At 53.9% G+C, this 61,075-nt stretch overlaps 5 protein-coding genes across 5 annotated transcripts; 3 read left to right on the forward strand and 2 right to left on the reverse strand.

Annotated features, from left to right (window-relative positions):
• Nucleotides 1-1,660: 1,660 nt before the first annotated feature.
• On the reverse strand, nucleotides 1,661-8,505 carry SERINC2 (serine incorporator 2). Its single transcript, XM_026043571.1, has 10 exons — nucleotides 8,436-8,505; nucleotides 5,036-5,197; nucleotides 4,440-4,627; nucleotides 4,280-4,359; nucleotides 3,834-3,971; nucleotides 3,505-3,674; nucleotides 3,239-3,329; nucleotides 2,989-3,124; nucleotides 2,462-2,674; nucleotides 1,661-1,980 (listed from the first exon to the last, which is right to left on the reverse strand). The coding sequence occupies exons 1-10, from the start codon at nucleotides 8,472-8,474 to the stop codon at nucleotides 1,842-1,844; spliced, it is 1,356 nt and encodes a 451-aa protein (XP_025899356.1). The 5' UTR covers nucleotides 8,475-8,505; the 3' UTR covers nucleotides 1,661-1,841.
• A 15,298-nt stretch (nucleotides 8,506-23,803) lies between these two features.
• Nucleotides 23,804-24,522, forward strand: LOC112950928 (cAMP-dependent protein kinase inhibitor beta-like). The gene is made up of 2 exons (XM_026043558.1): nucleotides 23,804-23,952; nucleotides 24,387-24,522. The coding sequence occupies exons 1-2, from the start codon at nucleotides 23,804-23,806 to the stop codon at nucleotides 24,463-24,465; spliced, it is 228 nt and encodes a 75-aa protein (XP_025899343.1). The 3' UTR covers nucleotides 24,466-24,522.
• A 3,688-nt stretch (nucleotides 24,523-28,210) lies between these two features.
• Nucleotides 28,211-31,919, forward strand: LOC112950769 (fatty acid-binding protein, heart-like). The gene is made up of 4 exons (XM_026043403.1): nucleotides 28,211-28,305; nucleotides 28,925-29,097; nucleotides 31,455-31,556; nucleotides 31,654-31,919. The coding sequence occupies exons 1-4, from the start codon at nucleotides 28,233-28,235 to the stop codon at nucleotides 31,705-31,707; spliced, it is 402 nt and encodes a 133-aa protein (XP_025899188.1). The 5' UTR covers nucleotides 28,211-28,232; the 3' UTR covers nucleotides 31,708-31,919.
• A 1,650-nt stretch (nucleotides 31,920-33,569) lies between these two features.
• On the reverse strand, nucleotides 33,570-45,288 carry ZCCHC17 (zinc finger CCHC-type containing 17). The gene is made up of 7 exons (XM_026043545.1): nucleotides 45,212-45,288; nucleotides 44,738-44,795; nucleotides 44,504-44,604; nucleotides 43,925-44,016; nucleotides 43,057-43,157; nucleotides 41,851-41,999; nucleotides 33,570-34,461 (listed from the first exon to the last, which is right to left on the reverse strand). Exons 1-7 carry the CDS (start codon nucleotides 45,251-45,253, stop codon nucleotides 34,282-34,284), a joined length of 723 nt encoding a protein of 240 aa, XP_025899330.1. The 5' UTR covers nucleotides 45,254-45,288; the 3' UTR covers nucleotides 33,570-34,281.
• Nucleotides 45,289-46,034: 746 nt separating this feature from the next.
• Nucleotides 46,035-55,283, forward strand: SNRNP40 (small nuclear ribonucleoprotein U5 subunit 40). Its single transcript, XM_026043568.1, has 9 exons — nucleotides 46,035-46,159; nucleotides 46,617-46,710; nucleotides 47,471-47,636; nucleotides 48,243-48,365; nucleotides 49,029-49,149; nucleotides 49,918-50,000; nucleotides 50,424-50,485; nucleotides 53,232-53,335; nucleotides 55,039-55,283. Exons 1-9 carry the CDS (start codon nucleotides 46,066-46,068, stop codon nucleotides 55,086-55,088), a joined length of 897 nt encoding a protein of 298 aa, XP_025899353.1. The 5' UTR covers nucleotides 46,035-46,065; the 3' UTR covers nucleotides 55,089-55,283.
• Nucleotides 55,284-61,075: the final 5,792 nt, after the last annotated feature.

The following is a 61,075-nucleotide window of genomic DNA, read 5'->3' on the forward strand; positions in this document are numbered from 1 at the left end:
ACACCCAGCACGGCTTGCACACGAAAGCGGGGGTTGCACACCCAGCACGGGTTGCACACCAGCACAGGTTGCACACCCCAGCACGGGTTGCACACCCAGCACGGCTTGCACACCCAGCAGGGGTTGCACACCCAGCACGGCTTGCACACCCAGCACGGCTTGCACACCCAGCAGGGGTTGCACACCCCAGCACGGGTTGCACACCCAGCACGGGTTGCACACCCAGCAGGGGTTGCACACCCAGCACGGGTTGCACACCCCAGCATGGATTGCACACCCCAGCACAGCTTGCACACCAAACCAGGGGTTGCACACCCAGCAGGGGTTGCACACCCAGCACGGNGGGTTGCACACCCCAGCATGGATTGCACACCCCAGCACAGCTTGCACACCAAACCAGGGGTTGCACACCCAGCAGGGGTTGCACACCCAGCACGGCTTGCACACCCAGCAGGGGTTGCACAGCCAGCACGGGTTGCACACCCAGCACGGCTTGCACACCCCAGAACGTCGCCCCCCAGCTCGCGCGGCACCGCCTCCGTGCCGCGGCGGCAGCGCGGGCCGCCAGCACCACCGCGTGGCGACAGCGGCCCCGAGCTCCAGCCCCGGCCCCGAGCTCCAGCCCCGGCCCCGAGCTCCAGCCCGGGCCCCGCTGCTGCCTCCCGCCCGCTCGTCCCCTGCCCTGCCCCGGTGTGCTCCCCATCACCATGTGCCCATGCACATGGCACGCATCCTGCCTCAGTGCATCCCAGCACCTTGCATGGTGTGCACCATACCCCAATGTGCACCCCAGCACGGCCCAGCACACCAGGCACCCCCAAACTATGCACAGCCCAGCATGGTTTGCACACCTCAGCATGTGTTGGACACCCCAGTGCCATTTGCACACCCCAGCACAGGTTGCAAACCCCAGCATGGTTTGCACTGAGCTCCTGCAGCAGGAGCATCCCAAAACACAGAGAAGCACCAAGCAGGGTCCACATTTCCACTTCGGGCCTGGCAGGATGGTAACACAGTGGGCAAAGCCAGTTTGTAGCCCCTGCCCGCTCTGGGGGTGCATCTCACTTCTGCACATCCCCAGTTCTGTGACACGACAATGTATGGATGGGAGCTGAGAGCATGTCCAGGATGGAGCGCAGGGTGCCCCAATTTTGCTCCAATTACTACAATTCTCCACCCTCAGAAAAGCTGATGCGCTCCAAATTGATGCCCACCATCCCATTGTTCCCACATGAGCTACGCAGGCAGTTCTGCTCATCTCTAAAATGCAGAAAAAGGTCCCCAAAGAAGTCATCTACCAGCAGCTTCATTTTCTAAATGAGACTTTATTGACAAGGTGATTGACTCAAAGCCGAGCAGCCAGTGGGGAGCCTCTCCTGGCTTCTCCTGGCCATGCCCAGCAGCGGCCCAGAGCCAGGTCCTGCCACTCGTGTTACACAGAGGCTGCCGGACATGCTCCAGAAGGCACCACGGTCCCCAGGTAGGCACCAAGGTGAGCAACTACCAACATGCCAAGCCTTGAAGGCCTGGAGGCACTTAGACAAGTATGGTTATTACAAGAGCTTTGAGAAACATCTTCAAGCGCTTCACGCCTCTCTTGCTTACCCATTTTCCCCACTTAGCACTCTTTAAAAGATCCCTTTAAAATTAAAATAGAAAAAAAAAAAACCTGCAAGAAGGCACAGGCCAGAGCAGCTTTTCTCAGGTGCAAAACCCAAGTCCAAGGGTAAGGCAGAGTTGGGGCTGTCCCGGGTCTCATGGACCAGGTGGGGACAGAGTAGCAGCTCCCGGTCACGGAGCTTCAGTCGCTCGAGTCCAACCGCGGGGTGGCCGGGGCCACCTCAGCTGAAGTCTCGTTCAGGCAGGACAATGGGAGCCACCAGCGTCCAGAGGTAGAGCAGAAGCCCAGCCCAGCTGGAGGAGATCTTCACCCACACTGCGGTCCAGGGGCTCGTCATGATCTTGAAGTTCTCATCCAGCCTGAAACACCAAACCACAGGTCACTGCACCACTCAGCAGCTCCAGGAAAGCATCATGCACGCCACGACTTCTAAGGCTCAGCAGAGAGGTGGGATGCAAATCTGGGCAGTATCCAGCCAGGTCAGAAACCTCCTTCGTTGCACAGAGGTTGCCTCACTCCTAGCTTAGAGACAACAGCATCAATTTTACAAGGGCACTAAACAAAAGGAGGAGCAGCCACATCTCTCTGAACCTTCTGCTCTCGTAGGTTCAGCACTGCATTTAATGCTCCAGCTGCAAGTGTCCCTCCAAGCCCTGAGAACATCAACGCCCCCAAAATATAATTAAAACTCGGTAGGGCGTGAGCGACGTTTGCTCCAGCCATGTGAGCAAAGAGTGTGTGCAGGAAGGTCCATGCCCTCATCAGGCAGGAGCTGAGAGGACCCCAGGAGAAGGAGAGAGTTCCCCGCAGTGCTGGGGGACACTCCTGCATGGCACCCACCTGTACCAGTTGGTAAGGGTCATCATGATATAGAGGGAGGCCAGGAGAAGGCAGACGTGGAATAAGGTGTAGTTGTAGGACACTCCATCCTGCTCGTTGTCGTAGGCGCGGTGCGGGCCGCTCTCCAAGGCAGCGTCCTCACGGGCCGCGCCGGCCGCTCTCTCCTCTGTCAGCATCAGCTTGTTTACCTGGGCATGGTCTGAGGAGCGGACGCTGAGGGCAGGCGAGATGGGGGATTCAGGGCCAGCACGCAGGCAACGTCCCCACTCCCTCCCGGGCCACCTCTGGGCTGCAGCTCCTTTGGCACTGTCCCATGGACCCAGTGGGATCTGGAGGACACCACTTGTCCAGAGCACTCCCAACACACTGAGACCCCGCAGATCAGCTGGCCCAGGACCTCTGGGGAATGAGATGGCTTGGAGATATTTCCCCAAATCCCAGAGGATGCTACAACCCCCATGAGCCTCAACTTACCCCAACAGCCTCCAAGAACCTCTCGGGGAGGCAGGTAAGGGCTGACTGCTCACCTGATGAAGAGCGTGCAGAGGATGAAGATCACCAGCCCCACGATGCTGGGGGCGTCCCACCACGTCGTGAGCTGCCCCGTGGCCACTGAAGCACTGGTGCTGTTTCTCAGCAGCAGTGTGGGGTTACATGAGCGGTCTGCAGAGACACACGCCCTGCTCAAAGACCTCCTTCCAAGCCCACGGGCCCATGGAGACCTCAGAAGGAGTCCCCGAGATACAGGCAGCGAGCCTGAGGCCGATCCTCGCTTACCTGGGACATTGGCCAGGGCCGACCAGGTGATGAACATGGTGTAGAGGGTGATGATGGAGGCCTGAAGCAGGCCCGAGTGGGGTTGAGCCTCCTGCAAACACAGCAAGGTCCCTGGGACAAGTTGCCCACACAAGGACATGGGGGCCGCTTCCCCAAGACACGGGAATTAGGAGAGTTGATATCTGCCCTAGACCTTACAGTGCCCATGGCACCGAGCGAGTGGCAGGAACACCAGCTGCCCAGGGTCCCCCTCAGTCCATCCTCACCTGGATCTTAGGCAGGATGGACACAACAGAGACGATGACACAGAAGATGAGGTTGAGGCTGATAAGAGCCTTGCTCTCCGTGCAGCCCTCAGGCTTGGTGTAGTAGACGTAGAGCAAGGCCACAGCCGTGACGGAGGTAGCGTAGAAGATGAAGGTGACAACGCAAAGAGCTGGGGAGGAAAAGGTGGAGTGGATGGAACAAAGCCCTCCAGCCCTTAGCCTGAGGTCTCCTTGCAAAGACCAACTGGTGGTGCTAGTCCCTGCTGTAGGACAGGTATCCCCAGCAAGAAGGACCTTCCCCCAGTGACCTCTTCTCCTGCCACACTGACCTGCATACCAGCCCTTGCCGTTGCTCTCCTCCGCATTGTGGAGCCACAGCTGGCTCCAGGAGTGGGCGAAGTCGATGAGGAGGAGGAGCTGGATGAGGATGAAGAGGAAGGAGCCAACCACACCGAAGAAGAACCACACTTGGGAGGAGAGAAGAGAGTTAACAAAGGGGAAAAAGGAAGATTTGGCAGCTCGATCAATGGCCTCCACTGTGGCTCCAGTCCTAGGATCTGAACCACCCTGTCTACCTTGGGGTTCAAATCTGCACCCAAAGAACATGCCATGACATGAGGCAGGGGCAACCATTGCCACCAGTGTTTAAAGACAATACATTTGTGTACAGTTTGTGTAGCAGATGCCCTAGAGAGGATGCAGGACCTGCCCCAGCCACAGCAGAAGAGGACAACCACACTGGCGATGCGCAAACCCCAAGCGCGCATCTCCCCACCTGATGTGAAGGTGCCATCGGGGATGTAGAAGGCCCCCACCGTGATCCCAACCAGGGCCAGGAACTTGAAGAACCAGAAGCTGCGGATGAGAGTGAGAGGTGAGGAGGCGGCGCGGGGACGCGGGGACACGGGAACCAGCCACGGGGCCGCACTGCTCACCCATTCTGCAAGGCTGCGCGCGGGTCCTTGCTGCTCCTCACACACACCATGAGCACGGCAAAGAGGAAGAAGAATGCAGCCAGGGCAAAACCCATGCGGTACACGGCCTTGTGGCCCAGGAAGCTGCTGCAGGAGATGCGGCCCTGGGACCCCAGCAGCGACGCGCTGCCTTCACAGAAGCCAGGGAGCTGCAAAGGACAGAGGGGTAGAAGAGCACTAGTTGAGCATCCTCCCGGGACCTGCTCCGATGTGGTCTGCAGAGCAGCTTCGGGAGGGACCAGGGCTAAGGGGCACCCCAGGGCTCAGCAGCAAGTCAGGATGAAGGCCATGCATGCAGCACGAGCCAAGATCCTGACTCCTGATCCAAGTCATTTGGTCCCTTCAGTCCCCAAGGTGGGATGCAGGGGACTTGTCCCATAGACAGCTGGGAAAAGCAGATGATGCATGAGCTTTTCCTGGTGCAATCATCACCTCCTTCGGAAAACAGGGTTAAAAACACCCTCCCCCAGTGAGTTCTTTGGAAAAGCGGAACACGAGCAACATCAAGCCCAGCAAAACCAGCTTCCCCATTCAGCAGACACGCAGGTATCCTTTACCTTGTAGAGTTCCTTTTCCACGCCGGGTATGATCATGATGACAGACACGAGGGTGCCGAGGAAGAGGAAGAAGGTGAAGAAGAGGCGGGAGACGGTGGAGTTCTTGGCGGAGGGGCAGCAGGCGCAGAGCAGGCACGGGGCCGAGCCGCAGAGGCAGGACGCCTGCCGACCAAAACCGTATCGGGGGGCTTGGGGGAGACCCAACCACACGGCCACGCACCCAGGGGTGACTTTTCCTGGGGGCACCCATGTGCAAAACTAGGCTGGCTCAGAGACAAGGCACCTCTTAACAAACCAGGCTCACAAGCCACCCTGGCCACTGCAAGCTCGCGCTGCCGGCGCCTGCAGCCCTGCAAGGATGCACCCTCATCGCACGCTTTGCTGCTCCGGTAAGCACCGCGCTCACCAGCACAGAGGTGCGCACACCTGGGTAACACTGACATGCTTTAAAACCCACTCCCACATATTAAATGAATACCTTTTCACCAGTTTTTCACTTTTATCTACCATATCCTGAGTTTTGACAGCTGCTACCTTCAATAATAATAAAAAAAAAATGATAATAAGAATAAAACCAATAAAAGTAAGAAGAACGATAAAGCAACACTAAGCACAGCAGTTCAGTCTGGGATTAAACAAAATAGGCCTCCGGGCACAAGTCAGCCCGCGCTGGCTGCTCAGCTCCCTGCACCAAGCCAAGGCTTGGGAGCCAGGTGGGTCCCCATCCTTTGCACGCGAGGACGAGTGAATCAGGGGATTTGCATAACGAGAGGCTGATCACAGGAGCTGAGGAACCAGCACCTGCCGCCCGGCTTCCTATCTGGGCAGCACCGTGCAAGGAGGGGGAAGATTTTTCCCCTCTTAATCACCGGCGTTGCAAGGCTGCAATTTCCCAATGCACTGTGCAACCAGCCACAGCAGCCCCATGGAAACTCCCAAATCTTCAACCGGTGTAAAGCTGGAGCAAGGACCCCACATCTTCAGACAAGAGAGCCTAAGAACTTTTTTTTTGGTTGGAAACTGATCATTTCTGGGGCACTAATTCATTTCCAAAGGACAATGTATGTAACAAGAGCAAGAGGTCCCAGATTAAATACCCAGGAAGAAAACGGGTTAATAAAGTATCTCCGGGCTTGCATGTGTGTAAATGAACAGAAAAGGCTGAGACATACTGCAAAAATCTAAAAATGCCCCCCAAAAATACAAAATTTCCAAATCTATGATTCTCCTCTGACTTAAGAGCACTCCTTTCTATAGTCATTCAATTCACCAGGGACACAAGAGTACGTACGGAACACAGGAGTGATACTGCTTATCACTTTGAAATAAAAAAACAGGAAATAGGAGGAAAAGGATATTTTTTAAATATAGAATTTCTGCCAGCTCAAAAAAAAGACCCCAAACAAAAAAAAAACTGAGGTTTTTGTCACTAGAGAAGCTGTTGCTGTGGGTTTTGAGGCCCTGGGGTGCCATCGCTTCCCGTCTGCAAGCTCTTCTCAGTCCCGTGGTTGGCAAAGCAACGAGGACGGATGCTGTGAAATCTCCGCACGCGGATTAAGCCTGGTGTGGAAATCTGTTCCTTCTGGGTTTGAGCAGCACATTGCTGCACCCCAAGCTGCAAACCCCGGCTTGCAAAAGCTTGCAAAAGACTGAATTGTATGTGGAGAACATCCTTTTTATGCATTGTATTGCAGAATTGCACCTTGCGGTCCCTATAACAGCACCTACAAGTACCTGTAGGACACACATTTATTACGTACAGGTTTTCCCCACAGTAGGCAAGTAGGGACAGTGCAGTGAAGGGGTTTTCTCCAGGAAAGATGGGGATGTGGCACCACTGTTTATTGGAATCAGCCTTTCGGGGACACCTTCCCTTTGAGCCTGGTCCCGTGTGCCCACTGCAGCCAGCCCTGCATCTTGCAAGCAAAATGCAAGGAAAATATATATATATATATATATATATATATTCAGCATTGGGTATGCCTTGTTATGCACCCTAAGTGGACCTTCAAAAGCAACTGCAAGCGTTACCTTGATTATCGTGCAAGCAACATCGGCCACATCGGAAAAAGGAAACCAAAGGGCAGTGGCAGCTCCACATAAGCAGTAGTTGCTGCAGAGCATCGGTTGCAGCCAGATTAAAGATTAACCCGCTCGCGCTCGCTGCTTCCTCGGGACTGCTTAACCCGAGGGGAGGGACGCTTTCTCTGAGGGGAATGGCATTTTCGGCCGTTTGGAGGGGACATCACGCAGGGCAAAGCAGTGTTTTGAGTTGAACGTTTCAAGTGGAGGCCAAGAAGCTGGATCAGGTTTCCTTGTTAAAACAACAAGAAAAAATAATCACACTTCTTTGTTTCCCCTTCGTGGTTTTTCAGACCAGAATTGAGCTCAGAGGCCCCTCCAATTCACCAGCACCATGGGAAGGAACGGGGCAACCAACCCAGCTGGTGCCTCTGCCCCATTCCCTTGGCCAGAACATTTTCCAGGGAGGAAAATCCAAAACCAGGGCAGGGTCCTTCTCATCCTCATCCTGATTCACTGCCAAGTTTTCTGTTATCTGCCTGCATGGCAAAGGATCCATCTGGTGTTTCCAGCACAGGATGTGTTGGCCAACCCCGAGCTTCATATTTCTGAAGCTTGTTGGAGGTATCGGCGCTTTGGGCCACCTTGCAGAACCGGCCCCGTCTGCTGCCCGGGCCGGTTTCGCCTCCCGCCCACGGGTGCAGCGGCCGTGCCAGCACATAGGCCACGACGGTCGCTGCGTCACCAGGCACGGCACCCATGGGCGTCGCACAGGCACCTCCGAGCCCCCGGATGGAAAGCCTGGGGGGCTCACTCGCCTGGTCCTGCTCTCCTTGATGTGCAGATAGAAAAAAGGAGGTGGGGGGGATCACTGTGGTGCCCCCACCCCAAAAGCAAGAGGACCCTCGTGGACCCCTCGTGGCTCCTCTCTGGCCCCCGCTTGGGAGTGGGCAGCGAGCCCAGGGCAGCAGCCTCGGACCCCGGGAGCAGCAGTGCAGGTTCCCCCCTGCTCCCCCTGCTCGGGCTCTGCCCAGTCCCGGCCCCCACGACCCGCAGCGGGGCATGACGCCACCAGCCCGACTCCCCGGGTGCAGTGGGGTGTGACACCCCTTCAGGACACCTTGACACCTTCCGTGTCCCCTCGGGACCCTGCCAGAACTGCCTGTGCACAAGGACGTGCCACATCCCCGCGGGATGTGCCGAGATCTGTGCCCCTCCACCAAGCAGGACCCCCGCGGCTTCCTTGTGTGTAACGAGGTGCAGCCCCCCACACGATGCTCCTGTCCCCTCTCCCCCCATCCCTGCAGCTGCCCCGGGTGCAGCGGCCGCCCCTTCCCCCGCGGAGCCCCCGCCGCCCGCAGCGCCCCCGGCCACTCACGCAGCTGAGCAGCGAGCAGACCCCGAGACAGGCCCCCATCGTGCGCGGCGGCCCGGCCCGGCTCGGCTCGATTCGGCCCGGCTCGGTTCGGCCCGACTCGGCTCGATTCGGCCCGGCCCGGCGCGCTGCCGCCCCGCCCCGTCGCGTCGGGCCTCGTCCCGCCCCGGCCCGGGAGGCGCCTCCCGCCGCGCGGCCCCGGCTGCAAGCGGGGCGAGCGGCTCCCGAGGGTCTGCTGGCACCGCGCGGCTCTGCGGGCGGCAGAACCCTGCGCTTAGGTGCCACCCTGGGGACACGGCCCCGTGGGAGCGCACGGGGAATGCGGGGCTTGCGCAGCCCTTTCCATCGCTCTCTCCATCAGCCGCATCCCCAAGGCCTGGACGCGGCATCCGCGGGCACTGTGGGGATCCCCTGGTGCAGCAGGGAGGGAGGCTGTGCCAGGCTCCCCGCGCTCCCCTTCCCCACTGTCCCCTTCCCCGCTGTCCCCGCCAGTCTGCAGCGCCTCCCGAGCTGGGGCAGAGCCGCAGCCCAGCCGATGCACTGCAGGGGGATGGCATTTGCAGGCTGTCCATCCCTTGGAGGGAAACCTTCTCTACTGGCAGCAACGAGATGATGAGCAGAGGTTGCTCCTGGCCTTCCCGCTCCCTTGCTGGGACTGACTCGTGCACTTTAACAGCAGCCCACAACAGGTGGCCCAGGGCCATATCTAATTTCACGGCGTCACCCTGCTCTCCTGTGACAGGGCTGAAAACTGAGAGCTGTTCTTCCGAGGGCAGCTCTGCATCCCGGCCGCACAAGGGATCTTCTAGGTCTGGTGACTGCAAGTTGACTCCCATCGGTTGCCGGACTGGCCTGCAGCAAGAGCTGCCCTGGGCCAGGCCTAGGCCATGGGAGGCAGGTAGCAATATCTCCCGTGTGACTGGTCCTCGGGACCTTCCAGCTTCTGCCTTGCTGCTCCCTTCCCCGTCGTGGCCCCCAGGAGTCTGCAGAGCCGCCGGCTGTGCTCACTGGGACCTTGCTGGGCACCGCGGGCACTTGGCACGGCGGGAAGCGCCGTCCGCCCCGCGCGGGTCGGCAGACGTGGCCGGAGCCGCGGACCCGGCTCCAGCAGCACCCAGGCAGCGCCCAGGAGGCCCAGGGGAGAGGGGACTGCCCTGATTTCCTTCCTCCCCAACACCCGTGATGCTTCAGGGACCAGACAACAGTTTTGTCCCCCTTGTAGGGGGTTATAGGGCCAGTGAAGTCGGGGGTGGCATCAGCTTGGTGGCGAGCTGGGCCAAGCTCAGCTTAATAGAGACAACCTCCTGACAGAGCTGACAGAGCCTGTGGGGTGGAAAACAAATGATCTCATGTGAGAGTATCTGGGACAATACCAGCTTAGCCATGGGTGCAGCCAGGAGGGTTCCTGCTGAGCCTCAGCGCTGCTATTCGCGGGCAAACCTACATTACAGTAATTAATAACTCTCGCTTAAAACCCTTTAAACACCTTTTCTTCACAGCGTTGTATAGTGCAGGCAAATGCGGACACGATAAAGCGGTTATATCGGGGGGGATGTGAGTCCATGAGAAACTCTTGATGCGTGGGTCCTCCTTACTCCAGCTCTTTGGAGGCAGCCTGGATCCTACCCTTGGCCTGGGAACGTGCGGCTTTTGTGTCCAGGGGCACGGAAGGTATGTGCCCCATGGCCAGGTTCTTGTGCAAGCACCCCTATTTCCCACCAACATCACATTTTCTCAGTCATGTTTTGCCTTTTGGTGATCCTGGACCTGCAAGATGAGAAGGGAAATGGGCACAAAGCCAGCTGGGATGGAAAGGACACATGCAAAGGTCCCAAGATTGATGCATCTCCCTCCCCCTTTGTCTAAGGATGCTTTCAAGGCAGGGAATTAGTTTTACTCTAAGCTCTTCTGCAATAAGCAGAGACACAGGAAGACTAGCAATGTATGATTGCATGGCCTTTAATTACAGACAGAGGTTGCGTGTGCCGGGTCACGGAAGCCAGGATTCAAACTGAGTGGAAATAAAGGAATGGGTTGAGCAGCTGGGCTGTTTGCCGATATACAAATCCCACATCTTCACCGTCAGGGAGTGATTTTTAAGAGAGATATTCCAGGCACATGCAATTATCTTCTGTCCTTCTGGAGCGCCTGCTTCATCATTTTGCTTGCCACGACCCTCCCATTCTTGAGCAGTGCACAGCTCCCAGCACTGAGCAGCTTAACACACATGAGCTGCAACCAAATATACCCCCACGTTTCTGTAGCTAGAGCACGTTTTCTTCCTTGCCAACCCGAAGAGTGCTGTGGTACATGGATCAGCACTGCATATGGACCAACCTCCTTGAGACCAACCCAACAGAGGAGCTTGATGGAGACCAAGAAAACTGCTCCGATGTGGCCAGAAAACTGGCCACCCTCTGCCCTTGAAGCCTGACTTAGCGCGGGATTGCACTCAACGCGGCTCGCTGGCAGCAAGGCTGAGCCTGGTGGCTCCCAGCTGCTTCCATGTTTTCCTGCCAAACTAGGGCAGATACTATTTGTCTTTCTCATCACCACAGGCAGATAGGGAGTGGGTGATGGATTGGAGTGCAGGAAGGAGTTTCTGCGCTGTCACAACAGCTGTCGGGTCTCTCTCAGGATGGAAAATTTGCGGATGTGTCTGTGTGTGTTGGGGGCTTGGATTCCATTGGGGACTATTTTAGCTCCCCAAAGGGAGGCTAAAAATCAAGAGAGGCGATGGGGTAGGGAGGCTGCATGAGGAAGGAGCTGGCTGAGACCATGACCTAAAGGTGTCCTTGATCCACCCGACAGAAGGACGTGGTTCTTCTTTTAGCCCCATGAATAATGGAAGGATCTGCCTGAGCTTTTAGCTCCTGCTGTGGCAGAGCAGGAGCGTCGGAGCAGGGAGACGTGAGCCAGGCTCCCTCCAGCTGCCCTGGCGATGCAGGGCAACGCAGCCCTGCCACTGGCGAGGCTCAGCAGACACTGCACGCGCTGCTCTTGCCTCTCGCTGCGTGGCCTCGTTGTCACCAAAAATGGGGGGATTTTTCCCTCGTTTCCTTGGATGCTGGGATTGCTCATGGAGCAAGCTCCGCAGGGCCCGGACGGGTGGGCTGTGGCTGTGTGGGGATGTCTGCATCTGGTTGAGACCTCCTACCTGCAGCCTGTCCATCCCTGCTACGCGTGGCACGGGCACCTACTGCAAGGTGACACTTGGAGGCCTGCGATGCTCCTGCCACCCGTGTCCAATGTCCTCTGGAAGGAGTCATTAGTGGAGGGGGGTTTTCCTAGCCTGGCTGATGAGGAGGACGGAGCACCCAGGGAATTATGGTCAGCCCAACATTGTGCACCCTGATGGTCCCACATCACAGAAAAGCGGCGTCCCTGTGTCCAAACAGGTTCACCCAGGCAGGGAACTGCCAGGGTGGGAAAGGAAGGTTGGAAATCAGCTCAGGAAGCTGGTCTGGGCATAAATAATTTTACTGGCCTGTTCGTTTGCAGCCTTAGGGATTATTCATTTGGGGAAAATGGGTAATAAGCCATGGGGAACCAATTAGACTTCTCCAGGCAGCATTTGCAACTTGCAATTCTCTTTGAAACAAAAAGCCACAAGCCCTGACATAGAGACAATTAGATCAGTGGCTTCTTAATGAGTTTGTGGCTCCAGTGGAAATATCTCCCTTTGACAGGAGCAGAATGAAGCCCACTGTGCCCTGCGAGGGGGCTGCTGCTGTCACCTCCACAGGCCACTGCCATGTCCCTGCATCTCTTTTCCGTATGTGAGTGAGCATGGAGGGTGCCAGGAATGGGGTGACGTCTGCATCCCGGGGGTGACGTCTGCATCCCTGGGGTGACGTCTGCATCCCTCACCCAGCAGGTCCCCCCGGTGTGTCCCCAGCCCTGGGATGGCTTTGGCTTTGCTAGATAAACCTCCCCAAGGCGGGAAGGGAGCGGGTACCCAGGCACGGTGGAAGCCACCGGAGAGGGGGACAGCAGGACATCAATGACAACAGGGAGGATCAGGCTGGAGAGGAAGATGGACATGATGCAGCAGAGCGAGACCTGTCGTGGTCACAGGTACCTGAGTCAGTGCATTCCCTGGTGGCATCAGGAGGTCCTGGTCCCCATGGGCTGCTGCAGCAGCTCCGGGGAGCCCCACGTGGCCCCGCTGAGCAGATTTTGCTTAGCTGCGTGGACTATATTTAGCTCCCTGTAAAAGGGGTTAGCAAGCAGCGCTGAAGCCAGTGGCACAGCTAAGAATGTCAATGTAAGAGCAGCCAGGGATAAAAAAAGCCCGACCCAGGCGCCAGGAGCTTTGTGCAAATCCCCCTCGCTGCTGGAGGTGGAGGGAGCGCAGAGCATCCAACCGGGTCTGCACTGTGGTCCAAACCACAGCTTGGTGTTATGGATGTGCTGGGTGACACCTGCTGTGGTCCCTGCGGATTCGGGGAGCATCTGGTGCCTTTTTCTGGCCAAAGGCTGCTTTGCTGTAATGCAGAGTGGACACAGGGGTGGACACGGGGATGCAGCAGTCGCCTCGTCCTGCTGCAGGACCACCCAGACCTCACCCAGTCTGACCATCAGCACGGACTGAACCTGCTCCCCCAGCCCAGAAATCTCAGTTGAATCCCTGCTGCTCCAAACCTCCTTCCCACCTGGAGAGCAGGCTGCAGCCCAAGGGGACTGAGACCAGCGAGGGCCGTCACGCTGCGCTTGGGGCTGTCGGGGCAGCCGCGCCGCTCCATCACCTTGCACATCTCTGCAGCAATTTGCTCATCGGCTTATTCATCTTCATGCACTGGGCTCAGCCCTGCCTGGGAGGTGTTGGAGAAGCTCCTTGCATCCCACTGAGGCATCTTGCAGTTATTGGAGCATGAAGAGCAGGCTTCATTTTTTTACCCATTAAGACTACCTTGTGGATGCTTTATTTATGCTCAGTTAGCTCAGTTAACTCAGTTTAGCCCGTTGCTAAAGCACCTGCAGAGCCATCCAGGAGCCAGCTCCATCCTTTGGGTCCACAGACAGGGTCCATAGATGGACACCTCCATCCCATGGTCGCATCTGGTGGAGCCTCGTAGAAAGTCTGCAGTCAGAGGCAGGGCAGGACCTGCAGATCCCAAATGCTGTCCGTGCACCTGGAACTAGCACCAGGACTGATGCAGGCCAGGAGACAGCTCAGAATAACCTCAGTGCCTTGGAAATGACCTCCCCTCTGTCAGCCAGGTGCCCAGCAAGAAGCCAGGAGATATTGGACATCAGGAAGGTATGTCTAGAAGTGGGATAGCAAAGGGCTGATGGACAGGAGCTGAGTCCCCAAACAGCTAGAAAACCTTCAAGGTTCTGAGGCCTGTCTGCAGTCCCTGGCGCTGCAGACAGATGGATGGACAGTCACGGGCAGACGGACGGACATGGATGGACGCTCTCGCCCCGCAGCTCTGGGCAGCAGAGGCAGCTTGCTCCTTCCCCTGCCCGAGCAGGGACAAATGCGGCATTTTGCTTTGCCGTATGCAGCCCCTGAGCTCTGACACGCAGTCATCTCGCACAGCAGGCAAGGCCGCCCAGCCAACCCGGGCCCCTGCGATTCAAGCTCAGCTTTTCCCGACCTTGCTGCACGGCTGCGATAAAGCAGCTGGGCAGCGTTGGCAGGAGGCAAGCGGCGAGGTTTCGGGCAGAGATTAGCCTCTCTTGAGCCCGTTTCCTCCCTGTTCTGAGCCTGACTTTTGAGGGGGATTCACTGCTGGGGGCTGGAGTCACTCTGGGAATGAAACCGCCACCCAAGTCATGGTGGCTGCAGATCCCCCATCATCAGGGATGCTCATCCCGTCGGGATGCGAGGGGAGCGGGGGTTTGTGTGCCACGGACCTCGAACCCAGAGGGCTTTGCAGGCTTCAGTGGAGGGGCTGAGCTCCGTATTCGCCGTGTCTCGCACTCGGCAGCTCCCGGAGTGCCCCAGAAAGCGCTGCCGTCCTGCCTCAGTTTACCCAGGTGTCCCCCAAGGATGATGTCTGCGGAGTGAAGGCTCATCCTGGGCAGAAATGGGGCAGAGCATCCCCTGGGGGCACCCAGGGGAAAGAAGAACCCCCCACTTCAGGGCACTGAAGGAAAACCCCTTCCAAAGGGCGCCACATCTCATGGGAAGCCGGGCAAGATAAATATCGCTCAGTGCCAACTCAGGCACCCGGGGCCTGAGACGGCTGCAGCGCGGGGAGAGAGTCAAGGAGAAAGCAGAGCACCAGCAGCTAAAAATAGCGTCGGGCAGAGCCTCCTCCTCGCCAGCAGAGCCTCCCGTCAGCGCCGGAGCGAGCAGCCGGGTAAATATCCCTCCCGCTGGCCAGCAGCTCCCACCTGCCCATGCCTTCCATTGCCCCCCGCCACCTCCAAGCGCCCCACCGAGCCCGCACGGGGCCTGGGGAGCTGCACGTTCCTCCCCGCTCCGGGGGAGCTGGACGAGTGCATTCCCTTCGCCCGGTGCACTGGGACTCGTCCTGTGCTTTGCAGGTTGCTGGTGCTCATATGTGTTCCCATTGGCATTTTGCATCCCCGTTGCTCCACTCCTACCACGTTTCCCTGACCCTGGGGACTCCCTCCTCACACGCACTTCAGGATATGGAGGAGTCTGCAGCTCAGGCTCATCCACAGGCAGCATTCCTGCAGGTGAATCCAACTTTCAGCTCCAATTCCATCCAGCACTTCCCTCTTCTCTCTCACATTTCGGACAGGATGGTCGGACAGGAGGTAAAGCAGAACGGGTGCTCAGTGCAGCCACATGCACCCCAGGGTGCCCTGTACCGAGGCTGCCAAACAAAGAGATTCCCGCACGCGAGTTCCACATACAGAGCTATGATCTTTCCAGCCACACATAGGGAATACTATTTTTTCCAAAGGTTTGGAGCCCCCCCAGTTGGTTTTGGCTAAGGCAAAGCCCTAAGGCTAAACCTAAGGTACGTGATGCAGGTGACCCCCTTGGTGTGGGGGCTGCTGGAGGTGCTGATCGGGGGGTAATGGACACCCAGGAAGCACCGAACACCCCCCAAAGGGCCCCTTGGTGGCGGGGGGGGGAAGGAGGGGAGACATGCAGGCAGCGCCGGAGGAGGGACCGTCGCCCTGCCGCTAATCCCGGTGCTGGCATCCCTGAGCGCGCAGCTCGAGTGGGCAGCAACCAAGTCCCGAGGCAGCCAGGGGTGGCTCTGGGGCATCCCGGCACCAGGACGGCGCGTGCCGAGGGCACGGGCAGCCCAAAGGCGGCTGCAGCCCGGCCGGGTACGCCGGCAGCGCGGGCAGCGCGCGGAGCCGCAGCCGCTCGGGATGCGCCGGCGGCCGAGCAGGCCGGGCCGCGGGGCGCTCCCCCTGCGCGGCGCGTGGTGCGGGCGGCGGCGAGGCTGCTCGCAGCCGCTGGTACCCGGGGCTTTGTGCGGCTGCCTCCGCGTGCCTCGCTCGGAGATGCCCTAAGGTCTGGCTCGCGGGCCGAGGCGACACCTGCGTTCCTGCCACTGCATCTCCTCGCTCCGGCACCAGCTCCGGCAGAGCCTGGGTGAGCGCCGGGGCTGGGGCGCAGGGAGGCTCTGGGCCACCGGCATGCATGCGGGGTGCCCATGGGCACGGGGGGGCCGGTGCCCACCTGAGGCATCTCCGCTGCCAGCAGAGCGCGGTTGTCCCTGCGGGAGGCTGCGGACAACGCGGGTTTTGTGGGGAGGAAACTTTGCAGCGAGCGAGAGGGGCGGTCATGGTGCCCGGCGCTGCTCCGGGCATCCCTGGAGCGCTGGGCTGCGCTGGTGCCGGTCACTGCCGGGAGCAGGTGGCTGCGCAGGACCTCGGGGGACAGGACACAAGCAGCACCCTTGCACCCGGCCCTGGCTGCTCCCGTGCATGGCTTGAGCTTGAGCGCAGGATCAACCCCCAGGGCTGCACGGTGGGACCTTGGGCTCCATGCTGTCCTGGCACCCGAGCCCATTGCTCGGCCACCTCCTGTCCCCTTTCCTCCCTGGAGACACTCTGCCCCTCCCAGCCTTGCCCCAAGACCTCTCTTCATTTCAGCCTCTCTCTGATCCCACTTCTCCCTCTGGCTCTGGGGCATTTGCTGGAATCTACTTCCCCGGGAAGAGCAGCTCCCCTCGGCCAGGGCTGCTTCAGACGGCCAAGCCAGGGAATCCCGGGTACCCAGTGCAGGGATAGCCCAGGGAGAACCAGCCCAGGCTCTGGGCTCTGCACGTGTCTTTCCCATGGGAACAGAGACACCCTGAGGGCAAGATCTCAAAGATCTCCCCAGGGTCCAGCTCCTCCTCGCTGTCTTCAGGCCATTACTCGGGACGGTTCCCTCTGCAGATGCTGTGGGTTGGATATCTTTGCTCCCCGGATCTGGCTCCATAGCAGTGACACCAAGGGGGAGCCAGGGCAGGACGTGGGCTGTGGCTGTCCTCTGCTCACACGGTGACCTTGGCACCGCCTGCCAAGAGAGCCCTTGCTGGGGCCGTGCGTACGCCCTGCTCCTGGGATGTGTCCCCTGCAGGAGGAACGGGACAGAAACAGTGGGAAAAATCCCTTTGTGGGCTCCCCGCTTGATCTGCCCAGCCGCATCGTGCCTACGAGCAGCAGGTTTTGGAAGGGAAAGGATGTGGCAGAGTCGGGCTCTGCTCACCTTGTTAAATGTGAGGAGCAAACAGTTCTTCTGTCTTCTTCTGACCTGTTCCGAGGTCATGCTCCAGCCCTCGGCTGGTGGCTCTGCGGCATCTGGACTGTCTACAAACACTGAAACGCAGCTGGGCCCAGGGACGGAGCAGTGGGGAGTGAGAGAGACCCCAGACACTGCGAGAGGGATGGTGCAGGGGCAGGAAGAGGCCAGGGAAGGCCTGCAGGAGCAGGAGACCTCCGGGGAGTGTCAGCGGGGCAAGAGGATCTGGGCAGCTCCAGGAGCACGGCCTTCCCATGCTCTTCCTCTGCTCCTGCTGGACGCACCAGTGCCGCGGGGACGCAGCCATAAGCAGCTCGTGCAGACTCATGCCGAGCCCCATGCTGATCCTGGGGGTGACCATGGGGCTGTGCCGGTGTTCCTGAAGGCACGTGGTGAATGGAGGGAGGACTGGGGGCTCAGCAGGTACCTGGGGCTTCCTGGAGAGCACCGGGCTGAGGGGGTTGCTCCGTGGAAAGATGGGAGGCAGCAGCTGGCACAACTCACCTCTCGAAGAGGTGAGAAGATCTACCTCTTGCCTTGTACATCTCCATGGTGGCGGTCCACGATGAGCATCCCTGACCTTAGGAACCAGAGCGCCTGGGGACAGAGTCTGGCCCTCAAATTTGGCTCCAGGTTAGGCCAGCAAAGCTCCATCACCCACCTGCGAAGTGGCCCTGCAGCCTCTTGCAGACGGGATGGGTCTGGCGTCCTCCAACTGGAGGGTCCCTGCATCCCACAGGGGCACAGACACCCAGCAGGACACTCCCCGGGGCAGCCAGGAGCAGGATAGGAGTTTCACAGCCCTTTTCTACCCTCAACCCCTTGGCTTGTGTCTCTGGCAAGCAGTTCGAGCTCCCCGCTTGACCACAGCAGACCTCTGCTCTGGTCCTGCTCCAGGACACACATCTCAAACCCAGGGAGAGCTGCACAGATTTCTTCCCTCCCCAGCTCTCGTCACTGCCAGCTCTGGTGGTGGGTGCTGCTGGGTGAGGGCTTCCTGCGGAGCTGTCTCTTGGCTGGGGAATCCCGGAGATGTTTCCAGCATCCATGCAGGAGGAAACATCTGGAGGCTGCAGCGGCCTCTGTGCGACGCTTCCCGCTGCGCTCCCTGCTCTCGGCGGCGCGGAAGGTGGACCCGGGGGTCTCGGGGGGCAACTTGGCACGCACAGGGCACCCTGGAAGCCTTCCAGCACCCTGCCTGCATGAGGAGCGAGTGCCTTGGGAAGGAGAAAGCCTGCTGGCTGCCAAGGGGCAGGGTGGGAAGCGATATTCACGGCATTGGCATGCCGTGCTCATGCCAGGCTTCCCAGAAAGCCCCGGATGCCAGCCAGCCATGAGCTGGCTCTGCTTCCCAAAGGGAGTTAGACGGGTGTCTGCCCGTTCAGGGGAGCTGCCCTGGTGGTGGGATCCCAGCGTGCGAGAGGAGGCAAGGAAGTGAGGACATCTAAACCGGGCTGAGGCTGCTGGTCAGGATGGAGAGACTTGCTCCAGGCACCACAGAGATTTCTGGCCAAGCAGCACTGCGCCTCCTTGGCTTGTGAGAGCCCCCGGCCAGATGGGAATGTGAAGGAAGAGGATCCTGGGGGACACACAAGGGCTGAGCAGGGAGCAGGATAGGAAACCTGGAGCAGCTGCCAGATCAGGGAGTGCTCAAGGCAGCCAGGACCAGGGGGATAAAAGCAGGTTGCAAAGCACTCCGAGACAAATTGAGTGTGGGAACAACAGGGATGAGGCCGGGGAGAGCAAGGGCAGGCTGGCCCTGCAGTTGGAGGAGAAAGGGGGGGAAGTCTCTGCACTGGGAGAAGCGTTGCAAGAGGCTCACGCTGTCCTTGTGCTCCAGAAACACCCAAAGCCTCCGTGTCTCCCAGTTCCCGATGCTTCCAGCACGGCGCAGCCTGTCATTTGCTCCCTGGCATCCGGCTGGCCCCCGTGCATGCCCAGGAGCTGCTTCCCAAGCCTTGGCGTCCAACCAGCCCACGGCTCGCGTTGCAGCGTCCTCACCAGGAAAGCCTCTGTTTGCCCTGGTGCCTGCCTGGGAGCTGCAAGTCGCGGGTTGGGCAGGGACGTCGGGGGATGTCCCCACGGCAGAGAGGAGCCCTTGGCTCCAGCCCAAGAGCGCTCAGCCTGGAGCAGCTGCTGAAGAGCCATTTGGCAAGGAGAGCGCCTGAAACTGCGAAAGAATGAAACCACTTTAGATGTGGGTGACACGTTTATTATGTAAAATTATAGTTTGTGCAGTCGTCAGAGCAGCTAACTAAAGGTTACAGTGGGAGATGTATTGCTGAGGGCTCAATCATCATAATTACCTCCCATTAGATCACCTTCTTTGCAACTGAGACATGTTGCAAGGGAAGCTCCTATTTACCTCTGTTTGCCACCGCAGCAAACAAATTTGCGCAGGATCCCTCCTCCCGTGTGACTGGGGGCTGCAGGGACCGCGGCTCCCTGCGGGAAAGAGCACGTTGTGTTCACGTGCCCCTGCTTCACTGTGTGCTGTTCCCACCTTTCTCAAGGCCAAACACAGGGATGGAAGTCGATGGTCGTTGTGAAAGGTGCTGGAGGCACCAAGCAGAGCCTTGGCTAGAGGTAAAGCCAGGCCCAAGTCACCCATGACAGGGCTGCAGGGGGTGGGAGGGTAATTCGTAGAGCTTTGCCTGGTCCCACATCCTTGCTGCAATGTCTTTTCCACCCACCGGGACCAAGCAGAGGCCAGTGAGGGCAAGGAAGAGATGTTGAGAGCCTGCAGGTTATGTGTGGGCAAGGAGAAGGTCCAGCACTGTGCCTGGCATCTCCTCTGTGATGGATGGTATTAGTGAGGGCTGTGTGTCCCACAGCAGGGTCTGGGGACGTGGTTCATGGTGGGAACAACCCTGTAAGACATAGAGCTGCTGGAAGCAGCCAGGAAGCCCCTCTAAATCCAGGAGGACTGAGCAAGGAACCCAGCACAGGGGGAGTCCCAAGGGGAGGATCTGGGACACGTGGGAGCTGCCCAAGGACAGAGGTGCCTGTGGTCCTGCGGCGCAGAGCTTCACTGTTCGACTCATGTCCTCATGCCAGCTCCTGCCTCATCCTGCTGAGCTTTTAGTGCTGCTCAACATACCCCTAAGAACAATTCCGACTTTCCTTGGAGTGAAATTAGGACAATCTGGATGGCTTCTCATTTGTTGTGCCTCGGTTCTTTCAGGACAGCGCTAGCATTCTCCTTCTCTCGGGAAATGATTGGCAGCTTCAGCAGGAGATGGGAAAAGATGCCTCCATTTTACCAATTTCTGAGCTTCTAGGAGATTTGGAGGGGTTGCAGATGCTCAGCAGGGATACGGTTGGGTTGGGCTCCTCCAGAGCATTTCTGCACCAGGGGAAAAAGAGCTGGAGAGGACAGACAACCTGGGGTGAGAACCGGGGATAAGAGACGAGGTTAGGAGCTTGGAGATGCCGAGGGAGAGGAGTAGATAGTCTCAGGTCACACTCCATGGCCTTGCCGACGTGTCCATGCAACAGGGCTGCATCCACACCACCCTGGCAACCTCCCTCTCCTTCCCAAGCTTTCCAGGGCTTGCCTTGGCACCACAGAGCTGTTTCACTAATGAGCCTTGCGGTCTGAGGTTGCTTTGTCGCTGCTGGAGCCCCACGCTGCCCCGGTCATTGCAGGCACTGCCGTGAGTGCCATCGAGGGCTGGACGGAGGTGGAACACCTCCGTCGTGCGGCAGCATCCAACGCGTGTTGGCAGCGTTTAGGTTTGCCCTTCGGATGCTCGGAGGAACTTGGAGTTTGGATGCCAGTGAGTGCGTGAGCGGGTCTCACTGCTGCCCTAGAGCAGGACTTGCTCTGATTTGTGTTTTTAGCATTATAAGCAAAAGTGACAGTTTATACAAATAGCCTGAAATCCTGTCTGGAGAGACTCAGGTTGGATTTTTCCAAGCTTTAATGAGGGTATTAAACATAGCTGAACTTTGCTGTCATCTCTGATAGCAAAGATCCCGAGACCAGAATTCACAGAGCAATAACACATCATTCATTTATCCAAGTAACTTGATGATGTGGCCTACAGATTTCAGGAAAAAAAAAAAAAAAAAAAAAAAAAGTCACTTCTTGACTTCTGTACTTGTCTGCTTTCTGGGATCCAAGCCTAAAGGTGATTAACATAATTGGCCTCCCACTTTATAGCCCTTCATTTGCACTGCTCCCCTTGAACTGGTGCTTGGACACAACTATTTATCGACCCTTCAGCTGGAGGCTGGGCTACGTCCCTCCCTGAGCTGACATGTGCTGCCCTTTGCCATCCCAGGGAAGAGCAGCTTGACTAGGAGACACCTCAGGCTATCGTGCGGACAGTAAATTCCTAATTTTTGCAGCTGGAGGGAAAATTGATGAAACATAACTTCCTAAAGCATGCAAAAACAAAGGAGCTGACAGATAAAGAAAAGCAACATAGATTTAGAGAAGATGGTGGTGAGGAAGAGAGACTTCAATGTATTGACAGAGGACATCTCTTTGGAAAGGATACGGAGAAGCAGAAGAGCTGTGCCCTGAGCGGGCACAAGGCCCCCAGTCTGCAGGAGGAACCGGCCGTGCTGGGAGTGACCAGTGGGGCTCAGTCCCGAGTTCTCCCCAGCTTCAAGCCCAAGAAGGAAATGCAGAGAAAGTGGAAAGCAGGTCATGCAACCAGGATGGATACAAGATAGCAGGGGCATGATGAAACGTTAAAGCGCAGCGCACAACTGGAAGGGGCTTAGAGGGTAATGAGAGTTACTGATGTTAAGTGTCTTAGCGTAAGGAAGGGAGATGTGCTGCTCAGCAGCAAGGGGAAGCTGGGGCGGGCACTGGAGGCCCACGCCTGGGGGTTCTGTGCGATCTTGGTGTCCTTACTGGCCACGGTTGTGTTGTCCACAGCCTTGACCATCTCTCCTGCTCTTACACTGGATCTCAGGGTCTCCCCTTGGTGATTCCCAGTCACACATTGCTTCCAGGAGGGAATCTCATCTGGAGGTGACTGGAATGAGATTTTTCTGTGCTCTAGACTTGAAGTACAAACCTATCAGTACCCTCCCATAAGTGCATAGATCTGTTTTGTTTTGTGTTTTCCATGAGATCTCTCAGCTCTTCAGATTTTATGTTGTGTTTAATTATTACCATCTGCTATTCCAGTCCCCAGGGACTGCTTGGTCTATTTGGTGGCTGTTGGTCTCTGGTTAAACCAGCCCCATTGCCCAGCAACTTCCTCTGCAACCCCTCTCACAGCAGGATTAAGGCCTATTTCTGCCCTATATCCCCATTAGCAGTATTAAAACTTGAGCCCCCATGGCCTTCCACATGACACCCTGGTTAGAGACTGGAAATAGTCCCTGCTTAGAGCGCCTAGAAATCCCCACAGCCCGGGCGGAGGTGGCAGCCTTTGCTCCGGGCCTCCTCTCCGGCCTTCCTGCCGCCTTATTTGCTCAGCGCTTGGTTCAATGTGCTGCAAGGTCAGGGACTGGCACCTTGAACCTCCCCGTGTGGCAGTCAAGGCAGCTGGGAAACACGGGCACCTGCGGGCGCCCGCTCCCGCGCTGCTGTGGCCTCCTGGGCACACGGAAACGCCTGCACCAGGGGCTCAGGTCGCCGTCCTCGGGATCTGGGAGAGCCCAAGAACCTGCTCCCGTGACGCTCCGATGGCTACAGGGGTCAGGAGCTGGCCCTGAGGCAGGAGGGTCATCACATCCCTTCTGCTGCCCAAGGAAGTGTCCCCTGCAAGTTACCCACGGAGGGCGAGCATCCCCCTGGCGCTGTGCCCCCCATCCCAGGCTGCTCCAGAGATGAAGGAGACGGGCAGGATGCAGCCCGTGCTGGGAAGGATTTCATTGCATGTGTGTGCAGCGCCTGAGGCAGCAGGAGCCCGGGTGTGCTTTGATCCAGCCCTGCAGGACTCTTGTCCCGCTGCCTCGGTGCTGGCACAGAGCGAGCAAGCGCACACGTGTGTGCGTGTGCATGCAAGCGAGCAGCACATGAGAGCACGCGTGTGCAGCCTTGCATGCGTGCCCGCGTGTGTGCTAACGCGTGCGTGCACGCACGTGCAAATGCAGGTAATGTGCGTGCATGCACGTGCAAATGCAGTGTGCAAGCATGCACGTGCACGTTCCATGCTCACGGCACCCCTTCTTGTGTCCCCACAGATCTCGCGCACCCCAGCCGCCCTGCAGTGCCTCAGTTTCCCCGCACCACAAGGGCTCTAGGGCGGGTTTTCCATCCACCCTCTCTCCTCCCCCAGCAGCGCAAGCTCTGTGCGTTTGCTAACGGCCGGGTTAATCATTCACCCTCCTCCCTACACCCTGCCCGAGCCCAGCTCACTTCCCCCTGGCCAGGCCCAGGGCTCAGCAGCTCCCAACATCCCACCACGACTGTTATTAAGGACTCAGGGACCTTGGATCGCCCCGTTCCTGGGAAAGCAAAGCACCAGGGTGGCCCTGTGGGCATCGCTGGTGACTCTCTGCTCTGCCCTCCCCAGGCCGTGGCTGCGGGGTGACACTGAGGGGACACAGCCACCGAGAGCCTGGAGTAGGGAGGTGACAGCAGCGCAGGGACGCAGCACCGGGACAGGCTGGAGGGCACTCGGTAAGGACGCTCCGCATTCGCACTGGGGTCCTCTCGGGACCCTGGGGTCCTTCCCATCCCCTGGAGATGCCCACGGGGCTGACGGGGTGGTGGCCGTGTCGCCCCAGGGGCAGCATGACAGAGGTGGAGCCCGTGCTGGACTTCGCGTCCTCGGGGAGGACCGGCCGCCGCAACGCCCTGCCCGACATCCTGGGCTCGCCGGCCGGCGTCAGCCCCTCCGACCTGCCGCTCAAGCTCGCCGAGATGTCCCTCAGCGCAGGTAGGTGACGGCCACCGGGGTCGACCTTCTGCTGCACCAAGGGGTGAGAACGGGGAGCTCTGCCTGTCGCTCCACAGGGACTGAGGCTACGGGCTGGTGCCTCATAGCAGAGCATGGGATGGTCATGGTGTTTGGGGTGGTTTGGTGATGATCAGTGTTTGGGGAAGTGGCTGATGGTATTTGGAGAGATGGGTGAGCACCAGGGTGTTTGGGGAGGTGGGTGAGGACCACAGTGTCTGGGGAGGTGGGTGATGACCACTGCTCTCGGGGCGGTGGGGGAACACGTTGTTTGTGTGTTTGGGTGATCACTATGGTATCAGAGCAGGGGGGTCATGAGGTCTGGGGAGACGAGTGAAGACCACAGTGCTCAGGAAGGTGGTGACCAGCTGGTGGAAAGGGCTTGGGGTCCTCTCAACCACCTGCTCTCCCCGCAGACAGGTCCCAGGAGATGCAGTCACCATCCACGGAGGTGCCCCCTCCGCAGCTCCAAAGCCCAGAGCTGAAGGACACATCCTAACCCCGTGGTGGCTGCGGCAATGCGTGTCTGGCCAGCAGGGCTTGGGGACAATGTGGAGAACGGGGCGAGTTCCAGCAGCGCGGCCTGGAGTTGTCCACGTTTTCCTCGGTGCAGCGCAGCACGGACACCGGCCGCTTCCCGGCACAGTGGAGCACGGAGGGACCTGCGGTAATGGAGCAGGATCCACCTCGGGATGGGAGCTTCGTCCCGCTGGAGGAAACGACTCTCCTGCTGCAGCACCAGAACCAACTGGTGGGACTGGGCTCCAGGGGGGCATCTTCTTGGCTTGGTGGCCACCACGAGGAGTGGGGCGAGCTGCCTGCAGCGGGTTGACCTCGGCGTCTTCATCACTGTGATGTTTTGGGTGCTGTGTTCATGTTCTGTCCATTATCCAGGGGATGATGCTTTTCAGGCCCGGGGGGCAGCACCAACGTCCCCCATGGGGGGTCTGAAGCACCCCTTGAGCTCTTAGCACACAAAAGGAGCCCACGTCCGGCCTCATGGTGGTGGCACCTCGTGATTCTTGAGGGAAACTGGCCTTGGCCAAGCGCCATCCCTGCTTGGGCAGCAGGAGCAGGGCAAGGGACAAGCCCATGGCCAGGGAGCCCTGGGGCTAAGGCAGCCTTCCCATTGGCGCTGGGGGGCCAGACAGCAGGACCCCCTGGTATCCACCTCACCAGGTGGGACACCCTCTGTGTGGGGCTGTTGCTGCCGTGGGGACCGTGCTGGAGATTGTGGAGGACACAACCAAGGTGTTGCTGCTTTGGACACCCTGGGGCACCTGCGTCTGCCAAAGCCACCTGCAGCCCCAACACAGGAGCCCTGGGACCACCCGGAGGGAGGAAACCAGCAGCAAGTGCAGGGGCTGGGACCTCCACGGCCCGATGCCACGGGTGGCTTGGGGTGCGGGCACAGCGGCAGCCAGCGAGGTCGCTGCAGAGCCGGCTGCTCCGTGGCAGGACACGAGCGGAGGCTGGGACGGGACAGCCAACCTATAGCTGTCGCTGTGGGACTAGCAAAGCGGGACCGGCGGCTCTGCAGAGCCACGAGGGAGCAGCCCCAGCGCGGTGGCCTTGGTGGCAGCGCCCAGGGTGTCTCGGGATCTGCAAGGGGGAAGCAGCTCTGTTGGGGAGAGTGTCGTGTGTCCCTGTGTCCGTGGGTGCGCATCTGTGCACACGGGCACAGCTGCAGGGAGAGCCAGGGCCTTGCACGTCCCCATGCACGGGCACGTGGGTGTGGGAATGCATGGGCGTCCACGCGTGTCCATGGGCACGAGTGTCAGTGTGGGTGGGCACCCGTGTACCTGGGCGCTTATGTGCGTGAATATCCATGCTTGCTATGTGCATGGGTGGCCTTCTACACAGGTGTCCATGTGTGGGTGTCTGTGCTTGCTGTGTTCATGGGTGGGTGTGTGCAAGGGTGACCACACGCATGGGTGCTCATGTACAAGGGTGACCTTGTGCATGGATGTTCATGTGGGGTGTCTGTGCTTGCACATGTGTTCACATGCAAGAGTGACCATTGTGCATGGGTGTACATGTGGGGGGGACTGTTTGGACTCGCTGTGTGCGTGTGTGCTCATCTGCAAGGGTGGCCATGTACACAGGCGCTGGCATGCCCACGCTTGCCGTGTTCGTGAGCAAGGGTGACTACATGTATGTGTGTTCACATGTGTGCATGTCCATGTTCGCTGTGTGCATGGGTGACCTCACGCGTGGGTGCTCATGTGCAAAGGTGACCATGTGCACAGCTGCCCAGGTTTGCCATATTCACGGGTGCTTGTACACAAGGGTGACCGTGTACATGGGTTCTCATGTGCAAGGGTGAGCGTGTGCATGTGTGTCTGTGCTTACTGTGTACATGGGTGCTCATGTGCACCCGTGTCTGCATGCATGGGTGCCGGTGTGCAGGGATATTCGTGTGCCTGTGTGCATGGACGCATGTGGGAGGTGTCTGTGTCTTGTGTCATCCCGCAGCCTCGCAGGAGGGCTGGGAGCAGCGCAGAGGCCAGAGCTGGGCGGAGGCTGCAGGACAGCGGGCAGGAGCGGGGACATTCCCCCGCGCCAGCTGTGCCCCGTCCCACGGCACCAGCAGGGTCTGAGGAAGAGCACTAAGCACCTCGGGGGGTGTTTGGCCCAGGGATCTCTTTGGGTAATAAACTGTATTTTCCTGTGAAGCTGCTCTGCAGCGGGTCTCGGGTGACGAGGACAGCAGCCGCGGCCGAGCCCCTCTCCGGAGCCTGAATTTGAGCTCCCCTCTATTTTTAGCTCCTGCAATGACAGCCCGGGGCCGGGCAGAGGGTGTCCCCGGGTGCCTCCTGGACTCGCTTCGTCTCCAGCTGGGCGCTTGGCAGAGCAGAGCTCAAACAGGGCACCCAAGGGTGGCAGCACCCGGCCCGCAACCAGCAGCTCTGCAAACGTGGCCACGTCACCTGCTTTCCCACGAGGCACGGGCAAGACCTGGGGTGGCAGCGGGTGTCCCATGGGCACCGCAGTGGGTGCCTAGCGGGCCAGGGGCCACCGTCCCCCCCGGCTCGGCCGCATGGCAGGAGCTGCAAGTGGAGGAAAGGTTAAGCGGGGAGGCGGGCGCAGCTGCCGCCGTCCCCTCGGTGGCACCGGCACCCACACGGGGCCGCGTCCGACCACAGCGGCATCCGAGCGGCTGTTCTGCCCCATCAGAGCCTCCCCCTGAGGAATAACCACGGGAAGGGGCATCTCTGCGCCCGCCACCCCAGGTGACGGTGATGCGGTTGCCCCCTCCTCCCCCATCACCGGGGACCCATGGGCTCCTAGGGAGGTGATGCGGAAGGTCCTCCTGGCCTGCTGTCCTCCACCACCACCAACCCTCTGCTCCGCGGCCTCCCGGGTACCCGCCTGGGGGATTCGTGCCAAGCCGGCCTCGGTGATGACGCGTGCCACCATGGGGGCATCTCCAAGGCTGCTACATCCTGTGCAACAGGATGCGGAGCCGCCGATGACACAGCGCCGCGTCCCACCTCCCGCAACGGCACGGGCTGCACATGGCGGGGACCACGCGTGCCCCTCATAGCTGCTACGCGTGGCCCCGGCCACATACATGTGTGTCCCTGCACATACAGCTGGGGACACGCGTGTCCCGGTGCACACACGGCCAGCACCATGTGCATGCCTTCACATAGGGCTGTCACACGTGTCCCTGCACATACAGCTGGGGACACGCGTGTCCCTGTGCACCCATGCTACACACAACGAGGACCACGTGTCCCCGCACACATGCCAGAGCTCATACGTGTCCCTGCACACACACTGCACATGGCCAAGCCCACGCGTGTCCCTGAACACGCCTGCGATCACGCATGTGCCCGCACACACAAGACCACGTGCATCCCTGCGCACACCCCTGCCGCACGCAGCCAGGACCACGCGTGTCCCCAACGCACGGTCACGACCACATGTGTCCCCACGCACACGCCAGACCCTGCACGCACACACGGGGCAAACGTGTGGTCCCACGCAGGACCAGGACCACGCACGTGGCCCCGCACACACCCCCTGCCCACGCACTCCCCGCACACACCCGCTATCCCGGTCGCGACGGCGCCGTCCCCGTGTCCCTGCCCCACAGACACGCGTGTCCCCCCCCGTGTCCCCCGCCGCGCGCGGGGGGCGGCCGCGGGCCGCGCTCACGTGACGCGGCCGCTATTTAAGGAGGCGCCGGGGCGGGCGCGGCCCCGCGGCTGGTGCGCGCGGCGGCTTCGCTCCGGATCCTGCTCCGCTCCCAATCCCACCATGGCCGACGCCTTTGCGGGCACCTGGAAGCTGCTCGACTCCTCCAATTTCGACGAGTACATGAAGGCGCTGGGTGAGCGCGGCTGGAGGGGGGAGGACCGGGGGCGGGCGCCCTTAAGCCCGACGGGCGCACGTGGCTTTACTATTTCATTAATTTTTCTTATTATTTCTATTTTCCTCCTTTATATCCCACCGCCCCCAACCCGATTATCGCTACGGCTCCTGGAGCTGGAGGAAGGAAGGGGGGGGGGGAACTCCCTTTTGAATGAGCTTAAGGAAAAGGGATGGGGAGGAAAAATGCGGCTCCGCAGCGGGGCGGAGGCTGCGGAATGGCGGGGGGGGGGGTCCCGGCGTTCCCAAAAGCTGCTGCATAGGGACACGTTTTTCCCGTCCTCCCATTTTGGCCCGTGGTGATTGGTGAAGGCAGAGGACTGCAGAGCTGCTGCTCCATCCTTCCTCCCTCCTCCTCTCCTCCTCGCCCGCATCATCCAGGCGGGTCCCTGGCACCAGCCGCAGCACTGGGAAGGCAGCAGTTCCCGGCCCTGGGTTCCGCCCAGCCCTCAATTTGGGGCTGGGAAGGGCAATTTTGGGTGCAGGAGATGGGCGGTGGCCGGGGTGACGTGGGGAGGGGGCTGCCCCTGAGCAGGTAGGGTGGGGGGACCTGTGGTGGCCTCATGGTCCCCCCCCTCCAGGCGTGGGCTTCGCCACGAGGCAGGTGGCCGGTCTCACCAAGCCCACCACCATCATCGAGGTGAGCGGCGACAAGGTCACCGTGAAGACCCAGAGCACCTTCAAGAACACGGAGATCAGCTTCAAGCTGGGCGAGGAGTTTGACGAGACCACTGCCGACGACCGGCACGTCAAGGTGGGCGGCGGCGGGCGCCGGGAGCGCGCGAGAGGCCAAGGAGCGGAGCTCAGAGCGTTCCTGAGCATTCTTCAGAGCACCTACCTGCCACCAAGCTCCCTCCGGTGCAGGCTGCATCCCCGCACTGGTCCAACCCTTGGATCCTGGGCTCTTGCTCCATCTCCTCTCTATTCCTCTTTCTATGAAACTGTTAAAGATCTCCCTGTCCGCAGGGCTGGGTGTTCTGCCCTAGCAGCTCCTGGCACCTGCCCTTCCTCCCCTTAATTTGCAGCCAGATTTCACAAAAAAAAAAGGCTGCACTGAGGCATTGGAGTTGCTGCAAGAGCCTGGCGGGAGCTCCCGGACGGGGAAGTGGGGCCACCCTGGGCACAGAGCTGCTGGGAAGCTTGTGCAAGAGCCCAACTGTGCAAGAGCAGAACAGCCCAAGCACCCCGGGCTGGACCTAGGGCTTGCTCAAGAGAAGGAGAGGATGTGGCCGGGTGAAAGATGAATTTTGCCCCACTTTATAGCTTGCAGGGCATCCCTGCGGAGAGAGGGGCAGGGAAATTGGCATTTGCGAGGGGGAAGAGGTCAGGAGAAGACATAAACCGCCTTGTTTTTGGCCTCTTTCCCCTTCCAGGAATGATCCTCTTGCCCCTGGCCATTTATTTTTATTTTTCCTCTAGCAAAGCTGTTTTTGCCAAGAACTTTCCCCTCCTGGCCCTGGGTGCCCGCAGGCGCCCACGCTCCATTAAATCGGCTCTGGGCACAGGAGCTGCTGTCCCTGTCTGTCTGCCCGTGCCCCCCAGCCCAGGGCTGTCATATTGCAGCAGGACCCAGCCAAGCAGGTCTCCTCGTGGCCTTGTTGTCCAGGGAAAAGCCCAGGGATCCCCTGGGATTGAGGCAGGAGGGACAGGGCAGTGTCCCCACAGTGCCAGAGCCCAAGGGAGCCTGGATAGGAGCAGCTCCGGCGGCCGCAGGGCATCGTTCCCACGGAGCGGGTGAGGAGCGCAGGGGAGCAGCAGCGCTGGGTGGGCGCACGTGGCAGCCTGTCCTTGTCCTCGTCCCGCGGCGGCTCCCCCAGCTCCGCAGGGAGCTATTTCCATGCACGGCTCCGGCCGGTGCCGGGGACTGCCTGCCCCGTCTCGTGACACCACTTGAGCTGGAAACTATGTGGAAAGCACCTTGGCATCCTGTGGGACGCGGGAAGGGTGGCTCCATGCGGGCTGGGGACGTGTCCTTCGAGTGCCCCTTGGCTGCCAGCCAGCGAGGGCAAAGGAGACAAAGGGCAGTGGGCACTGGGGCACTGTGGAGGAGGGGGGCAGAGGGGTCTGGGGGCATCTATGTCCCCATCTTTACCTTGGGGACATCCAGGCTGGAGACCTGAGGCAGGAGGCACTGAGGCCATGAGGCAGCCCAGTTTTGGGGCCCACTGGGGCTGTTGAAGGCAGGGGGAGGAATTCTTAGGAAGACCCCAATTTGGGGGGTTTATGACCCTTGGGAGACCTGTGCAGTGGGGTACCCAAGTCACAGAGGGTCTCCAGCCATGGGGATACCAAGGCCTGGGGGCACCCAAGCTGTGGGGAGACCCAAGTTAGGGGGGAGCTGCACTGTGGAGTCATTTGAGCCAGGGTTGGAGATGAGCCTTGGGAAGATTGAAATTTTGGGGTGTCTGAGCACCAAGGGGGGGGACACCAAGCCTTGCAGGGCCCTACGCCAAGGGCCCACCCAGTGTGTGGAGAGACCTGGGTGCTGGGGAGACCTGCACCCTGGGGAAGTCTGAGATGGGGGAATGAGCCTTGGGGAGACCCAAAGTGCAGGTGCGTGTTGGGCAGGGGGAGGAGAGCTGAGCTGGAGGGGGACCCAGCCCATGGAGACACCTGAGCCCCGGGGGTGCAGGGAGAGCCCTGCTGTGGGAAGCCCCTTGGCACAAGGGGACCTGGGTACATAGCGGACCACCGGGGCGAACAACGGGCCGGGCACCAGAGGGTCAGGCGAGCGTGGCCTCTAGAGCTGCTCAGGTGACCACCAGCCTGTCCTTGCCCAGCGCGGGAGGCTCCCGAGCCGAGTGTCACAGCAACCACCCGGAGAATGCAGCAAGAGCAGGGCCGTGCAAGCAGCGGGACATGCGGCCGCTCTGTCCCCGCTCCAAAGCACCTCCAGAGCAGCACTGGCCGCTGTGGCCCGGGGAGGGCAGGGTCGCCATGGCCGGGTTATTTGGGCCAGGGCACAGGTGGTTCTTGGCCACGGTCCAGCTGGTGGCCAGAGCGGGATCCGGCTGGCAGAGCCAGAGGAACTGGGATCCTGGAGCACTTTCCACGTCGCCGCTCCGGCTGCCGAACTGGGTGTGATAGGACGTGTCCGCTCTCCCCTCGCAGTCCGTGGTCAAGCTGGAAGGTGGCAAACTCGTCCATGTGCAGAAGTGGGAGGGAAAGGAGACGTCGCTAGTGCGGGAGCTCAAGGACGGCAAGTTAATCCTGGTGAGTGCCCTGGCAACGCCTGGCAGAGCTGCTGGGCTAACGGGGCTGACCCCCTGCTTCCACATCCCCAACCCCTGGCTTTGCTTTCTGCCCCCAGACGCTCACCATGGGCAGCGTGGTGTCCACCCGCACCTATGAGAAGGCCTCGTAGGGGCCCTGCCAGCCCCGCACCGGTGCTGAACTCGCCAGGTTGCCTCTGTCCCCGCCGCGGTGGGAGCGCCCGTCGGAGCATCCTCCGGAGCTGCCCCATCCCCGAGCTGCCCCGAGGCCTCTTGCCTCGGGGGGTGGTTGGGGTTGAGGGGTGGTTTGGTTTTGTTTCTTTTTTTAAATAAAGGAAGAACCTACGTGGAAAGATAATAAAGCCAATGTTGTTACAGCTCTGCGAGTGATTTGCTTGGGAGGACTTGGCAACATGCAGCAGGGTGGAGGGGTCCTGTCCCAGCCAAGGCCTTGGGAGAAAGGGGGAAACTCCTGGTCACCCCCTGCACCAAGGAGACCACTGGCACCCAGGACCTGTGCAGAGCAGCCTCAGGGCTTTAACAGCGAGAAGTGCAGCAGCTGCTTCTCCAGTGAAGGCCAACAGGTCTGAGCAGGTCTCCGAGGCATCCAACAGCGCTAGGGGGAAAAAAGCATAGAGGAAAGGCCAGGAGCTTCTTAAGGAGCAGAGGGAAAGGCCGGATTAACTGCGGAGCTTCTCCTTTGCCTCACTGCTGCTGAGGGAGCAGAAAGGCTGGTCCCCCTGCGAGGCTGTCCCATCCAGACAGGGGCTCACCAGCCAGGTGGGGTGGGAAAGGGCGGCAGCAGCCCTTGGGGCAGGGGCAGGTGCTGAAGCCACCTGTGTGCCCACACCAGGACAGCAGGGAGGGTCTCTGGGGGGGTTTCCAGGCCCCCTCCCTGCCCAAATCACAGGAGTGAAATGACACTTTGGGCACCGTGGCTGCATTGGGAGTTGCTGCTCGTCCCCCTGCCAGCCTCGGCAGGACATGGCCACAGCAATGGCAGAGCGACACACCGCTCAACTTTTTTTTACTACAGTGGCAGCTCTGCTATAAATCATTCCAGACATGAGCACACACCATTCCAGCAAAAGCAAACTTTCCACTGCAAAGCCCAAGCTGCCCACTGTGCCAAAGCAGCATCTGACATTGATGCTGGACAGCCAAGAAGCCAAGGTCAGGAGCACACAGCACCCAGGTTTGGGGAAGGAGCCTGTCCGAAGGGAGATTCTGCCCTGGAGAAGGAGTTGAGGTCAGTCCTGGGCTCCGGTGAGTCCTGCTCAGCCCAGGATCAGCTCAATCTTGCTAGGATCAGCTCCTCGGAAGCACCTGGTTTTACTGTGCACAGGGCCATGGGCCAACCTGCTGTTTCTACAGGACAGCCAAGGCTGTCTCGGTGGTGAGAAGGGCCGCAGCTGCGAGCAGCGTGCAGACAGGTCTACGCTTGCTTCCCTTCCGAGCAGCACAAGCAGACAATGCCCATGACACAGCCCGTCCCTTTGAAACATCCCCTCCTAGAACAGGAATCGCTCCCTTCACCTTCCCTTGTGGTCACCAGGCTCTACAGGGACTAGCTGAGATAGGAACCACAGCCCAGGGCTCCTTGACCCTTTACGATTCCCTCTCCGGAGACCTTTGAATCTAATGAAGATTTTTATTTCAGTCACTACCTCATCTTGTTGCCAAAACACACTCCGAGCTTTGTCTTCTGCTCCGTGAGGCTTCTCTCAGGGTCACCTCCCCAGCTCCAGAGGCTCCAGCAAAGCCACCATGGCTTCGACTCACATGTTTCCTCCTCCCTGTCCTCAGCAGACTCCAAAGGCTCCAGCGCCGGTCACCTCCCTGCTCCTGCAGGTTTGCCTTTGTTTTCCTGGCCAAGACGAAGTGCAGAGCACACAGAGGGAAGAAAAAAAATGTAGTACAAAGTTCAACAGGGATTTGATAAATTTATTTTCCATCACTTACAAAGCCCGCGAACACACTACACCATGTTTACTTAAAATATCTCCGCTCGCCACGCTACTTCTGAGTTTCCCACTCTGGCTGTTTGCTGAGAAAATGAATGAAATGGAGGGAGTGTTTTTATACCATACAGCTCCACACCGTTACCATGAATGAAGCCCCTCCAGCGTGGAGGTGGTTATAATCCTGCTTTATGCTGGGAAAGGAAACAGGCAACAGCAGGGAGATCAGCTGTCCTTTCCGGGAGCTGTTTGAGATGAGGGCACTGGGCTGTGGTTCAGGCCCTGCATTCTTACACTGATCCAACAAACCACTGGGGGTCTGGCAGCACCTCCCCCTGCAGCTCTCTGCACGGATTGGTAGGGAAAAGCACGGACGGGCTGCAGGGCTCCACCTTTTACAGGCAAGCAGAGCCGGGGATGGGTGGCATGCAGGCTCCTTACCGGGCTGCTGTTGTCCTAAGCAGCCGCGCGCAGCACCAGGGTCTTGCCAGCAAAACTGGGGGCTACAGGAGGGGAGAGGTGCTATTGAACAGGGGGAATTAGCCTGTTTTTTCTAGGCATGCCCACTGGACTCAGTGGGAGAAAACAGCAGCCCACATCTAAAGGTGATGGTGAAAACGAGTATCAAAGTCTCAAACATCACAGGTTGAGCATTAGTTTCAGAAGGAAACACCTTGCCCTTGGGGCAAGGAAGTGATTCAGTCCTGCTCTCCCAGCAGTATTTTCCAGGAATTTGCTATGTCAGTTCCCTGTGCATCTGCTCGCTCACTCCTTGTGCTTCTTCTTATGCTTCTTTTTCTTCTTCTTCTTCTGAGCCTTGCTGCTTTTCCCCGAATGTTTGGCCTTCTTGCTGGCTGGCTGAGCCTCATCGCTGTCCGAGTCGGAGCTGTCTGAATCGGACTCGGAAGACTGTTTACTCTTATGTTTCTTTTTCTTCTTTTTCTCCTATGGGAAAAAATAACAGATAGAGCCTCACACATTGGAAAACTGTCACTTATGCTGACCAAGGCAGCAAGACACTTTAAGAGGTGCCTCCAAAGCCTCCGACAAAGATGACCCACACAGCTCCTGTCCCAGCTGCTTGGGACTTAAGTAGCCGTGTTAGACCATAACAGCATGAGGGACAATGTAAGAGCCACCAGAGTTGTTGACAAAACGTCAGTCCAAGCCTCAAAACTGTTACTCACTTCAGCATAAGACAGCCCCTGTAATCCTTCCAGAATCAGGGCTTTCTTAGCTATTTAATGATGCTCTTTTTAATAATGTTGGCAGAATGAGGCCTTTTGACAACAGAATGTGTTTTAAAAGAGATGGTTGGAAGCCAGGATCACTCTTTTCCAACTCCAAGCAGAATCTGAGGAAATTAACGCTAATGTAATGTGGCCCTACTGACACTGCACCCTTCTCCCTGCAGGAAAGCCCAAGCCCAGCCAAATTTCCCAGAAATGCCACCAGGAAAACAGGCTGTCAGCCTAAACCGTCACAGAGCAGAGCTCCCAGCACAGCTGCAAGGGAGCAGCATCCAACACCAGCCCTCCCACCACACGGGTCAAAACCTGTTTCTTCAAATCCAAAGCTTCTCTCAGCTGTCTCTAGAGGAGGGCATGGAGAAAAGTGCCCTTTCCCAAGCAATATCCATGCTCTCTTTGCACAGCCTCCAAGTAAATCAAAAATCCTCCTGCTCTCCCAGCATCCCACCACTTAGGCACTGGCAGAGGCTGTGGGCATAAATGAGCTCTTTGTGCTTTACTCCTGCAAAGCCCTGAGGCAAAAGCTAAGGAGTTCGAGAGGGACCTGACATTTACAGCCCGAATAAGAACAGCTCATGTCAGGATAAACACTGCAAAGATCTTTGAAAAGGATCTAAACCCTCAAATTCTTAGCCGCAGTTACTGCATGATGCCTAACTAAAGCTCGGATTACCCTAAAACCAGCACTGCAGCGTGTCGTCCCCTGAAACTGTGTCAGGCAGATGATCCCAAATCCAAAGTGACGCAGCATGGCGATTTGTATTATTTAATTAGACAGTGCTACTGCGGGAGAGGATGCAATTTGCCCGCACTGGCAGCGCTCCATTGCATGGATGTGCAGGGATGAACATCCATCTCTAGGACTGACAATTCAAAGGGGAAAACAAGCAGATCCAAAGGCCCCAGCTCTTGGCCCTTTTGCGGATAATGAGCAAACCTGAACGTGATGCCTGTTCAAGTCCCCTTTCTAGCTCCCCAAATAACCACATCGTGATTACGTTAAGCGACTCTCAGCACAAGACAGGTTTTGGGGAAGGTCTTCGAGGAAGATACTTAGGAATAAAGAGATCTTCCTGAAATAAACGGGATGCTGTTTGCCAAAACCCACAAGATACTAGAAAGAAAGCAAAAACAGGGTTCAGATGAGTACGCCTACAAATATTAAAAGTTTTTTTGCAATTTGTAAAGATTTTTAACACCAGTAAAGATTCAGGCATTCTGCTCAAGCCCAGCAACATTCACCTCTACGAAGGTGCCACTGTTTTCTTCCATAACATGAACATTAATAAGAGACCTCCCTGTGAAAGGGGATTATTGTGAATTTTCATTATAATTCAAGGGAGATTCATAAAGAAGACATAAGAAAGCAGCAAAGCGGAGATAGGCCAGTAGGACAAACCAAACCAGCTCAATTGCCCATGATAGAGGCGCACACAGCCAGCAAGGAATGTAACCTAGCAAGCAAATCTTGCTGCTTTGATTAAATCATATACTGGCATTTTCACTTCAAGCAAGCTACGCATTCCTGCTGAGTACATCAGTTAGCTGCTCAGGATCTGACGCACTTATAAAATAGAGCTGAATCTTTCCAAAACTTGCTGCAAAACAGCATCCTGTTCTCCTCTGTAGGTAGCCAGGCCTGAAAAAAATACAAGCGAGTTGAGGAATTAATGGAGAGTTGTGACAACATGTTGAGAGCAGAGTACAAACCCGGAGCTGGGACCTCAGCAGAGCCAGGCACTGCTTCCCGTGTTCACCAGCTCCAGAGGGGTCAACTCGCCATTCGGGGACAGTGATGAGTTTGCTGAAAGGATCTGAAGTGAGGAAACTTCAGAGAAAATGAGCGCTCAGTGAGGCCTCTTTCCTCAACCAGCAGCCAACCTAGAAGAACTCACAGGAGGAAACAAATATTTGACTGCACAAGGGCAACAAGAGCAGGAGATGTACTAGAAATGCCTGTATAAAATGAGAACAAGTCCTTTCAGTAAAGTATTTTTCCCCTGTTCCAACATGGAGCTGTGCATGGGAGCAGCAAGATGTGACAGTTTTGAGTCGCCGAGTCAACCTGGCCTCCCTCGAAAGGCTGCAGGTGCTGCCCGAGGCTCCCTCCATACCCACCCTTTTTACCTGGGTTAAGAGACAACCACCACCCTGATAACTGTCTGGAAAGCATCCACATAAAGGAAACCATATCTTGCACAAAGAAGCAGGAAAAAAACGGCAGCATATGCATATTCATGCACTGGACTGCAAGCTAAGAAGCTGGCTCTTCTCTGTAAGCAAGGAAATCCAGAGGTAGCTACTGAAGACAGTAAGAAAACCAAGGCAAATAGGGAAAAATCCTCTGCAACAACCCACTTTATACCTCAATTCTGCCTTGCTTGCTGTAGGCCTGAAAATGCTTTTAGCCCAAAGACCTCAGTAAAGCAGGGGAGACGTTAAAGGCCATGCTCTAATTTAGGCGAGCACTAATAGGGAGGGCACAGGGTGTTTCACCGAGTTGCCAATAGCCCTCCAATACCTCCCTTAAGCTGTCCCTGCAAGGCAAATTCTCCCAGGATTGCTCTCCAAAAAGGAGCATTTCAATGCCAAAGGGTAGAATTATCTTTGCATGGATAAGAGCAGAGCACAAGGGAACAGCAATTCAGCCACTGCTTTGCAAGATGCTCGAGCTAAGCGAGAATGAGCTGGGTGAAAGTGAGCAAAGCTACAGCAAGGGCACAGATATCCACAAGGAGATCTCTGGACTCTCCTAGCTCTTTCCCATGAGATTTTTCTTCCGTTAGGTTCTGCCACTCCCAGGACAAGTGCAGTTTCTATATGAAGATTAATACACCAGCTTGCAGGAAGACAAGCTGAGTGGGGAGAGTTTCATTTAAAAAGATATATTCTCCTGCAGTAGCGAGGACACGAGAGGCTCAGCTAAAGACATCAATGTAGGATGGATTGCGTGTCACTGCACCAGACACAGGCCAGCAATTAGAGGCACAGAAGAAAGGCACCGAGTAACCTATTTAATGGGGAACAGAGCAACTATTTGGGGGAGGAGGAAAAGCAAAGATGAACTACAAGACAGAGCTGCACATTGAATAAACACCCTCCAAGACTTGATGGGAGAAGGCAAGAATTCAGTTTGCTATACACCCAGCAGATCTTCATCACGTATTAGTTTTTGTATTGTCAATCCTGATAATTTCAGTCTTTTGAGATTTGCCAAAGTCTAGATTTTCCTGTGAGACAACAATAAGTCATCACTAAATCCTGTATCCACACATCAACAGTAGAACCAAGCCACAAGAGCCTTTAGAAAATGCTGATGGTAAAGAGTTAAATCTTTTAGAGAAAAAGATGCAGCAAAGAGAATTTTCTCAAGCTTTTCCTGTGCACATGGTGAGAAAGTTTGACAAGATCTTGTAAGAGAGTTTCATTCCAGAGCTTGGGAAAACTTCTCAGTGTGTGAAGGCTGAAGACAAGACAGGATGTCACATCAGTCCCTTTAGGATGACAGGGGAAATAGAAGTACACATATGGATTTTGAACTGGCTAAAAATCACAGTCTCTTTTTTAGGACAGTCCTATTTTACCAGTCAAATCCTTGAGACCAACACAGAACAAGCACTTCCAGACTGTTAATGCAAAAATACACACAACCAGGCAATGCTGGACATGGAGAACAGAGACCACAAATGCTGCAGGGAGTAAAGCAGTTCACAGAAGAGTTTGACATTTTCTGTATTTAGTGACAGTGTTCCTCTGAAATTACTCCATACAAATATTTTTCTATTAAGACTGCCAGTTTCTTTCAAGCCCAGCATCCTGTACTGAAGGAGAAGCACTGCCAGCCTTACTGCGCCTTGCTAACCTCGCTGAGCTGATCCCAGGGCGTAGCAGCATTGCACAAGACGGGAGTGTTGCTCGGGGTTATGCATCAGAGACAGCAGTGCCAAGGTAAAAAGCCCAATTCCTGCCCTCTGTAGAGCCCTGCCACACCCTGCAAGGTGCCCTCCACAATTGAGCCCTGCTGATGGATGGAGCTCAGGCCGCGCACTGCAAACACTATGGTTGTATAAAGATCATATTTTTTTCCATGCAGACTCCAAATACAAAGATGTTCAGAGAGAGCCAACGAGTACAGAGGTTTGGATGTTACGGGTCTTTATACATCTTGTCCAATTCATGCAGAAATTATGTATTAGAGATTTCAAGACAACTCAGTTACAGTTTTAGAAAATGTAAGACTTGTGTTGGGGATTAGCAAACAGAAGAACAGACTGACCTAGAGCCTGAAGTGATGCCTTCCCAATTATTGTGGCTATTCCGAAACGACTGGTCCTGGGAGTCAACCCCAGCAGTGCCCCAGGTCCTGCTTCCTGCTCTTCGTAAGATGAGTTCCTTGGGGCTATGTTTCAAGAATGCTACAACAGTTCATTCCTTCTCAAAGTATTTGATCCTGAGATAAGAGAGGAGCATCCAGAACTATCCAAGAAGTCTAAATATTATTTTCCCAAACCCTCTGCGGAGTTATGGCCTCCTGAAAATTGATGTCCACACTTGTAGAAAATTAAAATGCATTTCCAGCATTTCTACATCTCCAAAAGAAGTAGCAATATGACTGCTAGGTCTTTATTCTTAAAATAAAGAATAACGTCAGCCTAATTTCAAACAAGATTTATTATGTAAATCCCATGATATTATTCAATCCCTTGCTTAAGAACTAGCTGGAATTAATCTCATGAGAAGAATTCAGCATATGGGCATTTATGTAAATTGAGCAACATTTAGAAAAGCATAGGAGAGGACAATAAGAGAACAGGATACGTGTGAAGGGAGTGAACACAGTTGTGCTATGCCTTAAGTTAATACCATTTGAGAATTAGTCAAACAAAGAGTCAGCTAGGAGCTAGGACGGCTTAAGGCTTCACGAACTACAGGTCATTGAACAAACACCAATTTAAGGTGTGGTTTTAAGTGAGGAGACAACATCTGCAGCAAGACTTCCTTGAGTCCTTTCACATGACATGAGAAACAGCAGCAAACTCCACAGAAAAGCAATCACAGGTCACATTTATCATGCAACTCCACCGACCTTTCCAAACTACACTGGGGATTAATTAATCAATGCACCAGAGCAGGAGATAGGGCAGCTGTGTAGGGTGCAAGTGCAAGGGGGTTACTGCTGGCATCGAGAACAGCAGACCTTTTCTTGAAAGGCAGATGAGGGGAAGATTCAGTAGGGTTTATTTTCTCTCAGCAGGTCTCCCTCCTACACAGCCTCAGTATAGGCACACTGCAAGTGTTCCCATAGGAGTTCCTTCACCCCGTGACCCGAAGAGAATAAAAGTGAAAGAGATGTAGTAATAAGCGTGAGCAGCTCTCAGAGACCCCTCAGCTGCTCGCTGGTACTTCCACATTAGTGCTGTCACAGCAGTATCTGAGCTTCTCCAAGTTATTTATTTTCTCAGGGTCAACAGGAGACAGGACAGTGCTCTCACGTGCCTAATATCAAGGTGATCTGTAACCAGGAAAACTTGTGCCCAAGGTCACGCCAGATCATTAAGGCAGCACAAAGAGCTGAAGTCTTCAGCTGTCTTTAGTAGATGCTGCAGAGTGGAAGAAAGAAGAAAGGGAAAAACGAGTTCCTCAGTTCTATCTCAGTCACAATTCAGATGGTCAAAACCCATCTGTGGGTCTGTAGTTAGTAAGGACCACTTAAAAAAACGTTAGAAGGATCGCGTTTTGTTCCGAGAGTCTTAAGTCATGGTAAGAGAAATAAACTAGGAAATCTAATGCTGTAGTTTTTGGAATCACACTGCCAGCTATATAGCACTTACGTGCACACACGGCTAGTAAGGGTGACCACAGGAAAACTGAACAGAGAATACAGGGGGCGAGGAGCCGAGAGTATCTCCATAAGGAGAGGAATCCCCAGGGAAAGAGATCAAGTACAGAAAACACTGCTAACTGAGTTGGGAAAGTTAATACTGCTACATCATTAAATGGATACTTCACAGATAGAAAACTCTTATATATTAATTCAAAAATTGCAAGATCTACTTCTGCACTAAAGACACTGGACAGGACCTGGCCAGCAAAGCAACTGTTACTGAGCTATTTCGATTTTGTGCAAGTGCCCTCAGGGCTTCAGGAAAGCAGGGAAGCACTTGGTGGCTCCCAGACAAGATCACAGCAGGCACCCGACACAACAAGGAAGCTATTCATTTTGAGGATCCCACATCCTGTCTCTAAAACTCTCAAAGTTTTGTTTTCCAGCACTGGAAAACATCTGAAAACCTTTGATCCTCCCTTCTCAAGGAAGAGATCAAAGGACAAGCAACATTTTTAAAAAAGGCTGTTAATCCACTAACCCACCCCCCAAAAAAAAGGCAGTAACAAATTGAGGAGAGTGACCCACATATCCTGTAGTCTCGGCAGGGCAAGACTCCACAGGGAATCCCTAGCCTACGCAGAGAAACAGTGATAAGAGAAACAGTATTTGTGCACCTCAATATAATGCTTCCCACTGTCATTTAAACTGTTGTTTAAACAATAGTTCCATCATATAGCACTTAAATTCCACTTCATATACTTCCACCGTAAAGCAAAGCAAATCTTTACCAGACAAGTCAGGAAAGGCTAGAGCCACATTTAGCCCAGGATCTGAGAGATAACTCTGCCTGCTTATGAAGCCAAAATTTAAAAAAAAAAAAAAAAAAAAAAAAAAAAAAACCATATATATGTCATCTGCAGAGTATTACTTATACGCTGTCACACAGGTCCAAGACAGACGAGAAGCAGAGAACACCTCTCAGGATGGAACTGGATACCAGGCAGTGTGAATGGAGAGCAGAAATGAAAGGAGGATACATAACTACTGGCAAGAGTCACAGAAATTCAGAAAAACTTCAGTAGGGCCTCACAAAGTCCAAGAAAAAACGTCCCTATGTCTCGCTGCAGGACCTGACATGTCTATATCTTATGGTACAAAACTACCCTAGAGATCGGTTAAAGGACAAAAACCCCACAAATGTTAATTCTACTGAACAACATGTCTGACCCACTTTTCTACCAGAAGGGCCTCTTGTACCTTTTTCCTTTTTTTTGAAGAATCATCAGTCAGGCTCATCTTTTTATTTTTTTCAAGTCCTGCTGTTTCTGCCCCTTCTTCCTCCTCTTCTGGAATCAGGCTATATTTGGTACCTCCAGGCTGCATGAAACACTCCTTGGCAAAATGACCTGCAAAAGAGCATTCAAAGTGGTAACCTAGACCATTTTTTTTAAAACCACATTTTAGATAAAGTGCCGACAACGAACTTTTGATCGCTAGTCACACTATGAGAATCCACATTGCACTTTTTCCCCCCATAGCATTCCAACCAGCTTTACAGGTCCAGATTAAACAAGCCAGCAGAGCAAGTGCAACACAGGTCATTCCAGAAAGATTAAACATGCAAAACTAAGATACACTTGTCTGAGTAGGGAAATCAGTAGAGACATGTCTGGGCAATGGCTTAAGCAGCACAGAATAAAGTAGATGGGAAAGGGAGTCAATTGGTGTGACAGACATCTGGTAAATGAGAGCAAAACCACAAACACTTAGGAAATCAGATCAATCTGGTTCTACTCTGGAGACATCAAAGTTGATCTCTTAACACTATTAGTGGAAACTGCACTTAGGCATCATTGAATGATGTTAAGACAGCAAGGTGCAGCAAACATTCCATGTGCAAAAAGCTTTTCTAATTTGCACTTGAGCGACTTGCCGTTAGTCAATGAAAGTTTCTAGAAAAGGCATCAGTTAAGCCAACTTTCCATATCTATGTTAGACAAAACAAAAGTCTCAACAGGTAAAAATGCTCATTTTCAACTCTAGGTGAGCTTATCTAACAGCGTTCCTAACAACTATGTAATAATGCAATTTCCATTGACCTTTCTTCCCATAATTAAGTGATATAGTTAAAGCCAACTTTAATTCTTAAAATACAAAACTAGAATAAGAGCTCAGCTGTAAGATGCATCAAAACAAAGGAAGGAAAGAACTGTGCTGAAAGAACGGCTCCTTAGAGAAAGTTCAAGTGGATGCATTTTTAAGAAACAAATATTAATAAAAATTAATTTGAGTCTTCCCTTTACAAAAAGGAAGCGATGCAAGAGGCAGTTGTCCTTTAATAAGAGACATTTACAGTGTGAGACAATCACAAGGCAGGCATTACTACAATCATATCTGCAAGTTGCAACCTAGCTGACACAAAGGGTTCGAGCAAGAGATTAAAATAACCCTACATGAATATACCTTTGCAACCACATTTCTTGCACACAGTATTCAAGACAGCTTCGAGAGTGATCTTTTGACTAGTATAGTCTCTGAACGTACGTTTCTTCCTCTCATCCTGACTGGAAAAAGAAGAGTTTAATTTTCGAGGAATCTTTACCATTAAATCAATATACTTACATGGACAAAGTCTATTTTTTTTTCCAAGTTTTGCTCTAAAAGAATCCCTTAGTTGGCTAAGGCAAAGAATGGAACTAATCAATTACTCATTAAAATAAGGTTAACATCGTTAAAACGTCATATGGCTCTTCAGATCCACTAAGTTCTCTCCAAACAAAACAGGCAAAGATAAGGAGGTGCAATTATGTCATTTACACTAACATTTATACTACCCAGGTAAATATATAAACACTCTTACTTGCCCAGGATAAAAACAAATAATTTTCACTTGACCTGCAAGAGATATCACATGGAGAGCGGTGGGAAATCCACACATGACACACACATAAGGAAGTTCTGACAGATCTGAACAAGTTAAGCAGAGTATTTGATTTCACTGTATGTGGAAGTTAAATGAATCTGTGGCTGGAACGAAGAGTCCTTCCACCACAAATCACGTGGCTGTGAAAAAAAAAAAAATGCTAGAACTAAGATCCTGCCAGGCTGAAAAGGGATGGAACTTCCATCTCTCCCTCCACTAGCCCCTGCTAGACTTTAATCAACATAACCAAGAAGTTATGCCTTCATCTAACCAGCCCATCTCTGAAGGACTCAGCAGTGAGCACCTCTCACCCTTCAAAGTGAAGGATTATTACAGTAGAAGGGCCAGGAATGAAAGGCAGTAACAACCTGTTTGCTCTGCTATACTCTGCTCAAAAGATTTACCTACTCAAGGGAAACATTGTTTGGATCCAGGTCTTTTCCCGTCCCTTGGTTAACGACCTTCATGGAGAGGGACAGTTTCAGTTTGTCATCCTTCATCTGAAAGAGAAAGGTACGTAGCAACACCACCACCACAACAACAAAAAACCTACAGTATTTTTGCTTGGCTAAAATTCACAGTCAACAATCTTTTCTTGTAAACAATAAAAAGAGATGGTCCTAAGGATGGTTCAGTCTCACAGCCTGTGCTCACATGGGCTCTCATCTTAGGATCCTCTCAAACTACTCATCTGGTCACCACTCACACCACTAACCTATGGGGCATAAGCTGCAAACAGGAACATCGGAAAAGGAAAGAGGTTTGTTCCTTGTAAGCTCAAAGGTTTTCTGAATCGCATTGTGGCAAGGTCTGTTTCCCAAGTCTCATCTGAAGGTGAACCCAACTCATCTGCTTGTAAAATGGAACATACAATATCCGACAAAGTGATGAGAACATTCTGCTTCTGCATACCTAACAATTCTTAGCTTACTGTTTTTGCAATATACTTTATTTACACGGTGTTAAAGAAATAAGAATTGACATTACCTCTTTACCAATAACTTTGACCCATACTTTGTCTCCAACATCTACCATCTCTGAGGGCTTGTCCACACGGCAGGATGACATGTGAGTCTTATGAACAAGTCCTGGTCATAGTTTTGGAAGAGAGAGAAAATAGAAATAAAAAGTTTTCTAGATTTTTCTAACAGGTGGCAAATCTTCCATTCTGGGGAGACCACAGGGCCCAAACAAGATAACACACAACAAACCCAAACTAACCTTGTTTCCTGCAGCCTGGGATTTTTATAAACGCCCCATATTCTGTGACAGTAGCAACCTGCAGAGAAAAATCAATACAATACCTGAAGGAAAACGGCTTGGAAGAACGCTGTTTTCAAACTCCCATCTAAAACACGCACTTAAATACAACAGCAAAACAGTCCTCCTATTTTCTTATAGTTTTGGAGCCTGGGGATAGCAAGTAACAGTCGCCCTTGGTAACTTGACAGGAGATGCAGTCAACTATATATATACACACGTTTACAAAACCATTTACTTATATCTACTTATATACGCTTTTATAAGGCACATACCCATATATGCCTTATAAGCAATACAGGCATATACCTACATATGTGTTATAAGCAATAACGACACACAAATAAACCACAGAGCTGGCAGTTACCCACGCCCCAGGGACCCAACCGCCCGCTTAACCGCCCCGCTCGCCCAGGACCCCCCACCCTGGCTCACCTCCCCCTGGAAGATGGCGTAGAGCTCGGGCAGCGGCTCCATCCTGCCCGGCCGCACTGTGTCCTCACCGCCCGCCCGGCCCCATCGCGCCTCGCCACGTCGCGGGCAGCCCCCGCGTCACGAGAGGCCTTGGAAAAACAAACAAGCACGCAGACATATAAGCACAAACACGTATGTTTATATTTAGCTGGAGTTTAAAGGCAGAAGCGGTTCGGGGCCCGCCCCTCGACCGTTACTCACTCCCCACTCACACCGCCACCATTTTGCTCCCTCCCGCTTCTCCTTCTCCTCGAGGCAACGCGCGGCTGCACCAATGGGCGCGCGCGTTGATCGCAGGCGCCATCAGATTAGCCAATGACGTGCAGCTTTATTGTCACTCCGCCTCCTTCCCGCCTCCTCCGGCGCCACAGCCCGCGCCGCCGGAAGTGAGGTTACAGAGCGCGCCGACCGCGGAGCCCTCCACCAATCAGCGTGGGAGAGCGCGAGGGCGCTGGCCAATGGGGGCGCGCGGGCGGGGCGCGCGCGGCGGCGATGATCGAGCAGCACAAGCGGAAGGCGCCGGGCGCCGCTCCGGGCCCCGTGGCTGCCGGCGGCGCCGCCCCGGGCGCCGCGCCCGGCCCGGACCTGCCGCTCGTGCCCGCGGCGCCCAAGCGGCCCCGCCACGACGGCCCCGGAGCTCCCGGGACGGGCGGCGGCGCTGGGCCGGCCGCGGGGGGGGCCCTGCTGCAGGCGGTACGGGCGGGAAATGGCGGCGCGGGGGCGGGGGGGTCGCGGTGTCGTGAGGACCCCCCGTCCGTCCTCACACGTCGTCCCCGCAGGGCCCGCCGCGATGCTCGTCCCTGCAGGCGCCCATCATGCTGCTCTCGGGCCACGAGGGGGAGGTTTATTGCTGCAAGTTCCACCCCAACGGCAACACGCTCGCCTCGGCCGGCTTCGACAGGCTCATCCGTGAGTACCGCGGCGCGGGGGGCTGCCGGGGGCCCGGCTCACGAGGCGCCAGTAACGGGTCTGGCTTGCTGCCGTTCCTAATTCCCACAGCTCTTGTGCGGGTTGTTGCAGATAGGGATCAGTTGTCAGGTTTTGGGTTTTTTTTTAAGGTTTAGGGGTTGCAGAGAAGGTTGGTCGGACCACCAGGTGATGAAACCAACCAGCTTATCTCGTGTCTGAAGCGGAAACAGGATTTTTTTTTTATTGTTAAATTCATCTTGATCTGAAGCCGTAGATCACCTCAAAACAGCGAGCCTTGGCCTTCGGGGTCCCCCTTGCTGTGTCACCTGGGTTTGAGGAGGTGGTGGCTGCTGTAGATGGATCATTTTGATGTATTCCCAGAGGCTCAGCCTCTCCACAGCAAGCACACATTTACACTGCTCATTTCCTTACCTGCTTCTGTGTTGATTTCCTCTAGTGCTGTGGAACGTCTATGGGGACTGTGATAATTACGCCACCCTGAAGGGACACAGCGGAGCGGTTATGGAGCTGCACTATAACACAGATGGCAGGTAAGTGTCACAAAGCTGTTTTGCCTCGCTCCTCTTCCTTTTTCTCCTCCTGAGCAAAGTCTCCAGGTGGTTTGGGAGAGTGACAACATCTATCATGCGCTTCATCCATGCTGTGTTATTGTGTGGATCATGGCAGCATTTAATTTTCCAGGGAAAAGTGTTGGCTGCTTTAGAGTTCCTGCTGTTCGTTCTCCCTGTCTCATTAACCCTCATTTCATTAATGGTACTTAAAGAGGAGCACTTGCACTTTGGCTTTCCCAGGAAAGGACTGTGGCTGCTCTTGTGGCAAGAGATACGGAGTCATTTGTGACCCACGAGTTCCCCTGGTTTCAATCTTGAGGGACGTGTGAAAGACTTGGACACGGGGGAAATGATGGTTGGTTGGGGAATGAAAGAAAGCAAGATATTTCTTAAGATATTTCTTAATTTGAAAAGTTATTCCATTACATTCAAACCAAGATTGCTACAGAGGTTTCTTTTTCTCCTATGTTCACATAGATACTGTTTGAGGAGGTGGAAGGCTAATAAATACTGATTAGAAATGGGTTTGGATGGCAGTAGCTCCCCTGTAATTGTTCCACTTTCAGTCATGCTGTGCTGAAATACCAGAATTGTCCTTGTGCATATTGAGCATAATTTTTCTCAAAGGCATATTGCTGCTTAAAATATCAAGCTTTCATCTCAGTTCTTAGAAATAAAAGAAGCAGAATGGGAGAAATGCGCATGAAAAGCAGAACTTCATGGCTGTTTTCCTCCACAGCATGCTCTTCTCGGCCTCCACAGATAAAACCGTGGCTGTGTGGGATAGCGAGACGGGCGAGAGAGTGAAAAGACTGAAGGGCCACACGTCGTTCGTTAACTCCTGTTACCCGGCGAGACGAGGACCGCAGCTTGTCTGCACAGGCAGCGATGATGGGACAGTAAAGGTCAGTATATTGACTAAGGAGACTGTGTAGAGTGAAAGCACTTGGGTCTTTAAAAGATATTTTTGTTACTCCCACTTACATGTCTTATAATTTCTTTATCTGACATCTTCAATTCTAGAAATAGCATTTGATACCCTCTTTTCCTCCTGTCATTCTTTGGTATAGGTTAAGTAGATTCAGTTAGGATACTGTATTGGAGCAGCTGGAACAAACTCTTGGCTCTTCAAAGACGAGCTGTTTTTCTGTGTAACAGTGTGTTTGGTGGTGTGTTGTAATTAATCAAGGTCTAATGCACAATAAAACAAGTTCTACGGAAATTTGTTTTTTCCACTGAAAACATAAAGCATAAAAAAGCATGAGGAAGGCAAAAGTTATTGAGATTTTTTATTCTAGCTCTTTCTTGCCCCATCCTTTTGGATTTAGAGAAGTTCTATATGTCTATGATTTTGTAGATAACTTTTGAGATCTAGAAGTGATTTTCAGTAGAACAGTCTGAGGTACTGCCAAATGTCTACAACTTTCTCTAAATCTGTTCTTAAATGTCTAAAACATAAGAATGTTTAATTCTTAATGTTCGTAATGTTTAAAATTGCTATGTCTTTTCAGTTGTGGGATATCAGGAAAAAAGCTGCTGTCCAAACATTTCAGAACACTTACCAGGTCTTGGCTGTGACTTTCAATGACACCAGTGACCAAATCATATCAGGGGGCATTGACAATGATATTAAGGTATGATGATTGCTTCCTTACGCATCTGTTCTGACTTTAAACACCTTCTATTTATCCCATTTTGTAGCAAGCAAGATGCAGAAATGGCCAAGGAGAAATGTAGATAGCTGTGTGGCTCCAGTGCATCCAGCCTCCCTGTTAATACTGGCCCTGTAAACTTTTAAGGAGCTGTTCCAAGTGCCCTGTGACTGAGAGGCATTCCTGGTCGTACATGCCAGCACTTCTATCACTCAGTGGAGGTGAATGTCACCCTCACAGAAGTGATGTGGTTTGTTAGCTCTTTTGGCTTACTCTCCATCCCAGAGGCACGTAGGGTCATGTATGAAGCTGACCACAAAAGGTGACCCATTTACTTTCTTACAGTTAATTTTGGCTCTTATTATTATGCGAAGACCTTGTTTAAGAGCAAGCTCACTGTTTTGTTCAGTTCCCCACTGAGATTCTCTGGATAGCTCCATAGGTCTTATTTAGGCAAGGATAAATTGTTCACACATCTCAAACTCTAACCTTATAGTTTAGCTGTTCAAATCCCACCCCACAGAAATAAAAGGCAGTTCCATCAAATGACTCTTCTGTTTCTGCATGAAATAATTTGGAATCAGTTGTTCCTGTGGCCTTCGTTGTTTTCTGTTAAGCCACAGTTTGGTATCTGCTGTCTGAAAGGTATGGGACCTGCGCCAGAACAAGCTCACCTACACCATGAGAGGACACGCAGACTCTGTGACAGGCCTCAGTCTGAGCTCAGAAGGCTCCTACCTGCTCTCTAACGCCATGGACAACACAGGTACGTGCCACATCTGTGAAAGTGCACCTATAAGAGCAGCATTCCATCCCTGCTTTCTTAGATTAGCTATGGGGTAGCTTCGTGTGGAAGGAACAGCTCAAATTGTTCCATGAAGAAGAACAAAAAAGGCCACATATGGAATAGACTGCAGGGAGTTCAGCTCCAGAGATAAAGCTGGAATTTTTGCCGTTATGCCAGTTGCTCCCTTTGCAGAGAGGGAGCAGCTGTATCAGGAGGGCTTGTCATGTCTCGCAGAGGGCGACGCGGACACATCGTCGCACGATCGGCAGCACGAGTTGTTTGTGCAGGCTGTTGAGCGTAATCTTGGTTTGCCTTTTGTCAGGGTGGTTCAGCTGTTTCCCCTCAGCAGGGAATGACAGCACTGTTTCCAAAACGGCTTGTCTTCCAAGGGTGAGTGTGCAGCAAAGCTCGTCTAATTAGAAACGTGGTCATGGAGTGTATGCAAATGCTCACATAGGGAGGTGGTGCCTCATTTGTGTAATAGTTGCATTTTCTTTTCCCCTTCTTGTTGGCAGGAACAGTGGCTAGTATAATGTTAAATTCTTGAATTTGACCTTTTGTAACAAAGCTTTTTGTAAAGGGAATGGGAGCTGCTGTTTCCTTTTGCTCCTGGGGAAACCTAGTTGTGCAAGGAACAAAGAACATGATTAAATCTGATCACGACAAAAATAATGTTTCCAGAAATTCATCTCGTACCTGTGACTCTGTGATCTTCAGCTAATTACTGTTAGTTTGGCTCTCTTGCAGTTCGTATCTGGGATGTGCGACCATTTGCCCCTAAAGAGAGATGTGTAAAGATATTCCAGGGCAACGTGCATAATTTTGAAAAGGTGAGCGTACGGCAGGAGAAAAAAAAATATATATATATATATCTTTTTTTAAATGCTGCTGTCATCTTTAATGGGCTTACAGATTTTTTTTTTAATTCAAGCATAAGCCAGAAAGGCTTTAATAAGGACTTAAAGAAAGATTAATGCACAAAGTGGGATTCTGCAGTAACAGGATTTCTTTGCTCAGTTCAGATACTTAATTTACAGTTAATTATATTTTGTACATTAGCTATCTACTTTGCAGAATAACAAGGCACTGAGTGTTTCCAGTGATAAAATCTGTAATTACCATCTCATCTTTCAAATGGGGATCATTAAAATGGTGCTCAAGATATTTGAAGTCTCATGGTGATGTTATTTTGAGTAGAAGGGAAAACTCCATCTTCCTTTGGAATTAGACCTGTGCACATTCTTTTATTTTAGAATCTTCTGAGATGTTCTTGGTCCCCAGATGGAAGCAAAATAGCAGGAGGATCAGCAGACAGGTGAGTTCTAGCTGCGTTTCTCTGTTATTTCCAATCCCAAAGCATTTTGCAAGTGTTCTTTAGTCTAGGCTCGTGAAAGCAGTAGAGTTAGGTTATTTCAGAAACAAATGTGAAGAAGATTTACAATTAGAGTTATGAAGACCTCAATAACCCTTATGGTTTGTTGTGACAATTATTTGCAATGCTCATAGAAGACGTGATCGTATTGACTTCGTGTCTGAGAGAACACTGCACAGGTACAAAAAACTTGTTTTTATTGATGGTTGACTTGGGGTTTGCATTATTGCTTATGTTCAGTCACTGGATCTGGCAGCAGCAGCAGATGATGGGATCTTGGGGAGGTTGTCTAGGTTCCTTCTGGAAGCAGAGAGTCTGCTCAACTAGTGCATAATACTGCAATTACACTGATAAGACCACACGTAACAATTAAATTCCTGTGTGGTGGCTATCAGGAAGAGCCAATGGTGTTTTCTTGATCTGTATTTTTATTAATGAGTGTGAAGGAATAAAGATCTGGACACATTAGCATTCGTGGCTCTTTTAAATGAGGAAATTCTATAAACTGAGGCGATTGGGGAGTAAAGCACATAGCAAGAGGAAGCCTGTGGAAGGTCCGCGCCAGGCGCTGAAGGTCACAATGAAGGGTACCAGCCCTACTGGGACAAATTCCTATGCACTCTCAGGGACATTGAAACAGAAATTCCTGCAAGCCGGGCCCAAGGCGTGGAACAGTAGTAATGAGCAAATTTATGAGTTCCTGATAGTGGGTAGGGAAGATATTAACTCGTACGGCCCCGCTCTAGTAGGCCAGCTGTCCCATTGAGTGCCTGAGAAGTGACTGCTTTGCAACCTGGCTGGGTAATAATCAGCATTGCACTAGTGACAGAATATCTGTTATTTGTTCACGTCCCGTTGCCGTGGCAGATCCAGAGCAAACAGCCTGATGTGGTGACGTGTGACATGAAATATTGGGCCACTAGGTTACTTCTGTGGGTGCTTTGTAGCTCTGCAGTCTGACAGCAGCTTTGTGAAGCGCATGGTGAGGTGCATACAGCCTGGTCCTAAAGTGGCTTGGATAGAGCTGCCCACAAATATTTCTGCTGCCGTCTCTGACCTTTTAATTTTGGGAAGGCAAAGCAAGATTAAATATTCCCTTACTCTGAGTAAAAAATAGTTCTTCAGTGCAAATCACTTCTGGATTATGTGGCACATTTTGTGTGTGTATATCTTAAGTTGGAGGGTCAATTATCTAAGTAATGATTTAGCTTTTGATCCCTTTGGAGGTAATTATAGTTGAAAGAATGACTTTAAATGCTTTCCTGCTTTGCAGCACCAAAGGGACAAAACAACAGCAGAGAAAGGATTTGATACAGTTCTTGCTTACTAAGGTGAAAGAGCTATACTTGAAGAAACACTGCTTTAAATAACATTCAGACTTAGGTTGTGTGCTTTGGAGGCCTGTAATGTTGAAGGTGGCTTTTACATGTGTTTTGCTGGCAGCTGGTTGTCCCTTACACCCTGCCCTTTTGCAGTGTCCCCTTCAAATAACCTCCTGAGTTGGAGGACAGCAGAGCTGCTCCTCATGGTGAACCTGACCAATTATTGCACTGCCACTTACTTTTTCCTGCCTGCTGACAGATTCAGTTCTAGCTGCCAGTCACCTACCTACAGAGCGAAACGCGAAGGCGGTGTGAGTGTAATCCAGAATTGGCAGCTTTCCCCAGGCACGGCCACTTCTTTAATTAGTACATGAAGAGATGTGAACCTTAGAACAAATGGCAATTTATGTGGTGAGCTATCCTGTTTGGAAGGGAAGTCACACGAGTCGGGTACAGCGTTGTCTGCCCTGATTTGTAACAAGCAGCTCAGAGCTCTTTTCATTCAGATTTATTACAAAAAAACACTCCAAAGGTAGCTCCTTGTAGCTGGGGTTAAAGCACCACTTTGTTTCCTCCTGGAGTTTAGGTGTTAACTGAGCAGTAGGTCACTGCACTGCATGGACAAGTGTCAACACCCACAGCAGACTGTATTTTTGTGGGGAAGCAGTCTGCGTTCTTGGGCTCCATGCAAGCTGCAGAAAGGTGGGTTTTGTGCTGTCCTTCAGCCAAGGTGAAACACACTGGCAGGGCTCAGGAGTTGGGTGAGCCCACGGTGAGGAGAGAGACCTGGAAGACATTAATCAAAGTGCTTGATGCAATTTGATCAACCCCTAATAAATGCCAAGATGTGAATCATGACTTTAATGGCATAGCAGGAAGAAATCTATATATATAATGGGTTTTGGCTGTGAGGAATTGCAGGTGGGATCATGAGGTCTCCTCCTCAACTGCTTGCTTGCCAGCCTGAGCTAAAAGCAACTGCTGGGCTCCCGGGCAGGTATTTGTGAGGATGAGGACAGTCCTTTGAATTCTTGATGCTACTTTTGTCCTTTACCTGCTTATTGCTGCTACGTCAAGGGTCTCTGTGGCCTCGTGTTTTCAAATTTGTCTTCATGCAATGATGGATAAAATAGATCTGTCCTGCCATGACATCTGTGACCACGGAACTTGGTCGTGTCAGTCCTTACCTGCTCTGATCTCTGTTTTTCTGGATTCAGCACTGCTGCATGTTAATCAACCTTTCCCCACGCTCGCAGCTGCAGTTGCTGCAGGCTGGATGGTGAGCTGTTGCAGAAAGAAGCTGTGGGTTTGGGAGGCACCTGCTTTCCGTTTTGAAGGGCCTCGCTCTCAAAATAACTCTTTTACAGGTTTGTCTATGTGTGGGACACCACATCCAGGAGGATTCTGTACAAGCTGCCAGGCCATGCCGGCTCTGTGAATGAGCTGGCTTTCCACCCGGAGGAACCCATTAGTAAGTCCTACCCAGCTAGAGCCTATGGGGAAATGATTTAAGGCCTGGCATAAATGCTCACTCCTCCAGACAATAAATCTGCCAGTGGCCCAGAGCCCTGGGTACCAGGGGGAGGTTTGGGAGGAAGGGAATCCGTTCAACCACTCCTAGGTGTGTCTTGGGTGCTTGGGCTGATTCAGGGAGCTCATGGGGACCTGGGTGACACTAACCCTGCGCCTGGAGTGTAGCTACCTAGAGTGTAGCTGTGGTGCTGTGGTGACCTGGGCTGTTCATGAGCTACAGGGGACCATCAGCTATTGCTTGGCTGCTGCTTCCAGAACTTGTGGGGAGACTTCCCAAGAGCCATGGAGAGAGGATTTGGGGTACCTTGGTTGGAAATGAACAGTAAAGCTTGCGGTTGTTGATCATGTGAGGACAGTTATATAACTCGGGGCATCTATGTTATCCTAAAAGCTCTCAGTAGCAAACATAGCTCTTTGAATACAGTCCTTTTGTCCTCACTCTGGAGATGTCCTGCTCCAGGGTGGAATACGTGGCACCAGGTAGCAGTGGCTGCGGAGCTGCTCATGATGACCTTTTCAGAACCACTTTCAGTCCCACTAGCAGCATCCAGGCTTCAGACTGGTCTCTTAATGTGGTTTGTAGCACAGGCAGGTTTGTAGGATGCTCTGTTTCTATGGCAACACCTGAACCATCAGCCAGGTCACCACTTTGGCCAAAAATTTGACACGAGTCAACCCTGAAATGAAGCCAGGAGCTCTGCAGTGCTGAGGATGACGGTCTGTGCAGCAATCTGGAATTCAAGGAAGTGAAATATGGGTTTGTTCCTTGGTTATTCGCCACTCTCTTTTCAGATGAGAGGCTGTGCTGAAGGAGCAGAGCAATCTCTCATTTTTGATTTGGAACGAATTGTTTGCAGTTATATTCTGCTGAGCTCCTCTTTCTGAATCAATCATTCACCTTAAAATAAAAATTAAAGAACTCATTGCATATGAGTTATGCAATTGATTTCTATTAACATTGAAAACTTAATTTTGCAAATTGCTCTACTCTTTCCAAAATCCTCATCTGCATGGAACAGTGCACACAGCAACCTAAAATTTGGTGAGATAACAGACCTGTCTGTAAGCTTGATGCAAAAAAACGCCTCCAAAATCTCTCACGGACTTCAATGAAAGAGTTGTCAGTCTGAAGAGCAGCTCTTGTGTTGAGATTGTCATCCCTTTGACGCTTGTGTGTTGGAGCCGCCAACAGCCTTTTCAGAAACCGCATTTCCCTTCTTTTACGATGAAGAGTAACAGTCCAAGGAGGTTTTCCTGGAGATGCTGTGCCCTCTAGCGGCACCCCATCCTGCTGGTAGTGCCCAGCCTGCAATCTGAACGCTCCTCGCAAAGCAAATAACACGTCAGGATATTGGAGTGCCTTAACAGCATGTTTATGGGCTTCTATTTACCATTTTAATGCTTAGCCATTACAGTGGGTAAGTGTTTATGCCTGGCTTGGGATAGGGGAACAGCAGCCAGAACGTGCGGTGTGTGATTAGGTGTCAACGTAGTAACTCCCTGAAGTGTTTTGTGGGGAGCAAATCAAAGTCAGCTTTATAGATAACTTCTAGCAAGTGGAATGAGTAGTTATATCCAAGTACTGTGTCATTACTGGAGATCTAAAATTCTCTTTTGTTTCTCTTTTCCTCTTTCCTGCAGTCCTCTCTGCCTCCAGCGACAAAAGACTGTATATGGGGGAGATCCAGTGAAGCTGACAAGAAGATGGGTGGATTTATCCCCTCAAAACCTTGGCTTTACAGAAGCAGGATTAACTTGCTTCTAACTGATGCTAGTCCCTTATCACTTTTGTGGTAGTGGGAAAAAGTTGAAGCAGCTTGATTAAACGAGGAGTGTTTTTTGCAGGCAGTAACGTTCCCACCTCCTTGGCCCTCCTTGCTTTTTTTTTTTTTTTTTTTTTTATCATCATCTCCTTTGAGGAAGAAAAGAAGAAAATTTGGCTGTACAAGAGACTGTTGAACCCTTACCCAGATCACTTGAAATTTTTTAAATTAGTTTAAATTCGACATGTAGCTTGTACATTCCTTGCCAAGTTTCTCTTGATTGTTTTTTATATGGTCAAAAATGAAATAGACAGTTTTTTACAAGAACTGTGTTGATGGGATTTATTGTTCTGTTTTACTTTTCTATTGTGCAATATTAAATCAAGGCCCTCTCTCATACATAATCCAAAGGAAACCACACACTTCAGCTTCAGAAGAGCAGCTCTATTTTTTATTCATGGCAATAATAATGACCGCACTGGAAATAATTATTTTTGCTGCTGCTGAATCCCGTTTTCTTGTTTGGAGTAAAACCAGGCTGTCTTGGCAGGGGTAGTGCTGGGTCACAGGCAGTTGTACCTGAGCGTTCTGCTTTAATATTTTCAGAGGGTTTCAGCCAAAAAGCTGTTTGCTGCAGCCCATATGGCTAAAACTGGCAGGGAGACCTTAACCTCGGGCTGGGCCACAGTTGGCCTTTGGGAGGACACGCAGTGGAGGTATGTGCCCCTCTGCTGCAGGTAATTATGTCTGTTGTTAATTAACCTACTGCGAGGAGTACGTGCTGCATTTCTATTCAGAATGTGTCCGGCGTTGGCTTCTTTCTTTTAAGATTTTTCACCCTTTTTCCCTCTGTTTTTGTTTGCTGCCTTGGCTCACATTGTACCGGTTCTTCTCACCTCTTGCTGGCTTCCTGCCCTGCTCCAGAAGAGGTTGTTGTAGGGCTGGGATTCCGGAGGGCCGCGGAGGTGTGGACACAAGGTGTTTGCACTCCCGCAATGCCATGTGAGGCTGTCCCAAGCAATCTCGGCAAACGCTTGACCTGGAGAAATCTGCAGCAACCAGGTAATTGAGAGCTGGAAAATCAGTCCTGTTTGAGGGAAGAAGCAGAAAGCCTCTTTCTTTTTCAGAGTGTCCTCCCTCCTCTCCTTGCAGTGAGAGGAGATGGGGCAGCACTCTTGAGGACCAAAAGACTGCTTGGCTTTTAAGGAGGAAGGAGAGGTGGTCACCTATTCCCCTGGCAGAGAGGTGAGCATCTCCCCATGCTTATGGCAACACGTGGGCTGGGGCAGGCAACATCTAGACCCTCCTCTGCCAAGCTGCTGCTGCCTGTCCTCGTCGTCTGCTGTCCTTGACTGTCGCTGTCACTCTTGGTGATGGAAACCATGTTGTGTCTGAAGTCAGTGGTGATAACAAGGAGCTGGCAGGATGATGATGAAGGGAAGACACATCGCCAGATCCTTCGTGGTGAGTGAATGCATCTAAACACAAGCCACCCTTCAGCGGGAGAGACAGGAGGAAGATTTATTTTTAACTGCAGTGCACTAAATAACGTGGCCTGAAACACATGTAAATTAGAGCTGTGAATCCACCCGGAGCGCTGCGGTTTGGGCCGGGCCTCCTCAGAGTCGCTGCTGCGCTCTCCACCTGGGAGCAGCTAAGCTGAGGAGGAGCTGTAAGTCAGGGAGGGAGGAACACAGGGGTAGGCACCAGGAGGTGCCCAGCAAGGAGTTTCTACTGGTTCCATCCCCCAGCCAACACGAGGGGAAGGAAAACAGCACGGCAATGTATGGATGAAAGTCCAGGCTTCGGGTGGCAGGAGAAACACCTCCCATCTCACCATATCAGGTACCCCTGTCCAGCAGATACAAGGCCCTGGAGGAGGAAATGCAATCGGGCTGGTGAAGGCAGGAGTCCCTCTCCTCAAAAACAGTAATGCAGTCAGCAAGGCAACCCCCTCATGTTGGGACCACAGGCTGGAGGGAGAAAAGGCAGGTTATGGTTGTGGGGGATTCCTCCATTCAGGGAACAGAGGGTACCATAGCGAGATGCGACCCTCCTCTAGGAGAGGTCTACTGTGGGGGGAACAGTTTTGTCCTGTGTCACACAGCCCTTAAATCCTGTGCCCCAAAGCCCTTGCATGTCTCGTCTAGCACCCCACAGCAGAACCTACTGGAGGACAGGTCGTCTGGGACCCACCAGGGCTGGGGCACATACTGGGGACCTCGTGCCACCCCATGGGGATGGGACAGCGCGTCAGTCCCTTGGGAGAGAGAACAGCACAAGGACGGGAGGAAAAAAGGCCAGGAATGTTTTACAGCCCCCGCCACCCCTCTGCTCCCCCAAGCTCCTGCACCACTCTGCCCTGTCCTTTCACAAGAGCTTTTCACACCATTTCTGACTGCTTCTCAACAGCCAATAATGAATTTTGATAGTTAACAATAAGCTAAAGATAATTTCTAAAAGAATGGGAAACAATTATTTCCTCTGCTGGGGGATTAGATGACATTTAGGCTCCCTTTAATGGCCGACTAATTAAATTACATGAGAAGGCGAAGGGAATCTTTTGTTGTTGTTGTTGTTAATTATGAATTTGCGAGCTACAAAGGCTAAATGATGATGGATTCCGTAATCTGCGGTGCTTCCAGCTATTCCCTGTGATAAGATGACAATGGAGCAAGAATGGAAGTGGGTGCATTTTAATTTCAGGATCGATTCAACAGCGTCCGGCTGCATTGCCATCCATTAAGGGTGATGGGCAGGAACTGACGTTGAGTGGCGGGGGCAGCTGATGGTATTAAAAACCAGGGAAGCGGTGGGAGGTGAGGAGGCGAGGACAACCATGCACCCTGCTTCCATGTCCATTCACTTTCAGAATCACGGGCAAGGCTGAGGTTGGAAGGGATGTTTGGGGATTGCCTAGTCCAACCTGCCTGCTCAAGCAGGGCCACCTAGAGCACCCTGCCCAGCATCATCTCCACGGCGGTTTGGAACATCCCCGAGGACAGAGCCCACATGGTCCCTGGGCAACCTCTTCCAGGGCTCGGTCACGCTCACAGTAAAGACTCAGTCCTTCGCGCAGGTCATTCATGAGTAAGTTGGGTAATATTGGCCCCCTCTTGTAGCCTGTGGCACGCTGCTGGCTACAGGCCTCCGGCTGCACTTGCTGCCAATGATCCCACCTCAATGATCCCTCCTGCCTGTCCAGGCTGGGGGTTCTTCTCAGGCTAATGCCAAGGCAGGGTCCCCATGGTGCCCAATGAGCAGGATCCGGGGCTGATCCCGTTGTGAGAATGGATTGCCCTGGGATCTGGACTGGCTTCCAGCGTCCCCAACTCAAGACCTGGGTTTGCTGCCACCGCACGCATGCCGAAATCTGGGAGGGCCAGCTGTGCCCGTGACCCCTTGCCCAACGCTGGCCGTGGCTGCTCTGGCCTCTCCCTAATTAGTGGCTCATTAAGGGGGCTCCCGGAGAGCAGCATCCTGCAGGGAAGCAGAGCTACGCAGAGTGTGGCACAAAATCGAGCTGCCCACCGGATTTTATCTGGACTAAGCAGCCTTGAACTCACCAAGGGAGGAAAAAAAAACATTTATTGACATCCCGTCCAAAGAAATTAATAAAAAGAGGGAATAAAAGTAATTCTCAATCTCAGGGGGAAAGAGCAACATCACCTGGGCTCATAACCCATTTTGTCCCTGCTGGTTGCTACATTCCCAGTCCTCAATGCTAGCGAGGATGTGTGAGGAGATGCCAGCAAGGAGATGACCGAAAAGTTAATTCCAGAGCTTCCAAAGGGAAAAATATATATATATATATATGCACGTATACATACATATACACACACTATATATATACTTTGGCCTTGCGAGGCAGATGCTGCAAACAAAGGCGGGCTCTGCCCGCTGCCCCCTCCCAGCGCAGGACATGGGGACATACTGCGAGCACAGCTGAGCCCGGGCTGTCGTCGGGGGGCGGGAGGCATTTCCATGTACACAAAATAAAGGGAAAAGAACAAAAAAAAAAGAGGCAATATTAGAAAAGAAAGGCTTCTCCACGAACAATGCGTCTTGGGTACATCAAAGCACTTATCTTCACAGCTTCCTCCCGTCTCTATGAATGAATAATGCGGCCCTGATTTAATTTCCTCCTAATATTTCCCCCGTAATTTGCGTGTCAGCTGCTTCTGCAGACAAAATCCTGAGGGCTGCAGGGTGTGGGAGGAGGACGGCGGCTCCTGGGCGACCTGATGCTTCCCCTTTGCAGCCCCTTGGCAAATAAAGTTATCTGCTCGCCTCCTGGAGAAGCGGCTTGCCGCGGCGCATTGACCCTTCTAGTCTAAAATTGATTCCTTGCAAAACTCGAGAGCCGGGCGGGACCTCGTTGCCATCGCACAGGGTTTCTCACAGGGCAATCCGCACTGTCATGCGTTGTCATTCTTAGTTACCGGAGCCTCTTACGCCAGCGGGAAGGGCTCGGGCCGCACGGCCTCGCCTGGCACTGGCCAAAGCCGTCGAGGGGAGCTTGGGGCTGGATCCCTTTCCACCCATGGGAACGGTTGAAAATATCCCCTTTGGCTCCAACCGTTCTGGCTGCCCTGCTTAACATGCGATGCTCTTGGATTTCCGTGGTGTGGCTTTGTGTTCACAGCAAATATTCCCTGCACGTGCTTGGGTTTGGTCTTGCAAAACATGCCCGGGGTGACTACCAGCTCCCTGCACAGGCCGGGAGAGGAATTTCTGCTACGGGAAATGAAGGGAAAGCTCCGAGTGGTCACTGCTGTTGGCTGGTCCCAGCAGTGCGGGAGGACCGGTCTGGCTTTGTTAGTGCAGACCTGGAGGGCCAAGGTTAGGCCATAGCCACACAGCCACACACACAAAGGCATCCGTTAGACCCTGGCCTAGTGCAGGGCTGCTTCAGTGGGTGCTTTGTTGGGGGAAAAACAACCAACCAACCAACAAAAACTAGTGCTGAGGTTTAAGAAAATCCAGAATTGAGAAGCAGCAACCTGTGCATTTGTCCTCCCAAGCATTTGTGCTTCTGGGTGCCACATAACGAGGAGGTTCCTAAAGCGCTGGCTGGGCGGCAAAGCAGCGTCCCGGCTGCTCCGCAGCGGATTTGTGCCCTCCAGCTCGCTGGAAAGGGCCCTGACAGCAGGACTGAGGTGAGGGTGGGCACAGGAGAGGGGCTGCCGCCTGCCAGGCCCCTCTGCAGCCGCCTCGCTGCCCAGCGCTGCTGCCCTCGGGCTGCCAGAGCCCTGCGGCAGCAGAGCCTCCAGTCGGGACTTGTGGCCACCGTGGGGACCGTGGGCCAACAGCAGCCCCCAGCCCCGCAGAACCACGGGTGGGCTGGAGAGCAGAGCGCTGGCCCGGGCTTCGCTGCCCGTTTGCAGCCCGGTCTCCTTTCCAGAGGCCCAGGCCCCTGGCTCCTGCCCTGGCAGCAGCACCCCAGGGTGCTCCGAGGGTGGGTGACCGCGAGGTTTCCCTGTCTCGGCCCTGCAGCCACCCACAGTCCGCAGAGGCTGCAGGGCTGCCGGGGGGGAGGGAAGGACTCGCTCTTTGTACTTGAAAATCGCTGTGATTTAACCCTGCAGGTCCCCTCCCCGTCCTACCCCCGGGGGAGGGCATGGGAGAGGGGGGAGGAATAAAAAAAATGCAATTAGACAAAGAAAAAAAAAAAAAGAAAAAAAATGAAAGAAAAAAGAGAAAGGGAGAAAAGGAAAAAAAAAAAGATAATAGTAGAGAGCGGCGCGAGCAGCATCCGCAGCGGCGTCAGCACCGCGGCGGCTGCGGCGCGGGGGGCTCGGGGGCCGCGGAGGGGCCGGGAGCGGCGCCCCCAACCCGGGAGCGGCGCCCCCATCCCGGTAGTGCCCCCCATCCCGGCGCCCCCATCCCGGTAGTGTCCCCCCCATCCCGGTAGT

Source organism: Nothoprocta perdicaria, unplaced genomic scaffold (assembly GCF_003342845.1).
Source record: "Nothoprocta perdicaria isolate Ctin4 unplaced genomic scaffold, notPer1 scaffold_33, whole genome shotgun sequence".
Taxonomy (NCBI): domain Eukaryota; kingdom Metazoa; phylum Chordata; class Aves; order Tinamiformes; family Tinamidae; genus Nothoprocta; species Nothoprocta perdicaria.

Coding starts and splice junctions, on each gene's coding strand:
- ZCCHC17 (XM_026043545.1), bottom strand. CDS start 45,253: ATGGAGCCGCTGCCCGAGCTCTACGCCATCTTCCAGGGGGAG. Junction 44,796..45,211: donor ACGCCATCTTCCAGGGGGAG/GTGAGCCAGGGT, acceptor TTTTCTCTGCAG/GTTGCTACTGTCACAGAATA. Junction 34,462..41,850: donor CTTCAAAAAAAAGGAAAAAG/GTACAAGAGGCC, acceptor TTTTTCCCATAG/GAGAAAAAGAAGAAAAAGAA.
- SERINC2 (XM_026043571.1), bottom strand. CDS start 8,474: ATGGGGGCCTGTCTCGGGGTCTGCTCGCTGCTCAGCTGC. Junction 4,360..4,439: donor CGCGCAGCCTTGCAGAATGG/GTGAGCAGTGCG, acceptor TCTCATCCGCAG/CTTCTGGTTCTTCAAGTTCC. Junction 3,972..4,279: donor CGATGGCACCTTCACATCAG/GTGGGGAGATGC, acceptor TCTCCTCCCAAG/TGTGGTTCTTCTTCGGTGTG.
- SNRNP40 (XM_026043568.1), top strand. CDS start 46,066: ATGCTGCTCTCGGGCCACGAGGGGGAGGTTTATTGCTGCAAGTTCCAC. Junction 46,160..46,616: donor CGGCTTCGACAGGCTCATCC/GTGAGTACCGCG, acceptor GATTTCCTCTAG/TGCTGTGGAACGTCTATGGG. Junction 48,366..49,028: donor GCATTGACAATGATATTAAG/GTATGATGATTG, acceptor GCTGTCTGAAAG/GTATGGGACCTGCGCCAGAA.
- LOC112950769 (XM_026043403.1), top strand. CDS start 28,233: ATGGCCGACGCCTTTGCGGGCACCTGGAAGCTGCTCGACTCCTCCAAT. Junction 28,306..28,924: donor CGAGTACATGAAGGCGCTGG/GTGAGCGCGGCT, acceptor CCCCCCCTCCAG/GCGTGGGCTTCGCCACGAGG. Junction 31,557..31,653: donor AGGACGGCAAGTTAATCCTG/GTGAGTGCCCTG, acceptor TTCTGCCCCCAG/ACGCTCACCATGGGCAGCGT.
- LOC112950928 (XM_026043558.1), top strand. CDS start 23,804: ATGACAGAGGTGGAGCCCGTGCTGGACTTCGCGTCCTCGGGGAGGACC. Junction 23,953..24,386: donor ATGTCCCTCAGCGCAGGTAG/GTGACGGCCACC, acceptor CCCCGCAGACAG/GTCCCAGGAGATGCAGTCAC.